This window comes from Canis aureus, chromosome 17 (genome assembly GCF_053574225.1).
Source record: "Canis aureus isolate CA01 chromosome 17, VMU_Caureus_v.1.0, whole genome shotgun sequence".
In the NCBI taxonomy this organism is placed as follows: domain Eukaryota; kingdom Metazoa; phylum Chordata; class Mammalia; order Carnivora; family Canidae; genus Canis; species Canis aureus.
The window spans coordinates 31,302,585-31,374,673 of NC_135627.1; the positions used below are offsets into that span (position 1 = coordinate 31,302,585).

The 72,089-nt window shown below is 34.9% G+C and overlaps 1 long non-coding RNA gene across 1 annotated transcript; it reads right to left on the bottom strand.

Annotated features, from left to right (window-relative positions):
- Positions 1-31,857: 31,857 nt before the first annotated feature.
- On the bottom strand, positions 31,858-41,945 carry LOC144287508 (uncharacterized). The gene is made up of 6 exons (XR_013355293.1): positions 41,913-41,945; positions 36,317-36,393; positions 35,287-35,461; positions 34,855-34,920; positions 34,030-34,197; positions 31,858-33,449 (listed from the first exon to the last, which is right to left on the bottom strand). It is a non-coding gene; the product is annotated as an uncharacterized LOC144287508 (long non-coding RNA).
- Positions 41,946-72,089: the final 30,144 nt, after the last annotated feature.

Below are 72,089 nucleotides of genomic sequence, written 5' to 3' on the forward strand. Positions count from 1 at the left end.
TTAGCCTAGGAGAATAAAGCTTATACCAGCTTACACTGAATCAGTATCCCTTATCCATATCTGCCTCTCTGTCTTCTAAGACAAAATTACTGAACATCTATGATTAATGAAGTAGTGAGAAAAACATCACTGGGAACACCAAGGTGCATTGGATACATCCTCAAGGTAGGTTACAAACACCTGAGTGCAATGGTATAAGCAGGTGTAGTGGGAGGTGCTGGGTTTGGTGCCAAGAGCATGGGAGTAGAGAGTGGCATCAGAAGACCTTGACATTTTGAACTTGGACACTTGGACACTGGCATAGGTTTGAGCGATCACACTTAAACCCCTACACGGGCACACAGGTGGCATAGTAAAACCTCACTAGGGCCTAGGGCTCAAGAGAACCAGCCTGAGGGAGGAAACACTGTCTTTTCTCAGGGATGAGATCGTGCTACCATTGGCAAATTGCTGAGTCAATTTATGGCAGTGGAGCTCGTCTGTTCAGTTCCATTATCCTTTTTTTTTTTTTTTTTTTTTTTCTTATTTGGATATAGCCCCAGTTAGTGGTTCCCTCAACTGAAAAGGAGACAGCAATTGTAGCAGACGATGGGAAGAACACCAGACTGAATGCTTGCCAGCCCGTGTGGTTGAACTCTTCGCAGCTTGGAAACGCAGAGCAAGGAGGGATCCATGTGGGTTGAAGCAGTCGGTCTAGGAGCTGCAGGTCTGCCTCTCACTCCTACTATTTTTAGGCAGGTCTTCATCAAGCTGCTCACAGGAACCTCTCCATTTTTACCCTAAGGCAAAACAAGCAATTAGCACACTTCTAATGAAGATAATACAGGACCTCTTGGTTATAAATCGTTTTTCAATTTTATTACAAAGTAATACACACACATGGCAAAACATTAGAAAACATATCATCCGGGAAAAAGAAGGAGAATTTCCTTTATCACTGTAGCATCTTTTCACCTTTAATTTGCTGTTATTTTTTTCTGTCACATACACTATTCCTGCACATTCATATCACTTTTCACAAAAAAAGGGATCCTTTTGCATATAGTTTTAGTACTCGCTTTATTTTAAAATTCAACTTCGTATTCTAAACATCTTTGTCTGTCACTCAATATTCACCCATCACAGTATTTTAATGGCTCGTAAGGTCTCATCACATAGGAAAGTCACACACTCTCCATCAACAGTTCTCTGTTGCTGGACATTTACAGTATTTCTAGTTTCATGTAAGATATTTTTTATTTTTTTAAAGATTTTATTTTTTTTCTAGTTTCATGTAAGTACAAATGTCGAGTAAGCACATATATTGCAAATTCTTAAAATTTCCATTCAAAAGATCCAAACCATCCCTTTGAAACAGAGCTATAAGTTGGTTAATGGACTTTATGCACTGGCACATCCGTGGCTAAGTAAGATCTTTATAAAACAGGTCAGAGTTTTGGAGAAGACAGTCCTAGGTTTTCAGTTGATAAAATGTGTACTGCTCTGCAAGCGGGAGGAATGATTCCAGCGTGCACACTAGACTAAGTAAATAAGAAACTGGGCAGATTAATGATTGGCAGACAGAGAAGTTCAGGAAAAACGCGGCGCCACTATGATTGATGGTTTGCACGTGGAACAGTTACAAGCCTGGCAAGAGTTTAACAAGCTTTTTTTTTTTTTTTTTTTTTTTTTTTAAGACCTTCTGTGCCGTGGATCAAACTTTTTAAATGCCCTTATTTTAAAATTATTGTATCAGAAAATGTTATTTTTATTTTGGAATCTTTTAAAAGCTGTGAAAAGATACATTTAGTAAAACCTCTTTAGAGAAATTACAATCAGCATTTCTAACCAAAGAACAATTGTGGGAGGGAGAATCCTTTTCAGAAATACAAAGAACAATGCCAAGTTTCTAGTTTTCAAAAAGGAGTTGTTAAATGAGACACAAAGATGAACTGGGGGGAAAAAACAAGTTATGGAATATTTTCAAGTTTCTCTCAAGTCAAAGAAAGTAAAGTACAGAATTTAACAGCATAAAGATCAGGCTCAAATTTTTAAGATGTGCATGTTGACATTATAAAACTCCATAAATCTTATTTATGGCATGATCCTCAATATTTAAATATTTTATTTAACTATGGGAGCCTTGCTCAGTTGATTAAAATACAGTCTTATGTTTATGTAAGACTAATGCCACAGGAAAAAAAAATAAAAAATAAAAAAAAGACTAATGCCACAGATAAATCAATACAGATTCAATATTACAATTTAAGGAAAGAAAAATAAAAGACCCCTACTAACCCTTTGATATGCAAACATTCCTGTATGGCTTTCCTACTTCCTACAAGTAAAAATTAAAACCTTTCTAGGATTAAAACTTTTAAATGCCTTTAGCTTAAAATCACTGTGTCAAATCATGTTGTCTTTTATTTTTGAAACTTTTAAGAGTGATGCAAAGATGCATTTGAGAAAGCCTCTTTATAGAAATCATAATTATTATTTCTAACCAAAGGACAAGGTAACATATATATTACATATGCTAAATAGAGCTTACACTTATATATGTAGACGGCTTCTCCAACAACTTAGAAATAAGGAAAATAGAGGTACCCTCTGTGATTTATAGTGTCTTAATTAAGACTTACTTGACTGTATTTAATGTATAATAATGAATAATGCATTTGAGAGAATAACTCATCAACAGAGAGAAAATGATTAATATAGCAAAGGAGTCAAATGGTTGACTTTTGCAAGTGTGTGTGTCTAGCTTTTCAGAAAGACACTGGATTTGGAGTACAGGAATACCCCTGTTCCTCAGAGAAGTATTCTGAACTCCTTACTGGGGGAGCTGTTAGTCTTCTGAGCTTGTCATTTAGAAAGAAGAAAAGTATAACTACTCCATAAGTAAGAAATGTTACAGCTTTCCACCCACAATTTCCTTATCTATCCAGTGAATATCCAGTGAAGTTATCCAGTGAATAATTTCCACTCCCCTTGTCTTAGAATACTCTCCATCTTTTTCCTGGTAGTATCTACATAATGTATGTATGTGTGTAGTGTGTATGTATCTATGTAACTCTGCTTCTAATACAGGGAGAAATACCCAAGGATTGGGATGACCGTAAAATTTACCTCTTGAAGATAATGAGAATCATAACATTCCAAGGCTTCAGAAGGCAAGGTGGTAGGCACAGAATGAATGATGGCAGGTTCCCAATCTTCTGCCTTGATGAGCAGATCATCAGCCAGGTCTGGATGGGTGAGGAGGACTCACTCTTTGACATGTGTGCTGTGACCTCACTCAGCCTCAGTTGTGCCTGGTGTCTCTGAGCCAGGGCTTTTTGGCACAATTTCTGCAGGGAGTAAATCCCCCCACTCTTGCAGGTGTGTAGGAAGGGCTATTGCTTTGGTTGAATGGGGACCAGTCCTTCTGATTATTCTGTACATAAAGCATCAGCCAATCTCTGTTGAGTCTTTCAGGCCTTACCCCACTTTCTGCCTACAACCCTTAGTACTCCAGGAGCGAATCATCTTGTTTCTTGTCAGTATCCACCTCCTAAGACATTGGGTTTCAGCTTCCTCTACTCTCTTAGGTCACTTCCCCCTTCTTAATCTGCATTTCTTCTTCAAAGATTTGTTGTCGGCTCTCATGACTGTTTCATTGGTTACTGCTCTTTTTTTCTTTGTGTGACTGCCACTTCTATTCCATTCTCCGCTGGTCTCAGGATGACATAGGGAACGATGTTTGAGGCTGCAGCCATATTCCTGCATATTTCCAGAACTTAATTTCTAGTGGAGTGCCTTAAAATAGCAAGGAACATTTACAACCAGGACTGGGCCACTTCCCTCTTTGATGAACCTGCTTCCTCCCATCCTATGACACCAGGAGTACCCTATGTCTATGTCTTGCTATCCAGGGGATTATGACCCTCATCCCAGGAAAAGGAGAGACATGTTTCCTCCCTCAATAACCTGATTTTCTGTGCTGGAATTACTTTCACTCCATACAGAAGGATACAATGAAGTCACGTGATCCCCAAATTAAATAGTTGTCTGGCCTCAACACATGTCTGGAATTCTATTAAGTTATACTACATGTGAGAAATCAGTTACCCTCGATGCACTGCTCAAGCTCCATCCAGTGTCTTTGCACCCTTTTTTTGGCATTGGTTTAAAGGTCTTGTTGTCAAAGCTAAAGCAGGGGGTCCCTTGTTAAGGACAAGTAAGTCAAAGGGCAAGAGTGACAATGCAAGAAAAGTAATACTGATTACCTGTGGAGCAGATATGACCATTTGGGCTGAGAGAACTGCAAAAAAGCAGTCTATACCCCTCTTTTTATTATTATTATTTTTTGATGACCACGAAGAATGAGGAGTTCCCAGCCTTCCCTTGGAGGAATTCTGCTGTTACAATTCTGAAGTTCTTCATTTTGTCCAACCCAAATTGCCTCTGACTTAATTTAATGCTATTTTATTTCATTCAGTTCACCATGGAAAGGGAAAAAAGGAATAAGTTTCAATTTCATAGAAACCCTTCATAGACTTGAAGATGGTGATTAAGCCACTCCAAGTTTTCCTTCTCCAGTCTAAACAACAAATCCTTCTGAAATGATTTTTAGATTGTGTTCCAAACATGATATTTCTCTCAGTACAACATAAGAGAGTGAGGGCTGAAGCTTTTAGAATTCTTTCATCTTTTCTCCTTTCTGGTTATACTTTATTTTTTTTTAACTAGGCATGTACTTCAGTCACACTCTATAAACCTCATTTACATTTATAATGGTTAGCACTTACATACTCAAAACATAGAAGCCTTAAAAAAGAAAACTTTACTCCAAGTTAACTAAAGCAGATACCATGGTAATTCAAAAGTGATTATTGACTAATTTTGGTTTTATGAAAACAAACATTGGTCTCCAGGGCTGAATTTACTCTTTTGTATGGTCTCAGTCTGGAGAAGAAGCTGTGTAGACAGGAGTGTTATTGCCGAAGACACAGCTTGGAAGCAGCCCCAAGTGTGCCAGTGTGGTTAGTGTAAGCTAAACAAAGAAACAATAAAAGTGCAGATTTAATTAAGTCCAGTTGAGAACACATTCTTGGGGATTGTGTCTGGGATAAGAGGAATTATACCAAAAAACAACTTTCCTTAAGCTTCTCTGAAAGCACACAGGTATTTCAAGGGTTTTATTTTGTGTGTGTGTTTTTCTTTCCAGTTAGAAAATGTCACGCCATAAGATGATTAATAGCAGCCCATGGGATTCTGACATGACTGACCTTCACATTTAAGATATGCAGTCCTAACAGAGAAGGATTACTTAATAAGGATTATTTAGTAGCTGTTAAGTCCTGAAAACAGGACCAGGTATTTCATCATTTAAAAAATATGGTGGGGTATTTATTCTATGATCCATGATTTAGTCCATGATTCAATGGACATAGGGTGTTTTTTTTTTTTATGTATCCAGCTTCCCTTTCTTTCTTTCTTTCTTTCTTTCTTTCTTTCTTTCTTTCTCTCTCTCTCTCTCTCTCTCTCTCTCTCTCTCTTTTGGTAAGAAAATCTCTTTTTCTAAGGAAAATCATTCCATGGGATTTGGATGGAGTGATCCCTCACCTCCACTTCCATGGCCAACCAGCATTAAGGGGTAGTAGAAATGTGACATAGCTTGCCTACCCAGAGATTGGCTACATGTCCCTGGTCACAGTGACTGTAGATAGACATGTGATAGAAGCAGTGTTATTTTTAGGATTTTGTCAGGCAGTCCCAGGTGAGGAAGATGGACACCTGAATACTTTCAATACGTGGAGCGGTAAGAACTCAGGTGTCAATGAATTCTGCTCCCAATCACCTTTTTTTGGTGGTGGTGGAGGGGAGAGGGTTGGCACTTTGACTTGAATTTCTACTGCAGTTAAAGGTCCCAGTTGATAGGATCGATCAGAAATATTCCATTTTACAAGCAAGGAATATGAGAACTAAATTAACACACAGCTGGTTTGCTGTGCAGTTGTGCTTGGTGTCCAGCTTCCTGAACCTTTGTTCTTGGAATCCTCATTTCCTGAGCACCTGTAGTGTGTCCAATCATGGTGGTAGAGTGGTAAGCCTCCCCCTCATGGAGATCACATTATGTCTAATTCTCCATACTGGTCTAAAGAGTGTTTTGATGAAGCAGTGTATTTTGAAACAATTTTGTCTCCAATGAAGTATTTCTAAAAGCAATGTTTTGTTATAATTAATAAATTGCAAAGAAGAACGTGAAAGACTTTCAGTAGATCATAAATATTAAATTTAGAAATAATAAATTTCATACTTAAATATTAAAATCTTTTGTAAATTTTGTAGCTGAAATAATAAAAGAATGAGAAAGATTATGCTGCTTTTCTAAATTCATACTCTCTTTTGGTCTATTTTTAGAAAAGTTTATTGTTTGTGGCTTATTCAGTATGAAGACTGTATACAGGGGGATCCCTGGGTGGCTCAGCGGTTTAGTGCCTGCCTTCGGCCTGGGGTGTGGTTCTGAGGTCCCAGGATCGAGTCCCGTATCAGGCTCCCTGGGTGGAGCCTGCTTCTCCCTCTGCCTAGGTCTCTGTGTCTCTCATGAATAAATAAAAAATAAAAAAAATAAAGACTGTATACAAGAAATAATACTGAAATTAATTTTTTTGTCTGTACTCATATAATAGTATGTAAGATATCTTGCTAAAAACTAATAATTTTTATAATATTGCCTTATTTACCCTAAAGGCTAAATAAATACCATTAGTGGGAATAATTATAAAATTATCTCATTGCCAGATGCTTCCATTGTGGGAAGGGATTTAATAGACCCAAGATTCTTCCTATTCTTTAATTCTGCCTTGAATTTACAATAACTCTTCATCTGTCTACCTCAAATTCCCTGGATATGTAATCTCCAAAATCTCCCATCAAAACAAAGGAACCCGAGAAAGTTGTTAGGTGACTAGAAGTAAAATGGTAAGTCTAAAGTATATCTACAGATTGCCAGCAGACCTGAAAAGATGCTCAATATCACTAATCATCAGGGAACTGCAAATCAAAACCACAGTGAGATACTACCTCATACCTGTCAAAATGGCTAGTGTCAAAAAGACAAGAAATGATAAGTGTTGGTGAGGATGTAGAGCAAAGGGTACTCTTGTGCATGGTTGGTGGGAATATAAACTGGTACAATGACTATGGAAACAGTATAATAGTTCCTTAAAAAATTAATAATAGACATACCATATGATCTAATGATTACACTACTGGACATTTACCGAAAGAAAATGAAAACAATAATTTGAAAAGATATATACATCCCTAAGTTTATTGCAGCATTATTTACAATAGCCAAGACACAGAAGCAGTTTAAGTGTCCATCAATAGATGGATGGACAAAGAGGATAAATGGATAAAGAGTATTACTCAGCCATATAAAAGAATGAAATCTTTATGTTTTTTATCTTATTTTTTTAATTTATTTATTTGAGAGTGAGTACAAGAGTGAGCATGAGCAGGGGGAGGAACAAAGAGAGAGGGAAAGAAGCAGACTCCCTGCTGATTGTGGAGCCCATTGAGGGGCTCAATCTCATGACCCGGAGTCACGACCTGAGGAAAATCAAGAATCAGCTACCTAATTAACTGAGTCACCCACATACCCCAAGAATGAAATCTTTAGATAAAGGAGATTAAGAAGTACAAACTTCCAGTTATAAATAAATAAGTCATGGACTTGAAAAGATAGCACAGAAAATACAGTTGATAATATTGTAATAACATTGTATAGTGACAGATGATGACTACATTTATCATGGTGAACATTGAGTAATGTATAGAATTGTTGAGTCATCGAGTGCCTGGGCAGCTCAGTCAGTTAAGCATCTGCCTTTGGCTCAGGTCATGATCCTAGGGTCCTAGGATGGAGCCCCACATCGAGCTTCTTGCTCAGCAGGGAACCTGCTTCTTCCTCTCCCTCTGCCACTCCTCCTGCTTGTACTCTCTCTCTCTGTCAAATAAATAAATCTTAAAAAAAAGAATTGTTGAATCACTGTGTTGTACACCTGAAACTTAAATAATCTATGTTAATTATTCTTCAATTAAAAAAAATGGAATCGTGTCATTTGCAACAACATGGATGGACCCTGAAGGTATGACATTAAGGGAAACAAGTCAGAAAAAGACACATATCATATAATCTCACATAAATGTACAATCTAAGAAAACAAAACAAATGAAAACAAACAAAACAAGAAAAGTAAAAACAGAATCATAATAAGAGAACACATTGGTGGTTGTCAGAGGGAATCTGTTATTAGTAACAGATAACTAACATAGCATTTTGAATTTGTGGATAACTATATATATATATATTAAACAGTGTATTCAGGTATAACTGACATAAGACAAAATGCACATATTTAATGTATGCAATTTGATAAATTTATATGTATTTAACATGAATATAAAATAATATATGCAATATATAAATAATATAATATACATACATGTATGTATTATACATATTGTGTACATAATATAAACAATAATATGTAATATTTAAAATATATGAAAAATGTGTAAGATAATAATATATGTAATAATGTATGTTATCTGTAAATTGTCAATAAAATCAAGATAATAAACATACTATCATTCCCCCTGAAAGTTGCTCATGCCCTTTGGTTATCTCTCCTTCTTGACCCTCCCAGCTCCCCTATATCAAGGCAACCACTGTTTTCTTTCTGTTGATGTAGATTACTTTTAGATAACTTTGCATTTTCTAGGATTATGTGTAAGTAGAATTAAACAGTATGTACTCTTTTTGTTTGGTTGCATTAACTCAATAATTATTTTGGGGATTCATTTATGTTATTACACGTATCAATAGTTAATTCTACTTTATTGCTAAGTAGTAATCCATTTTATATACAGTATTGGATATACTACAATCTGTTTATTCACCTTTGATGGGCATTTGGGGTGTTTATAGTTTTGAGTTATTGCAAATAAAGCTCCAATGAATATTTATGTACAAATATTTAATGCATATATGCCTTCTTTTCTCTCCAATAAATACCTAGCAGGGGAAATTGCTGGTTTATATGATAAACATATGTTTAACATTATAAGAATATAAACCAGACATAGGATTTACAAATACTCCCTCTCAATCTGTGACTTAGCTTTTCATTCCTTTCACAGTGTCTTCAACAAGCAGAAGTTTTAAATTTTGATGAAGTCCCACTTTTCAATTTGTTTTTTTCTAACAGATTGTGCTTTTATCATCACATCAAAGTGATTTTTGTCTAACCCAAGGTCACAAAGATTCTTTTTCCAAATGTTGTCTTCTAGAAGTGTTATAACTTTAGATTTAATATCTAAAATGCACTTTGAGTTAGTTTGTGTAGAATATAAAGCACTTATCAAAGTTCTTTCGTTCTTTCTTTCTTTTTTTTTTGCTTAGGTGTATACAATTGTTACTGCATAATTTGTTAGAAAGATTATCTCTTTCCACAGAAATGTCATTGTACTTTTGTAAAAAAAGAAATAGTTGTAATATGTAAATTCAAGGGGAGAAGATTATTTGATTTTATGAGGAAATATTAAAAATGAAGGCAACTTCTTTTGTTTGAAAATAAGTATAATAAAAAAATTATATGGGAAAAGGCAGAAAACACACAGAAATATTAGAATCAATCATAATATCACTGGCCAGTGGCAACTAATGGTTTTCTAAGAATACAATTCATCTTTTTACTTTTTCTAAAAAAAAAATGGGATCATATTATATTCTTTGGAAATCTGTTTTACACATTAATATATCAGAAATGATTTTTACATTATTAATATCTTCTGCAGTTCAAACTATAGTTGTTACCCCAAACAATTCAGAGAGAGACAGAATATATTCTTGTATATCAACCAAATTTAGAAAATTGTTATTCTAGGAAATTAAAAGCTAGATAATTGATGATTTAATTGGAAGTTTTCTTTAAATTATTCAATAGAATAACATTAACTTGTGACCTTTTTCTTTCAGTTTATGTCAGCATTTCTGGATTTTTCATGGTAGCAATTTGCTTAATTGTTTGTTACTCTTTATACAGAAGAGAAAAATAATCTGGGGACAAAGTTTTTTTTTTCATTACAGTGGAGATTTTGATGTTAACAAATATTTAGAACTCATATGAAGTCATTTTATAGGAGTCTGGAGCTGAAAATTATAGGGTATCAATGGAAATTTGCTATCTAAAGCGTTTGGATCTTGATTCTCATAGTGACTCAGAATGATGTTGCTGGAACCTATCCAGAATTATACAAACTTCCAGATTCATTGGCTAGAGATGGATAATATATTTCACAAACCACATACCATGACCACAACCATATGATACTAGAAGTCAACCACAAGAAAAATTTGGAAATATCACAAATACATGAAAGTCAAACACATTGCTACTAAACAATAAATGGGTCAACAAGGAAGTCAAAGAAGAAATTAAAAAAAATATGTGGAAACAAATGAAAATGAAAACACAATGGTCCAAAATCTTTGAGTTGCAGTAAAAGAAGTCTCAAGAGGAAAGTGTATAGTAATACAGGACTACCTCAAGAATCAGGAAAAATCTCAAGTAGTCAACCTAACCTTACACCTAAAGGAGATAGAAAAAGAACAACAAATGAAGCTTAAAGTCAGCAGAGGGAAGGAAATAATAAAGATTAGAGGAGAAATAAATGATATAGAAATGAAAAAACAAACAGTAGAGTAGATAAACAAAATCGGGAGCTGGCTCTTCAAAAAAATTAATAAAATTGATAAACTTCTCAGCCAGACTTATAAAAAAGAAGAGAAAGGAGCCAAATAAGTTAAATCACAAACAAGAGAGGAGAATTAACAACCAATACCACAGAAATACAGACAACTATAAGAGAATATTATGAAAAACAATATGCCAATAAATCGTACCACCTCTAAGAAGTGGATAAATTCCTAGAAACATATAAACTACCAAAACTATTACAGGAAAAAATAGAAAATTTGAGCAGACCAATAACCAGCAAAGAAATTCGATCAGTAATCAAAGAATTTCTAACAAACAAAAGTCCATAATGAGAAAGCTTCATGGGTGAGTTTTACCAAACATTTAAAGAAGAGTTAATACTGATTCTTCTGAAACTATTCCAAAAAAATAGAAAGAAAGGAAAATGTCCAAATTTATTATATGAGGCCAGCATTACCCTGATACCAAAACCAGATATAGAGTCCATTAAAAAAAGAGAACTACATGCCAATATCCCTGATGAATATGCAAGAATTCTCAGTAAAATGCTATCAAACCAAACCCAACAATACATTACAAAAAATCATTCACCACAATTACATGGGTTTTATTCCTGCATTGCAAGGATGGTTCAATATTCACAAATTAATCAACATGATAACATCACATCAATGAAAGAAAGGATAAAACTATATGATCATTTCAATAAATGCAGAAAAAGCATTTAATAAAGTACATCATTCATGATAAAAAAAAAACCATCAACAAATTAGGTTTAAAGGGAACATACCTCAACATAATAGAGACCATATATAAAAAAAACCCAGAGATATCATTCTCAATGGGGAAAAACTGAAAGTTTTTCCTTTATGGTCAGGAACAAGACAGGGATGTCCATTCTCACCACAGTTATTTAACATAGTACTGGATGTCCTAGCCAAAAAAATCAGACAACAAAAAGAAATAAAAGGCATCCAAGTACTCAAGGAAGTTGTTAAACTTTCAGTATTTGCAGATGACTTGATACTCTATATAGGATACACAAAAGACTCCACCAAATTCTGGAAGAATTGACAAACGAATTCAGTCAAGTCACAGAATACAAAATCAACGTACAGAAATCTGCTGCATTTCTATACACCAATTATGAAGCAGCAGAAAGAGAATTTAAGAAAACAAACAAGCAAAAAGAGAAAAAGAAAAAGAGAGAAAGAGACAAACCAAGAAACAGACTCATAACTGTAGAGAACAAACTGATGGTCACCAGAGGGGAGTTGGGTGGAAAGATGGGTTAAATAGGCGATGGGGTTTAAGGAGTACACTTGTTGTGATGAGCACTGGATGTTATATGGAAGTGTTTCACATTGTATACCTGAAACTAATATCACACTGTATGTTAATTAACTGGAATTTAAATAAAAAAATAAAAAATATTGCATGAAGTCCACCTGTGAATAATCAAATTAAATCTTTAAAGATAGCACTCTTTATAAGACTCAAATCAATTCCATGAATGATTCAGTAAAACTGACAAGAGTCTCGGTTATTGCAAACCACCTAGCTAGATTAGAAAACACAATGGAATATTACTCAGCTATTAGAAATGAAAACACACTAATCTTGTATAGCAATGTGATCCAGGAGAAATGGGGCTGTAATAATTTTGTTTGTTGCTGCAAGCAATGCTAGCCAAGTTTTAGAAATCATTCTCCCACTGCCATAGTAGAAGAAATTGACAGTAGAAAAGATACAAATAAGCTCTCCTGGGACATTTCTGAAAGAAATTTTTACAGCATTTTCTTTCTTATTTAAAAAAATATTTTATTTTGGGGCACTTGGGTGGCTCAGTTGGTTAAGTATCCATCTCTTGGTTTTGGCTTAGGTCATGATCTCAGGGTGGTGATATCCAGGTCTGCATAGGACTCTGCATTGAGTGTGGAGCCTGCCTGAGAGTCTTTCCCTTTGCCCCTCTCCCCACTCTCTCTCCTTCTCTATCTCTTTTGAAAATATTCAAAACAGTATTTTATTTTTGAGTAATCTCTACACCCAGTGTGGGGCCCGAACTCACAACCCTTAGATCAAGAGTTGCATGTTCTATTGACTGAGCCAGTGGGTGCCCCATGCCCCTTTCTAAGTCTAAGAGACTAATGCCAACAGGGGCTGCTTATTAAGGAAGCATTAATTTAGGATTTTTAAACTAGAGAATCAGGGCATCCAGATGAGTTAGATCAAGCTGAAATCGATAGAGTGTTGACAAAACTTGAAATAAGTATGTGTATTATAGGTCTCCAATAAGAAACTTCAATCTTAAGATATTGAGTACCAACCCTACTGGTATTAAGATCCTCCCTATACCTCATGGTGTGAAGCCTGAAAACTACATTTCCCAGACTCCTTTGCAGTAAGATGTATGTTTAATCTCAGGGAGAAATTCAGTCACTAGAGATATAAATGACAGATTTGAAATCTTTTTTTTTCTTTTCTTTCAGCAGTAACAGATGAAATGTTTGTCAGACTGCAGACATAAGTAAGGCTTGCAGCATCTTCTAGGTGAGCTCCTGTGAGTCACCTGTTTTGGTATTGGAAGCAAGTGAGAGAGCTTCAGTGACACTTTCCTGAATTACCACACTCGGACTTCCTAAAAGCCTACAGTGGCACACCCTGACCTTTATTCCCTTAGCCTTAGAATCAGTATAGGTATCCAATTCCCTCTATTAATCCCTTCTTGTTAAAACAAGAAGAGAAGTTTCTGTGTTCCCAAGAAAATATGATTTAGATGCTAAGAATAATATAGTAGAATTCTTAGCATCTATGTACGATGTACACATAGAATTTCAAATATAAGCCAATTTCTTTTTTAACTTTTTATCCTTTGTTGATGGTTGATCAGGAGCATGAACAGTGCACAGTTGTACTTGTCACAATACATAACATACATAACTCTTATCTTCCTAGGAATATTGGAAATAAACATTCCATATGAACACAAAGTATTATGATAAAGATTACCTGAAATAGTTATCTAGGTTATTTGATTATTTCATAGTTATATGGCATAATTATCTAGCTAATGGATTTTCTGGGATATGAGTGGGATGATAAAGAGAAAAATCTTAAGTTTACTGATCCCTCTTTCTGCTCCAGTCAAGATCATTTCAGAGAAATATTCCACTGTAGCAATCCAGAGGCCAGAAAATGGCCAAATGGAAAGAGAAATCCAGCCACAAGTGAAGGGCTGAATGGCCAGCTTCTTCAAATAAGCATTTACTGTCAATAACAGAAAACACAGGTAATATTTAAAAAAATTAGTACCAATTTTTGTGATTTCCCTGATTGTCACCTCATGGATATTTCATTAGGAAGACACAATTTAAAAGATGTATTTGGTAATGCTGATAAGCAAATTTTATTGCATGGAATCAACTCAGGAAAAAAAAAACTACACATATATTAGGGAACATATTTTGACTGCCTTTACATACAGAGCCTCTTAGGGGAAAATAATTCATTCTTAGAATTTACCTTGTTTATCTTTTTGAATGAAACTTGCAATGACAAAGTTGGCATGCCTTTGAAGCTATTAAAACATTAAAAACTGAAATATTAAAAAAACAAATATTTTGAGAAGCAGGAACACAGAGACAACCTTTTTCATTTTTTATCTAGAAATTAGATTCTGGGTTGAATTGCAAAACTCCCTGCAACACATATTAGCACTCATTTATTGTTGCTCATGTCTGACATTTAAGAAAAAGCTACAAAATTTTATTGGGAAATATGAAGTCAATCAAATAAACAACCTTAATGTGAATGAGTGCAACGGCATGTCATGTTCCTGGATGGAAAGACAATATTTTAAAATGCTATTTTACCCTCTAATTAATTCCTACATTTTCTATAATGCCAATCTCCGTGGGACTTTTGATTTTTTTTACTTTCCAAAAATTATTCTAAAGTTCATGTAGAAGAATAAAGAAAATGTAATCATAACATTTTGAAAAAGATATGCTCATCACACATTATATGCTATCCAAGACTAGAAAAGGGGTGCCTAGGTGGCACAGTCCGTTAAGCATTTCAGGCTGTGATCTCAGGGTTGTGAGCTAGAGCCTGACTCTGGCACAGCATCGGCTTGAGTTTCTCTCTCCCTCTGCCCCTCCCCCCAGCTCTCTCTCTCAAATAAATAAATCTTAAAAAAAAAAGTTAAAACTTTGTGGGGAGTGGGGAGGCATGGCCAGCATGGCCTAAATCCATTCACGAAAGGAAATACTCTGGAGCCATAAAAAAACAGGTGTATCTATCACCCAGGAAGATGATGACATGTCAATAAGGGAAGAAACAAAACTTTGAAGACCAAAATATTTCACATGATTATATTTGTATTAAAACTGCACACAAGTTTATATGCATACATGCAAATGTCTGCATTAGCCTAAAAAAATCTGGCAACACACCAAACTGCTGATGTGATCATATCTGAGACACAGTGGGAGCTGAGTAGACATCTACTCCCTATTTCATGTGTGTGGATACACATGCACGTAATAAATATTTAAAGTAATAATGACTTTGTGAGCAACTTTTAACTTTTTTGCATTTTCAGCATTATTCAAATTAAAATGCAAGGAAATCCATCATGTATTGCTTTCTGTCAAGGTAAATACACACACACACACACATTTATTCAAGAAAGAAACTTTGATATTCCTCTTTTGAGGATGAATCCTTTTTATAGAAATGGCCTTTGTTGTGCTGAGAAATTTTGATCTCATGTAGGGAAATTAGGGAGCAGGAGTCCGAGAAACCTGAACAGCTTTTCAGGATAAGAAAAAGTTTGCGTGCACAATGTGATTTGAGCTATTTGCAGTCTGCAGTGTGATTTCAATAGTGCCTCTGCCACCCCTACAATATGTGGAATAAAGTCTACATGGCTCCCTAAAGCTTTGGTTATGAGTGTACTCGTTGAGTCAATTAGCCTGTAGGTCAAGGGTAAATACAAATAGAGCTCAGAGAAGAAAGGCTATAGAAGTAAGCAGGAATTTTCAGAAAACTGGGAGATATTTCATGTTTTCCCCAGGTGTGGATTTGCACAGTGCTTCAAGGAGAACAAAAGCTGTACTTGTGTACTTGTGTTCCTTGGAAGTGAGAAAGCTTGTCCTAAGCATGACAAAGCTTAAAAGTGAGAGACTGTAGCTGTCTATTAATTTGAAGGCTGAGCAAGGGTGATTAAGAGGAGGGGTCAAGAAGACTGCCCAGACAGATGATAGGGTCCCAATTTAGCTGGCATCTGAGGAGTGGACAAAGGAAGCCAGAGGCTGGGATGGTAAAAATTTATAAGTAGCCATTCAGGGAAGACTTTGCAGAGATAGATCCCCAGCAATGAAAGACTTGTGTCTGAAGAAGCCACGACCAATTCCTAAGAAACAGTCTTAAATATCAACCCTGCCTGCAAAGCACAGGTATATCTCATTTTACTGTAGCTTTGCAGATATTGCTTTTTTTTTTTTTTTGACAGACTGAAGGTCTGTGGCAACCGTGTATCAAGCAAGTCTACTGGTGCCATTTTTCTAACATTATTTGCTCACTTTATGTCTCTGTGCCACATTTTGGTCATTCTTACAACATTTCAAACTTTTTCATTATTATTATAATCGTTATGATGGTCTGTGATCAGTTATCTTTGTTGTTATAAATAGTAATGGGGGGGCATCACCAAGTGTACCCACCCATATAAGATGAGGAACTTAATAGATAAATGTCATGTATGTTCTGACTGTTCTACTGATCAATTATTCCTTGTCCCCCCTCCACAAGTCTCTCTATTCTTTGAAATGCAACAATATTAAAATTAGGCTCATTAATAACCCTATAATGGCCTCTAAGTATTCAGGTGGAAGGAAGAGTAGCATGGCTCTCACTGTCAATCAAAAGCTAGAAATGAGTAAGCTTAATGAAAGAGGCATGTGGAAAGCCTAGTTAGGCTGTAAACTAAGGCTCTTGCACCAGTTAGCAAGCTGTGAATGCGAAGGAAAAGTCCTCCAAAGAAATTAAAAGTGCTGCCCAGTGAACACATGAATGGTGAGAAAGCAAAACAGGGTTTATTGCTGATATAGAGAAAATTTTAGTGGTCTGAAGAGAAGATCAAACCAACCAGAACATTCCCTTAAGCCAAAATCTAATCCAGAGCAAGACCCTAACTCTCTTCAATTCTATGCAGTCTGAGAGAGATGAGGAAGCTGCAGAAGAAAAGGATGAGATTAGCTGAGATTGGTTCATGAGATTTAAGGAAAGAAGCCATATCCATGATATCAAAGTACAAAGTGTAGGTGCTGATGTAGAATGTGCAGCAAGTTACCCAGAAGATCTAGCTAAGTATTAATGAAGGTGACTACACTAAACAACAAATTTGCAATGTAAACAAAACAGCCTTCTATTAAAAGACGATGCCATCTATGATTTTCCTAGCTAGAGAGAAAAAGACAATGCCTCAAATCTTCAAAAGGCAGGCGGACTGCCTTGTTAGGGACAAATGTAGCTAGTGACTTTAAATTGAAGTCAGTGCTTATTTACCATTCCAAAAAATCCCATGGCTCTTGAAAATTATGCTAAATCTACACTACCTGTGCTCCATAAATGGAGCAACAAAACCTGAATGACATCCGTTTACAACATGGTTTACTGAATATTTTAAGCCCATCATCAAGACCTACTGCTCAGGAAAAAGAGTCTTTTCAAAATACTATTGCTTATTGACAGTATACCCGGTAATCCAAAATATCTGATGGAGATATTCGAGATTAATGTTGTTTTCATTTCTGGTAACACAACATCCATTCTGGAGCCCATGGATAAAGGAATAATTTCAACTTTCAAATCCTATTATTTAAGAAATACATTTCATAAGGCTCTAATTGCTATAGATAGTGATTCCTCTGATGGATCTGGGGAAAGTAAATTGAAAACCTTCTGGAAAGGATTCACCATTCTAGGTGCCATTAGGAACATTTGTGATTCATGGGAAGAGGGCAAAATATCAACATTCACAGGAGTTTGGAACACATTGACTCCAGCTCTCAGGGATGTCTTAGAGGTATTCAAGACTTCAGCAGAGGAAATAACTGTAGATATGGTGGAAACAAACTAAAATGAGAAAAGGAGCCTGAAGATGGGTCTGCAATGCAGCAATCTCATGATTAAACTTTAATGGAGGAGGAGTTGCTTCTTATAGAGGAGCAAAGAAAGTGGTCTTTTGAGATGGAAACTACTCCTAGTGAAGATGCTGTGAAGATCGTTGAAATGACAGCAAAAAGTTTAGAATATTACATAACCTTGGTTAATAAAGCAGTGGCAGGGTTTGAGAGGATTGAATCCAATTTCGAAAGAAGTTCTACTGAGGGTAAAGTGCTTTCAAACAGCAAAATATACCGTAGAGAAATTGTGAAAGGAAGTGTGCATTGACGTGGCAAACTTCCTCGTTGTCTTATTTTAAGAAATTGCCACGACCACCCCCACCTTCGGCAGCCGCCACTCTGACCAGTCAGCAGCCTTGCACATTGATTGAGGCAAGACCCTTCACCAACAGAAAAATTACAATTCACTGAAAGCTCTGATAATGGTTAGTTTTTTTTAGCAATAATATACATATTTTTTAAAGATGCTGTTTATTTATTCATGAGAGACACACAGAGAGAGGTAGAGACACAGGCTGAGGGAGAAGCAGGCTTCCTGCAGGGACCCTGACATGGGACTCAATTCCAGGACCCTGGGATCACTACCTGAGCCAAAGGCAGGCACTCAACCATTGAGCCACCCAAGTGCCCATCAAACAAATATTTTTAAACTAAGGTACGTACATTGTGTTTTAGACATAATATTATTGCACACTTACTAGACTACAGTATAGACTATATGCACTGGGAAACCAAAAATTCATTTAACTTGTTTTATTGTGATATTCACTTTATTGCAGTGGTTGGAATTGAGCCTGTAATATTTCTGAGGTATGGCTATCATTTGTCTGTTGTTACAACCCTTATAGAATCAATTTGGAAGTAGTATAACAGAGTTAAAATATGTTTGTTATATGTTGAATTTGTGTACCAAAATCCATATGTTTAAGCCCTAATCTCCAATATCTCAAGAATGTGAACTTGAAAATATGGTTGATACAGAAGTAATTAGTTAAGATGGGGTATATGTAGTAGAGTAGGCCCCTGAGTCAACATTTCTGATGCTCTTATAAAGGGGAAACTAGGACACAAACACATCCATAGAGGGAATGCCCTATGAAGTCAAAGGCAGAGATCAAGCAAGGAATGCCAATGATTGACAGCAAACCTGCAATATCTCCAAGGTATATCTTTAGCAATGCCAGGTTAGTGCTCATGTTAAGTAAAATGTTTCTGTGCCACAGCTCTCTTTTCTACCATTTAAATCCAGGAGGTGCCAAAGGCAGCCTAGCATGTGGGGGAGTGCTAGATGGGTCTTATAAAATATGGTGAATCTCAAGTTCCTGATTTCAACAATAGGCCTAATATATTTAAGAATATGCTGCCCTCCCTCAACATAGACACACTTGAGAAGGAAGATGCAGTTGTTTAAAATATATACTGATAAGTTAAAAATATTTTTTTTAGTTTGATAAATTTTCTGGCTATAATACATAAGATTTGTTTATGCAACGATATTTATTGTGCTAACTTTGTGCCAAGCAGTCTTTTGGACATCAAGGAAATAAACAAAATGACAAAGTCTGGCCCTTAAGAGATTTATATCCTACTTGGGGCAATCCAAAATAAAAATATAATGTTAAATAACAGCAAGTTGTATTATTAAAAATAATTTGGTTAAGGTGATAGACTGACAGGATCACTAGGATGTACTTGAGAGTGTAAATTTTAGGTAAATTAAAAGAAATGAAGAAATGAGTCATGTGACTATCTTGAGGAAGAGCCACCCGGCCAGAGAGAATGGAGTGCAAAGGAATAAGGCGAGAACAGTCTTGCTGGCTTGGAAAGTGCAAGCAGGTCCTGGTACTTAGATTGTAGTCCAGTCAATCAATGAACCCCTTACTTCAGATGAAATAGCTTTCAGGGAGAGGGACCTGTGAGGTGCTTGCCTTGTTGTGGGCAGGAGCTGAAAGAAAACTGCTGTGGGTCCTGGTCGGGAAGAGGGTCTTGCATTCATAGATCATGCTCTGAGATTCACCTCTATTCTGGTGGGTTAGCCATAAGCATTAACATGTGATGGAGATGGAAGTCCTGCAACAGTCAAGCCTTCTGCCATGCTAGGTCCTTAAAAACAATACCATATTTACCTGGGGAAGAATACCTGGTCATAAGAAATCTTACTCCTTGTGACCAGTGTTGAGTTGGGCAAAGTGGCTGTTTATTACACTCCCACTCTCATTTTTAACTCACTGTATGTAATAGATCTTTTCCTTTTCTTCTCAATAGGGTCAAAGGGTGCATGATCCCATTGAACAAAATAGGTTAGCTAATAACAATTGAAGTAAGTTGTCTAGATATTGTCCTGACTCCTTACCCCAGTAAAGACATTACTCATAGGGCTCTTTCATACATGGGGCATATAAAGCACTTGTTATAGTGCTTGGCACAGAGTCTGCTTAACAGATGATACTCATTACCAAGTGGTAATCATGATAGCCTGATATTCTTCTAATTAGTGGGTAGTTACCAATCGATACAAATGAATGAAGTTTCTGTTTGTCATAAGAACATGGTTGGGTATGTTGCATCACATTCACATAGTTCATATCAACCAAAGCAGGGGGATATATGCATATGGATTGCCTTAGGACCTCCTACCCCTTCCTTTGTAAGCCTGGGAATAAGCGGTTCCTGAAACACATGATTAGATGCTGATGAACTCCTGAATTCACTTTTATCAGAAAGAGAAAGGGAAGAATGGCTACTAGGAAGCATCCAACAGTGTCTGCTATAATCTTTAGCTTTCCTACCTCTATGCCTGCCACTTCCTAGAGAATCCCATAACCATATGGTTCTGAGTTTTCTACATATGTGATGAAGTGAGCATTAAATTTCCATATGGAAGTATTTTCTCTTCTGTATACCCCATGTTCTTTTATGCTTTCAGACTTTCATACATGTTCTTGCTTCTGATTGTCATTCCTTTTCCTTTCTCATTTTACTCAGTCTTCAGGATTTAACTAGTGCCCTTCCATTCACTTATCCATTCAGTCTATTTCTGATAAATATCTGTTGCCTATTATAAACCAGGCATATGGAAATTATGACAAAATATAGCCACAACCTATAATGGAGGACACAGAAATGTAAACCAACAATTAAAATAGAGCATAGGAAGTGCTAATATGGAAGTATGCAACCGAGCTTCCAATCACCATCCATCTGCTAGGAGGTTAATCTTGGTGGAGAAGATGATACTTAAATGGTGTCTAGAAGACACAAAATCAAAAGGGAAGATTAGCTTTTCTAGTATGTGCAAGGTTCTGGGAGAACTTGTTTCCTTGAGGAACATGAAATGTGCCTGAGCACAATCCAATGGTTAAAGAAGACCTTCCTAACTATTTCACAGAGATTTTATATCAGTCTTAGTAGGTTTATTATATAAGAGAGCTTTATAAACCATCTTGTGTAATCTAAGAGTCATTATATCTTAGTGGAAAAAGTAAGGGAGCTAGATAGATCTGGATTTGAATCCTGATGCTTCCTCATGCCAGCTATATGACTTTGGGCAAGATATTTCCTTCCTTGGAGCATCTTTCTTATCTGTAAAATGAGAATGATTGTGTTCTAATATTATAAGGATCAAAATAAGTCAGTACTTGCAAAACACCTATAAGTGCCTGTCTTATGGTGAGTTTTAACAAATATTATCCGTTGTCCTTGTGCGCCAATGTTAATTAACTTTGGTATTAACTTCCACCTTGAAACCTTCTCCTCACTGAGCATCCATGGTACACTCTTTCCTAATTCTAACCTCAACTTTACATTCCTTTTGGCCTCTACTATGGATTTATTTTCCTCTGATGGATCTTATTTTTCTCAAATATTGGTAATCTCCAAAAGTTTGTCTTACCATCTTTTCTACTCAATTATCAAGTAATAGCATCCAAATTAAAGGTAAAATCTATTTCTTAATGCCTTCTAATTTCAGTGGTTTCTCCGAGCCCCAGACCTATATTTCAACAACTCTAATATAACTTTATTGTGTTAGATATCTATTGCTGTGTAATAAATCACCCCAAACATAATGGCTCAAAACAACGTTTATTATTCCACAGTTTCTGTGGGTGTGAATCTGGGTCTGGCTAGCTGGGCCATGTGGTGACTCATGGTCTTTCATAAGGAGGCAATCAAGGTGTCATATGTGGCTGCAGTCTCAAATCTCCAAACATACTTGTGTGGCTGGATCTTGTCTCTTGTGAGTTATTAGAATGATATCAATTGTTTCTGGCAATTGGATATAGGCTTCCCTCAGCTCCTTGCCACACGGGCTTCTCCATAGGACAGCCAACAACACGGTAGCTGGCTTTCCTCAGAGAAAGTTAAGAGAATGAGAGAATAAGCAAGGTGGAGCTCACAGTCTTGTACTTTAATATCTGATGTAATATCATAGGGATTGTATATTCCTATGAGGTAGATATCCTCATTTTCAGATGAGAAAAAGAATTTAAATACATTGCCCAATACTTGCTAATAATTTTTGGATCTGACTTTTGAAATTTAAATTATTTTCAAAATTTTGTATTTATTTTTAAAATTTTTTGGTGAATATATATATTTAAGGTATATAATGTGACATTTTGATATATACATATATTGTGAAATGATTGCCACAAACTCATTAACAGATCTATCACCTCCTAGTGACTTATTTTTTGTAGTGAGAACATTGAGAGCTTAGCAAATTTCAAGTATACATTATTTTTAATTATAGTCACCAAGCTGTACATTGGGTCTCCAGAATTTATTTGTCTTATAACTGAAATTGATCAATATCTCCCCATTTCCCTCACTCCCCAGCCTCTGGTAACCACCATTCTACTCTCTGTCACTGTGAGTTTGGCTTTTTAAAAAATATATATTCCACATAACAAACATTCATGCAATATTTGTCATTCTTTGTCTGGTTTATTTCACATAGCATAATGTCTTCCAGTTTCATCCAAGTTGTGGCAAATGACAGGACCCCCTTCTTTCTCACAGCTGAATTTTATATTTATATATAAAATATTGTCTTGATCTACTGTTGATAGAGAGCTAGGTTGTTTCCATGTCTTGGTTACTGTGAATAATGTTGCAATGAACTTGGGAGTGCAGTTATCTCTTCAAGATAATGATTTAGTTTCTTTTGGTTATATACAAGAGGAAGAATTGCTGGATCATATGGTAGTTCCATTTTAAATTTTTTGAGGAATTTTCATACTGTTTTCCACAATGGCTGCACTAGTTTACATTCCCACCAACTATGCACAAAGGTTCCCTTTACTACATATCCTTGCCAGCACTTCTCTTTTCATTTTTTGGTAATAGCATTCAAATAGCATCCTGCACTATTCTAACAGATGTCAGGTGGTATCTCATTGTGGTATTGATTTGCATTTTCCTGGTGGTTAGTAATGTTGAGCTTCTTTTCATACACCTATTGGCCATTTGCATGTCTTTGGATAAAAGTCTATTCAGGTCCTTTGCCCATTTTTTAAGTTATTCATTTTTTTCCTGTTGAGCTGTATGACTTCTTTATATATTTTGCATATTAACACTTATCAGATATATGGTTTACAAAATATTTTTTTCACATTCCATAGATAGCCTTTTCATATTATTATTTCCCTAGCTGTGCAAAACCTTAGTTGATATAGTTCTCCTTGCTTATTTTTGTTTTGTTGTCTGTGCTTTTGGTGTCAATTTTGAAAAATTTTTGCCAAGACTGATGTCAAGGAGGTTTTCCTCTATGTTTTCTTCTAGGAGTTTTACCATTTCATTTCTAATGTTTGTCTTTAATCCATTTTGAATTGATTTTTCTGTATGCTATAAAATAAGGAAGATTGTTTCCTTTTTTCATGCTATTATTTCACGCTAAATGATGACCTAAAAAATATTTTATTTATTTATTCATGAGAGACAGAGAGAGAGAGAGAGAGGCAAAGACACAGGCAGACGGAGAAGCAGGCTCAAGGCAGGGAGTCTGATGTGGGAATCGATCCTGGGAATCCAGGATCACTCCCTGGGCCAAAGGCAGGTGCTAAACCACTCAGCCACCCAGCGATCCCTAAATGATGACTTTTGAGAATGTTTTAAAGTTATATTATTTTCAAAGAGCTATTTTCTGCAGCATATATATGCCTATTCATGTATATACAAATGAAGCTGACCCAAAGTTTCGTATGCAAATGTGGACCTAAGAAGAAATAAACTTAGTCTTTGGATCATAAGTCTCATTTAACTGGATGGCAGCATAAAATATGATTGATGATAATAACTAGTTTTTCTGGCTTCGATTCTACCTCCTTTTTCCTTTCAAATATTGTTAAGATAGACTTGAAGCGAGGCCACATTTGACATTATGGATAATACTGCTTTATTTTTTTATTTTAAAGATTTATTTACTTTAGAGAAAGATAGCAAGCACAGGAAGTAGGAGGAGAGGGGCAGAGTCTGAAGCCAGCTCTGTGCTGAGTATGGAGCCCCATGAGGGGCTCGATCCCATGACCCCTAGATCTCAACCTGAGTTGAAACCAATAGTTGGTTGGTTAACTAACTGTACCATTCAGGCACCCCAATACTGCTTTTATTTTGACCATGGCTCAATCCCAAGCCATATTTTTAGAACCCACAGCCTGCGTTTAGGCAGAAGAACCTGCCCCTGGATATTTCCAGCCTGGGATGTCATCTGCAATGTGCCTTGACAATTGCTTCATGGCAATAGATGCTTAGAAAAATGTCCAGTTGTGTAAATTTCTGATCATGTTGGTAGGAGAACCCTCAATATGGAATTGCTTTGCAAACTCTTTCACTTTGCCCCTAGCAAAAATCAATATTAAACTTAGTATATAGGGACGCCTGGGTGGCTCAGCAGTTAAGCGTCTGCCTTCAGCTCAGGGCATGATCCTGGAGTCCCAGGATTGAGTCCCACATCGGGCTCCCTGCATGGAGCCTATTTCTCCCTCTACCTATGTCTCTGCCTCTTTCTTTCTCTGTGTCTCTCATGAATAAATATATAAAATCTTAAAAAAAAAAAACAAACAGTATATAACTGAAATACTTTTTTGGTCACATTCGCCCCCCCCCCCCAATTTTGTGCTTAGTGCTTAAAATATTGGTCATGTCTATTGAATGATCATATATAATATTGAGATAATTTATTAAAATCTCGCGGAATTAAACATCTAATCCATCAATGGCAATTTAAAATTTAGCCTACACCAAAGTCCACCCTTCACATGCCAGCAAGTTTTGTTCTTTGTGAGAAAAGCTTTCTGAATATAAGTGAAATTCTCACCCCTCAAAGTTGTGACTTTGTATTCTAATTATTTATAGACTCCTATCTGAACCAGTGGCTTTCTGAGGCAACATTCTGAGAATTATGAGAGCCATTGTTTCAACTGCCTTTGGGCTGATGTCTGGTGGCCACTGTCTTATCACGAAACAAAACTTTGTAGAAAGAGTGTCCAAATAGTCATGTATCAGAACTTTCATAGGATTTGAAAGCACCAGTAAAATAATTTGGTCATGTAGGAACCAAGAGAGACTTTTTTCACCAAAGAACTCTTTCAGGAGAATGATGTTGTAGGATAGTGGAAAACCCATAGAATACATTCTCATCTACTGTCACCTGCTCACTAACTTTATGCATCTCCTTGGATAAGCCAATCAAATCTGCTGAGTGTATTTTCTCACTTGTAATATATGAGAGTGAACTATATCATTATTAATATCCTTTTTGGTCCCAATTTTCTATGATTCAATGAAGCAAAGCAAAATTAAAACAACTTGTATCCCTCCCTTCTGGCCATCCACACATACATATCCACAGTTGATTTTACATAGATTACGTAAACAATGGAAGGACAATTTTAGGGCCTTTTCACGTTGAAGAAGTTGTATAGTAATGTAAATATAAAAATACTATAGAAATAATGAAAATAAAAACAAACACAAAACACTAAGAATTTAACTTTACTGATATTTCTACTCAGGAAAAGGCTTTTTCATTCTACATAAATTAAGTCAGACCTAAAGACCCAAATCATTTCTCCAAACTAGGACAGAGCATATCTGGCTTTTCACTGGGGAAATCACATCTAAATGCAAATGGAAAGGCTTTTCCATATAGCCACAGCAAAGTCAGAGAGAGAAGGGTATATTCAGATTTCTTGAACTTTAATTCATTCTTTTTACACTCAGTTTGTTTTCTTAGCAAAAGTTTTCTTTGAGTCATTTCACAGTTTGAAAAATAAAAGAGAGAAAATATCTTTCAAAAATATATACTGGCTAATTGTTTGGAACTATCAAATTGCTATACAATAGTCCTGATAGATAAAAATAGATCTGGGCTGTTCCTCAGTTTCTGGAATGCAAAAACATCCACAATATAATTTATCACTGCCTTTAATATGCATATCAAGCTCTTAAAATTTCAGTTGAGTTGCTCCTTTTGCACATAAGCCTAATTTTACCTCCTCAGTGAAATGGTTTAAACACTTTGAGCATTTTCTGCTGAGATGTTGTGAATCAGATGTCTTTACTTTGTAAACAAAATATATTAGAAATGAAAAAAATGCTGTAATTTTAACTCAGAGTTATCTTTTTAATACTAATACAGATCAAGTTCACATTGTTAATTGAAGTTTTATTAGACAATAGCCTGAGGACATTGTTGTATGAGAGTTTTTCCCTCTGATATCAACATGCACTCAGTCAAAAATGTTTCCAAGTATAAAATACTTTCCATATTTTTTAGTTAATTAGTAAACATTTATAACAATTTTAATCCTCTCTTATGGATAGCAAGCAATAATTAAAATGCAATGAGTAACCAACCATTACACAGCTGGTTTTCATCTCAGAGAGTCAGTCAAGCAGCTGTTTCATTTACAACATGACATAAATGGCCAAAAGTCATCTGGTTGACAATCCTATCATATGCGATGGATTTAGATTTGTTTCATCGTTCCTAAGACTCTCTCCTGTGAAGTTGCAAAATACTTTCTGCTTAGAGTGAAAAAGAACATTCTGTTTTTGTGTTTAACAAAAAGAAAGTTGTGTTCTGAAAAAGGAAATTATAATAATAATTGTTTAGGATATCATTTGAAATATTCATACTTGTGTATACACATCATATACAGTCTTTTTGTGTGTGTATATGTAGCCATTTATATAATATATAATTATATACATATAAATAACAAATTATATATAAACATTTAATTATTTTTCTATAAAAGTTATTGTCTTCTTTGCTCACACATTCTACCTAGTATTACTTAACTTTACTGATAGAAATCCTATCTTACCAGAAAGATGACATTTGAAATGAATGGATAAAGAATATTTGGTAGGTACATAAAATGGAATATTACTCACTTGTAAAAAAAGAGCAAAATCTTGCCAATTGCATGAATGGACCTAGAGGTATAATGCTAAGTGAAATATGCCAGCCAGAGAAAAATGCCATGATTCAATTCATATGTAAAACTTAAGAAACAAAACAAATGAACAAACAAAAAAAGAGAAACAGAAAAGTAGACTCTTAACTATAGACAACAAATTGGTTGTTTCCAGAAGGGGTAGGTAGAGGGATGGGTGAAATAGATAAAGGAGATTGAGAGTACACCTATTTTGATGAGCACTGAGAAATGTATAGAATTGTTGAGTTACAATATTGTACAACTGAAATTAATATAACACTATATGTTAATTACACTTGAATAAAAACAAAAGATTTATGAAGATGTTTGGTAACATGCTTAATGCAAGTCTTCCTGCCCTCATGACAAGAAGTTCTATATCTCTTCAAGTTCTATATCTCTTTCATTTTTCCCTTTTTTTAAGAGAAATTATGGCATGAATTATTTTTGGTGGCAAATAACTTACATTACATCATGCATACTTTCATATAACCATGTGATATTGCCAAATGGGAGAATCCTGATGCCTACTGCAATAACTTTCCAAATTACTTCCTTGATTTCAGGCACCATGAAAAACAGAAGGGAAAAAGCAGGTAAGCTGATGCTGAGAACATGGAAAATATAACAGAAACAGGAGAACAAAGATCTAGTAGTAACTCAGACAGGAGCAACATAAACTAAAGGATTTTTAAGAGATATTCACAATGACCCTACATCATGGTTCCCTGAACTGAGAATAGCATTCAGAATTTCTGCCTTCTGAACTTTTCTCAATCTTTAAAAGCTAACTCAAGAATCCCTTTCCTTCTTGAAGTCTTAGCTTCCCAATAGTAGATTTATCCCTGTATTTAATCCTGATGCCAAGTCATTCATTGTCAAGAATAATATTACAGTCTGAGATTATTTCATTTCAGAGAAATCATAAAATACATATAAGGTTGTAATAATTTCCTCCTTACCAATGTTGACAGTTAACTGAAAGTTCAATTAAGTTACATTTCTTATAAAAGCTGAGAAAAGCATTAAGAAAATCTCCTCTGCACCTCTATAGAAATATGTTGACTACTCTAATTTGGCTTGGTTTTGATTTGTTCTGATGAGATTCTGAAAAATGAGCGATAATTTTTAAGGAAGATAATCCTCATTAAAGTCAGAATAAGAAGGAGTCAATTTAAGTTGCAATATGTAATGCTTTGCTAAATATAAGTAGAGAAATATCCTAACTATGAATCTCTGGAGCAGCAAAGAAAGGAGATTGCATGATTATCACTTCTGAAGATGTTTAAGAATATTGATAACATATTTTAGGAATTTAGCTGCCATTTACATAGAAGTATATAGTTTAATGAATATGTTTAAAATAGGGGAAGAGATAAGATAACTTTTTGAAATTATTTTTTGGTGTTAGTTGGTATTGATTTAGGTTTAATTGAGTTGGAAAATACTAGTCTTCATTTCTATAATTCTATAATAGTTTCTTATTTTTACAATTTTACTAAAAGTCCCAAATAAGTAAACGTACTTAGTACAAGCCCTATTGGTCTCTTGTCCAGAAAACTATCCTGGCATTTCTTGATATTGCCAATTCCAGAGGATCTCTAATTAAGATTTCTACCCTGGGCAGCTTTCCAAGTGCAACTCCAAAATAAAGCTAGTGTATGGACTTCCTGCACAAATGCCAGACAGTAAATCCAACTGGAAAACAAAGTTACCTTGGCTAATTGGGCCACACATGCAATTGCTGACAAGTTTTCTCTTCTTCCTGATTCCAAACTTATTTATGAGGATATTGATCATTTTAGAATGATGTTGAATCAGAGAATTAAACATGGCCTTGAAAGATATTCAGGCTCACCTTTCAGGTAGCCAATATTGCAATAATGTGAACTTTCTGAATGATATTTTGGAATAAACATCTTCTCATCTTCAAATCTTCAGGCAGGATGGTAGGTCAAAAAAAAAAAGAAAAGAAAAGAAATGAAGGAAAAAACAAAGACGAAAGGAAGGGAAAGAGGGAGGGAGAGAAGGGGGGGAGGGAAATCTATCATAGCAACTAAGCCTAATGAGTCATTTGGTTCTTAATGGAACTAAAACTGATTTTTTTTTCAGTCAAAAATCTAAAGATGAAAAGAAAAAAGTGAGAATAAATGTTTAAAGTAAACAACATAGGAAGAAGTTACTTCTTTCTGACTTGTCAAGGTAAGCAAATATTATGTAATAGCCAATGTATTTTTCTAAACAGAGAAGACCAAACAAAAATCCTCTGCAAATATAAGATTGTGGGGGAGGAAAACAATGGAAAATAACGTCTTTTATTGGGACTATTATATTTTATTGCATATTTACCAGATTTCTACAGATGGAATAAAGCTGGCTTTATATTAGAGCCATAAGCCCTTCAACTTTTGATGGTTTCTAGCAGCATATTTCATCAAATGTACTCTCAGACATTCACATAAATTGGGCTTTTATTTCTGTCCTTAAATTTAAGGCATTTAGGGGGCGACTGGGTGGCTCAGTAAGTCCTTGGGCTCAGGTCATGATCCCAGGGTCTTGGGATCAAGCCCTGGGTCAGGCTCCCTGTTCAGTGGGGTGTCTGCTTCTCCCCCTCCCTCTGCCCCTCCCCTGCTCAGGTTTTCTCTCTCAAATAAAAAAAATTAAGTTATTTAGGCGCATAATACAAGATCTACTTTATAAGACAACATGTCAAAGAGAACAATTCCCTTGCCCAATTAATTGTATATTTAATGGTATTTGTTGTTTATTTTTATAAAAACTGGAATGTGCATATATATAAATTATGCAAATAATGGTTTATTTTTAAATATTTTGTAATTATTGAGATCATATCACATTTGCTAAAAAATGTTAGAAGATCTTTGGCTTTCATTCTTTTCTGTATTACCTCATCCAGCTTTACCAAGTTTCCATTTGCTGGGACCATCTGAGTCTTTTCCTCTTTTTTATTAAAGCAAAAGGAAAGTACCACTCCTGGCAAATACCAGTACCTCTTAATTTCTGACTTTCACTTTTTGGGCATTTCTTCTCCACTTGCATATTCAGTCTATTTCATCAATAGGATCTTCCCTAACAACTTATAAATCAGCTCTGATAATTCATATCTTTTTAAAAAGACAAAACCAAAACTTTCCTTGATTCCGTATCCTTTCTGGTCTGCTCTGCCTTTTTTTCCCCTAAGCAACAGAGATTTATTGTGTCATTTCTGGAAGCTAGAAGTCCAAGATCAGGAACAAGCTATCAGCAGGTTTGGTTTCTTCTGAGGCCTTCCTGCTTGACTTGTAGACAGCCACTTCCCTCCAGTGTCCCCACATGATCTTTCCTCTGTGTATATCCCTGGTGTCTCTCTGTGTCCAAACTTCCCATTCTTAAAAGGATTCTGGTCAGTTTGGAGTAGCAACTACCCAAATGGGCTCATTTTAACTTAATCATCTCTTTATCTATTATTGCTTTATTTTATTTTTTTCCAAGCATCTTTTATTTTTATTTATTTTTTATTAGTTTCAGAGGTAGAGATCAGTGATTCATCAGCTGTATATAACACCCAGGGCTCGTTACATCACATGCCCTCCTTAATGTCCATCACCCAATTACCTCTTCTTCCCCTCCTCCCCTCCAGTGACCCTCAATTTGTTTTCTATGATTAAGAGTCTCTTACCGTTTGTCTCTCTCTCTGATTTTGTCTTGTTTTATTTGTTCTTCTCTTCCCTTATGATCTTCTGTTTTGTTTCTTAAATTCCACATATGAGTGAGACCATATGATAATTATCTTTCTCTGATTGACTTATTTCACTTAGCATAATACGCTCTAGTTCCATCCATATTGTTGTAAATGGCAAGATTTCTTTCTTTTGGTCACTGAGTAGTATTCCATTGTATATATATACCTGCTCTACTTTTTTGTTTCTTCCCTGTATAACACAGAGTCTCATAAGCATCATCTGCTATACTGTTTCTACCTTCCTACTTACTTTTCCCTTCTTAATTCATATCATTAGGGATTCTCCCCCTACTTTTCAAAAATACAGCTCTTTCTAAAGCCACAGAAGCCTCTGTGTACCAAAATGCAATGGCCTTTTAGCCATTAGCACACTATATCTCTTTTTTCTTGTTGTCTAGACACCACATTTTCTTAACTATTGTCTTCTGACCTCTGAAATGCTCCTCTGCAGTTGCTTCGTGCTCCATACATTCATTAAATTTTGGAGTTCTACAGAGGTTGGCCTTGGACTGTCTTCAGTTTTTTTTTTTTTAATTTCTTTTTTTTTTTAATTTTTTATTTATTTATGATAGTCACAGAGAGAGAGAGAGGCACAGAGACACAGGCAGAGGGAGAAGCAGGCTCCATGCACCGGGAGCCCAATGTGGGATTCGATCCCGGGTCCCCAGGATCACGCCCTGGGCCAAAGGCAGGCGCCAAACCGCTGCGCCACCCAGGGATCCCTGTCTTCAGTTTTTGTACTAGATTTTCTCACTAGGTGATCCTATCTGTCTCCTTGGTCTTCAATAACATTTCTGTGGTGGCGACTCTCAAATTTGTGCTCCCATTTCAAGCCACTCTTAGAATCTCTAGACCTTTAGTCACTTTCTCCTCGACATCTCATGAATATCAAACAGGCAACTTCAGTTCCTTAACATATCTAAAACTGAACTCTCCATCTTTGAGTCAATCTTCACCTTACACTGGTTCCTTTATCATAGGTAATTAGCATCAAACAACCTAGTGCCTTGAGCCAGAGAACTAGAGGATCTCTGAAATTTCTCTTTGCCTCTCTTCACTTGTTGCATCAAATAAAAAATGGCTCTTCTTTTCCCTGATGATTCCAGTGCTTCTTCAAAAGTATATATGTTATCTATATACTCTGTGTGATACCAATTGCCACCACTCTCTTGCTTTGACTTACTGTTTCCTCTTTTGTCATCAACCAATTCTCTTCTAACAGTTAAGTTAGCCATGTCCTACACTTATTTTATACACTTTTTAAAATTACTAGCCATTGTAGTAGTTTAGAATGAAACCCCAAATTGTAAACATGCCTGAGCAATGTCCTACATTATCATACCCTGGCCTTTTTCATCAACATGGTCTCATTAGTCCTGATCATTCTATTCCAGCCATGTTGCCTTTTAATTATTTGAATACATTAAATTTTTTCTTAAGTCAATGTCTTTATTCCTTCCTATTCTCTGAAAGATCCTTCCTTCCACTTATTCCTGGCAAATGCTTACTCAGTCTTCAAATACTAGCATGAAGTTTACTTCTTGAAGTGACCCTTACCATATCTTCCAATCTGAATTAAGTTGCTTCTGTTTTTATATAAATCATTATTATTTTCATTAGTAATTAGTATATCTAAGTCTTTTTTTTTTTTTCTTTTTTCCTACTGTTTCTCTCTTGACTAGATTTTAAGATTCAGGGAAACCCAGACTCTTTTTTTTTTACCACCGTATATTTAATACTTAGCACAGTCTGGGGTATAGAGTAGTTATTAAATATTGTTAAATGAATAATCTGAATTATTTTTGGTTATTTTGGTAATCCTATTTTCCTTAGTCTTAGTAATCGGATAACACTAGCATTAATACACTGACAATTTATTGTAAGGGTTGAAGTGAAAGAGGATGTGGGAAGACCATATCTGAGAAAATTATCATTTTGTCATCCTCACTCCTTATCTTCTCACCACCAGTACCAGGACTGATACTTTCATTCATATCAGTTTCAAGCTTCATGCAAATCAATTCTTGACTACTCATTTCACCAGAAAATTGTGGAAATTCAGGTATTCTAAATTTTAGTTCAGGTTTACTTGAACCCTGTACACCTACAGAAATGAGAGTGGGGGGTATTCGGTGAATATGCAGTTGTTGGAATTAATCTAACTTCCATTGTTTGCTAATATTTCATGGACATTAGGACAAATACTCTTAAAAATAACACTTGCTGATCTAGTTCAATTCAATTTAGGAAAGCCACACTATATTTGCTGATAGAGTTCATTTTCTTTCAGGACAGGCACACATTCTTTTTCAACATTTACCTGTAAAAACAAGTTGAAAAAAAGAGACAAATTAAATAAGCTAAAGAAAGTTCACTTGAAAGAGACGTCAATAGACAATTGAAAACACTTCTAATTTAGAGTGGAACCACAGGGAGGCTAAAGAGTTCAAAGAAGGGGAGTGGCAAAGTGCTATAATATTTTCTGAAGCTTATAAAATACTTATAGAAGAATGAACCTATATAGCAATACACTGCTGATTTACAATACTTTACATTGTGAAAATTACTTTTCTCAATTCTTCAATTCTTTTGCAAGTTGCTTAAATTCTTGTGCAAAAAAAGTATATTTAATATATAATTTGTTGTTATAACCCTTCTAGAATCAATTTGGAAGTAATATAATAGGGTTTAAATATGTCTTTTTTATGGTTTGAATTGTGTCCTACCAAAATACCTATGTTGAAACCCTAATTTCTTGTTCTTCAGAAAGTGAACTTACTTAAAAGTAGAATTGTTGCAGAGATAATTAGTTAAGATAAAATCATATGGAGTATGATGGACCCTTAGGTCAATATGACTGATGTCTTTATAAAAGGGGAAACTTGGACACAAGCACTTACCTAGGGAAGATGCCATATGAAGGTCAGAAGACAGAAATCAAAGTATACCAAAGATTGTCAGCAAATCACTAGAAGCTAGAAGAGACTCATGGAAAAGATTTTCCTTCATATCTCTCGGAAAGAACCAATCTTGCTGAAACCTTGATTTCAGAATTCCAGCATCTAGAACTGTGAAATGATAAAATATATTATTTAAGCCATGCAGTTTGTGGTACTTTGTTAAAGCAGCCATAGGAAACTAATACAATGTTCAATTTTTTGGACTTAGTTACTCTATTTCTATGAAAACAATCTAGATACACAATTCTATGCCAAAAAAGAGCAAAAAGAAAGTCCATAGATTATTTGTATTGGAAAATTTTTACAACTATGCTGCATCCACACAGTAAAATATTATAAATAGATTTTAAAAGTTTTCGAATAATTTTTATTTTATTCCATAATACAAAGTTAAAAAAAAACCACTGAGACTCATATTTTGTTCAAGATAGAATAACATGGTCTGGATTTACTTTGCTGCCTAAAACAACTAAAATGCCTGAGAAAGCATATGTACAGTGATAAGTTACAGAATAGCAGGTTATGAAAAATGACGATCCCTGAAAGGTAGGAAGCAAATGAGGTAAGCCTTATGCTTTTCCCCAACTTGCTACCTGGAGAAGGTTTTCAAGCTATGGTTTAGGAAAACAAAATTCAGGCTAAACCTACAGGTTTCTTCAAGTTGAGGAACCCAAACTGGGAGTTTCAGGAAGTCAGACAGATAGTGTGTGCAGTATAGAGTACCATCGAGGAAAAGTTGCACAGAGAGTCAATACTAAGACTTACAGATGGTCCCTTTCAATGTTCATTTGAGTTCTGATTAGCTCATGCATGCAAGGACTCTTCTAGTACCTGAAGAAAAGAACCATATAAAAACATAGTACTCAGACTGGATAGGATGAGGACTAGTATCTGTTCTCAGAAAGCTTTGAAATATTTAGACTTCATTGATCATCAATTAGAGTACTTTAGAAATGTCTAGTCTTAATAGTGGGAAAAAATTAACTTTATACTAAATTATTACTGGCCCCTAAATTATTACTGAAATATCAAACTGAGTAAGTAAGTTGATAGTGTACAAAAACTAAACATACGAATACTGAGAGAAATGCCAAAAACTCTTTACAAGAGTAAACAATGTCTGATATTTAATCAGAAATTCTTAGGCATTGGAGGACTTCTGGGGAAGATGGTAGAGTAGGAGGATCTTGGGCTTACCTCATCCATGGATACAACTTGATAAAACCAAATCAGTGTACATAACCCAGAAGACAAACTGAAGACAGTAGGACAGACTTCCCACAGTTAATCATAGAGAGGAGGCTATATCAATATGGTAGGAGTCATACTATGCATATTTTCTGAGCACTAGAAATCACCCATAAGAAAAAATCTGGAAAGAATACAAATAAGTGGAGATTAAATAATACACCCAACTAAACAATAGTCAACCAAGAAATCAAAGAGGACATAAAAAAATGCAAGGAGACAAATGAAAATAAAAACAAAATAATCTAAAATATTTGGGATGCCCTAGAAGCTATTCTAAGAAGAAAGTTTATAGTAATATAGGGCTACTTCAAGAAGCAAGAAAAATCTCAAATTAAAAAAATTAAAAATCCTGACAAAAATATTAACAAGCTGAATCCAAAAAAACATTAAAAAATCATTCACAAGAATCAGGTGTGATTTATTCCTGGCATGCAAGGATGATTTGAAATATTTGTCAATATAAGTCAATCTATGTGATATATCACATTAATAAAAAAGGTTAAAAACCATATGCACATTTCAATAGATGCAGAAATATCATTTGACAAATACAATACCCATTCATAATAAAAAAACATGCAGCAAAGTAGGTTTAGAGGGAACATACATCACTCAACATAATATGAAAAACCCATAGTTAACATTATGCTCAATAATGAAAAACTGAAAGGATGCCCACTCTCACCACTTTTATTCAGCATAGTACTAGAAGTTTTAACAATCGCAATCAGACAACAAAAAGAAATAATTGGTATCCAAATTGATAAGGAAGAAGTAAAACTTTCAGTATTTGCAGATGACATGATACTATATATATATATAAAACCCTAAGGAGTCCACCAAAAAACTACTATTGTTGATAAATGAATTCAGTGACATCTCAGGACACAGAGTCAACATATAGAGGTCTATTGCATTTATATACACTAACAATGAAGTAATAGAGAAATTAAGAAAACAATTCCAGGATGCTTACCTGGCTCAGTCAGGAGAATATGAAACTCTTGATCTTGAAGTTGTGAGTTTGAGCCACACCTTGCATATGGAGATTACCTAAAAAAACATGAAAATCACTTTTTTGAAAAACAAAAAAAAATCTCATTTATAATTGTACCAAAAAAAATAAAATACCTAGGAATAAACTTAACCAAGGAGGTGAAAGATTTGTACTTTGAAAACATAAAACATTGATAAATAAACCTGAAGATGACAGAAACAAGTGGAAAGATAGTCCACACTCATGGATTGGAAGAACAATATTGTTAAAATGTCCATTCTATCGACATTTAGCAATTGTTATAGACTCCTATAACCATCTTTAGATTTAATGTAATCTTGATCAAAATACCAATACAGCCTTTTTTCACAAAACTAGAACAAATAATCCTAAAATGTGTATGGAACCACAAAAGAATTTGAATAGCCAAAGCAATCTTGAAAAAGAAAAGTAAAGCTGGACGCATCACAATCCTAGATTTTAAGATATAGTACAAAGCTGTACTAATCAAAACCGATGCACAAAATAGACATACAGATGAATGGAACAGAATAGAGACCCCAGAAGAAAACTTTGGCCCATTAATCTTTGATGAAGGAGGCAAAAATATGCAACGGGGAAAAGACAATCTCTTTAACAAATGGTGTTGGGATCACTGGATACCTACATGCAAAAGAATGAAACTGGACCATTTTTTTACACCATACATAAAAATAGACTCCAAATGGATTAAAGACCTAAATGTGAAACCTGCAACCATAAAAATCCTGGAAGAGAGCACAGGCAGGAATTTCTCTTCCTTCAGCTCTAGCAACATTTTTTTTTTTTTCACATATAGCTCCTGTAGCAAGGGAAACAAAAGTTAAAATAAACCATAGAGACTATATCAAAATATAATCTCCTTCACAGCAAACTATCAACAAAACTAAAAGACAGGGCAGCCCAGGTGGCTCAGAAGTTTAGCGCAATCTTCAGCCCAGGGTGTGATCCTGGAGACCTGGGATCGAGTTCCACGTCGGGCTCCCTGCATGGAACCTGTTTCTCCCTCTGCCTGTGTCTCTGCCTCTCTCTCTCTCTCTGTGTCTCCCATGAATAGATAAATAAAATCTTTAAAAAAAACTGCTAGAGACACAGGATCCAAAATATATGAAGCATCCAAAATATATAGCATCCAAAATATATGAAGAACTTATACAAGTCAACACCAAAAAAGAATAATCCAATTAAGGAATGGGCAGAAAACATGAAGACATTTCTCTAAAGAAGACATACAGATGGCCAGCAAACATGTGAAAAGATGCTCAACATCACTCATCATCAGAAAAATGCAAATCAAATTCACAATGAGCTATCACCTCTTAGCAGTTGAATAGCTAAAATAAAAACACAAGAAACAACAAATGTTGGCAAGGAAGTGGAAAAAATGGAACCCTCATGTACTGTTGGTGGGAATGCAAACTGGTGCAACCACTTTTGATAACAGTATGGAGGTTCCTCAGAAAATTAAAAATAGAATTACCATAGAATCCAGTAATTGTACTACTGCATGTTTTCCCAAAGAAAATGACAATACTAATTTGAAAAGCTATATACACCCCTACGTTTATAGCATCATTATTTACAATAGCCAAGATATAGAAGCATCCCAAGCGTTTATCCATAGATGAACACACATGAATGGATAAAGATGAGGTGGTATACATATAGAAGGGAATACTACTCAGTCAAAAAAAAACCTAGTCATTTGCAGCAACATGGTTGGATCTAGAGGATATAATACTAAGTGAAATAAGTCAGAGAAAGACAAATATCTCAGTATTTCATGTAAATGTGGAATTTAAGAAACAAAACAAATGAACAAAAAAAGGAGATGAACAAGAAAATAGATTCTTAATCATAGAGAACAAATTGATGGTTACCAGAGAAGAGGGGGGATAGGTGAAATACATGAAGGGGATTAAGAGTACACTTCTTGTAATGAGCACTAAGTAATGTATATAATTGTTGAATTACTAAATTGTACATCTGAAACTAATATAACACTGTATATTAATTATACTGGAATTTAAACAAGCAAACAAACACATAAATAAAAGACATTACTGGGCATTCAAATATGCAGGTAATGGAACTCATAATAGGAAGAGAAACCAATCAATTGAAATGGATCCAGAAATGACACACAGGAGAATATTAGTAAATAAAAATATCAAAATACTTATTATTACTATATTCCATATGTTCAAGAAAGAAGATTGAACTTATTCTGTGGAAATATGTAAAATATATATTTTATGAAATGACCCAAATTGAACTTGTAGAGATGAAAACTATGTTTTATGTGAAAAAAATACACTGCCCAGGATAAGTGACATATTAGATACTACAGAAGAAAATATTAATGAACTTGAAGATACAGTAAAAGAAACTAAAATGAAGCTCAGTGAGAAAAAAACTGAAAAAAATTTAAACATGATCAATGAAATGTGGAAGAAATTTGAGAAGTTAAATACATATGTAAGTGGAGTCCTAAAAGAAGAGAAAGGACAGATAGAGGAAATATATTCAAAGAAATAAACACTGAATATTCTCCAAATTCAATTAAAGCTGTGAATGTACAGATCCAAGGATCTATGAATCCTAAGCACAAGAAAGATGAAGAAACTAAGCTACATAATCATCGAATTGCTTAAGACCAGTGAGTTAAAGAGAAAACACTTTAAAACAGTGAAACGAAATAAACAGTAGGTACAGTGTGGGTAAATATGGTGATAGCAAATTTCTATTTGGAAACAGAGAGGTAACATCTTATTGCAAAAAAAAAAAAAAAAAAAAAAAAAATCCCTGTAAACCTTGAGTTTCACACCCAGCAAAAATATCTTTCAGAAGCAAAGACAAAATATGTACTCAAACAGTAAAACCTAAAGAAGTCATCACCAACTGAAATGTGCTGCAAATAATGTTAAAGGAAGTCACACAGAAGACAAAGTATATCAGGTGGAAATATGGATCTCTACAAAGGAAGAAAGAGCAGCAAATGTGGCAATAAGTAAAATTAAAATTTAAAATTTTTCTTTTTTAAATCTTAAAAAATTTTAATTGCTAAAAGATGATAAGGTAGTATGAGGTTTTATAACACATAGCTATAAAATGTCTGATAAGAATATTATACAGGCTTGAAGACACGAAATGGAAATGTATTTTTGTAAGGTTCTTATACTATATGTGCAATGGTATATGATCTGGAGGGTAGACAGTGAAAATAAATATACTGTAAACAAAAAGTAATTAACCAACAAATAACATCCAAAATATTTATACCTAGGTGAGCCAACAAATATAATAATAAGGGATCATAAAATATACTAAATTCAGCCAAAAAAGGCAAAAAATGAGGAAAAACAAAATAACTGTGGTTATAAAACCTGATAGTTGGCTTCCTTTGTAATGCAAGTGCCTGACTTAAGCTTTGATTGTGGAGGCAATCACTTCAAAGAGGAATCCATTTCAAAGAGGCATCTGCTTCAACAGAGTCTATGTGGAATTAACAAGTTGCCAATCATAATTAGATAAAGAGCCAGGCTTCCTTACCCCACTGAGGCTCCTTTGTTTTTGAGATCTTGGTTGATTTCAATAACTGACCATTTGTTTTTTTCTTTTCTCACACTTCAAATATGTGCTTATATTTTATTTTTTAATTTTTTTTACTTTAAATTTTATTAGTTAATATACAGTGCAATATTAGTTTCTGGAGTAGAATTCAGTAATTCATCACTTACATTCAACTCCCAGTGCTCATCACAAACGCCTTTTTAATATTGTGTTCTTATGTTTTAAATTTGCCAGTAATGAGTGAGCCCTGGAAACCGACTCTCCACTTCAATGTAAAGAACCCTAGGCCTAGTGTGAACCCTTTCTCTCTCTATGGGCTACCTTGCTGTGTGTCCCATTGGCATGCTTTGTATGGTCCAGAGCTTATAAGTAATAAACTCTTTTTTTTTCTTTTTCTTTTTTTTTTAAGATTTATTTATTTATTTATTTATTTATTCTTGAGAGACATAGACAGAGAGGGACAGAGACATAGGCAGAGAGAGAAGCAGGCTCCTCACAGGGAGCCTAATGTGGGACTCGATTCTGGATCCTGGGATCACAACCTGAGCAGAAGGCTGGCACCCAACCACTGAGCCACCCAGGTATCTCAAACTCTTTTTTCTTCAATGTTTCCTAACAATTATTCCTGAAGGTCATCTTGCAGTCAAAATATAAACCACAAGGGGTGATGCGGTTGTAATAGTTCTGAAAGGGGATATGTCTGTGTGAAGTTCACAGGGGCTCAGATAAGTGCCTCCAGGCATTTATAGCGATAGTATTTTCTATCAGGAGGCTGAGTCCAGCACAAAACAAAAACATATGGGAGTCATGTTTTTAAGGATAAATGGTAAGACTATAGACTTACAACCAGCAATATCAATAATCTTTTTAAGTACACATATTAAGTGGTGATTGCATCAAAACAGAGAAATAGATCAAACAAGTAGAATATAGAGCTGAAAAATATGTTACATACTATGGACAAAACTGTTGTGAGCAAAAGTGCAAAGGAAACTTAGTGGGGGAAAAGATAATCTTTCAACAAATAGTACTATAACAATTGTATATCCTTATGCAAAAACACAAGGAGAAAGATTCAATCCACATCTTGTACCATATGCTAAAATTAACACCAAATGGATCATAGACTGAAAGTCTAAAACTATAAAACTTTTAGAAGAAAACATAGGAGAGAAAATTTGACCTTGGCTTAGACAAAGATTTCTTAGTTACGACACCTAAGACATTATCTATAAATGAAAAAAAAACTGCTAAATTGGACTTCATCAAAATTAGGAACTTCTGGGTTTTTTTTTTTTAAGACTCTGTTCAGATAATGAAAAAATAAACTACATACTTGGAGAAAATATTTGCAAATCAAATGTCTGGAAGAAAATTGTATTCGAAATAGAAAAAGAACTTTCTGATGAGGAAAACAAATGCAAGAGAAATAGAGATAAAATTACCTTACAACTTGCAGTCCATTGGATCCCAGAGAGATGCAGTGTGTGACATTTCTCAAGGAACTCATGGTTGCCTTAATGTTGATGTTTTGCTAGAGACAAAAAGCAAACTTACCTTGACACTAACCAGACCTCCAGGATCCTGTAAGTCTTCTTTAACATGTGGAAATCTCTTTAGAGACTTCTATTATCTTTATCCCACTTCAACTTAAAAATATATGTCACACCTCACAATCACAGTGCAACTCTTTCTGCCAATGGGTCTTGTCCTCATGCTATAATAAAAACACCTTTTTTTGCACCAAAAAGTCTCAAGAATTCTTTCTTGGCTGTTCACTTTGTGGCTCCACATCACTTTCAAAACTCAATAATAAGAAAACAACACATTTGCAAAATGGACAATTTGCCTAGACATTTCATTCAAAATGATAGATCAATGATAATAAAAGGACATGCTCAAGACCTTTGGCCATTAGGGAAATTCAAATGAAAGCAATAATAAGATAATACTATGTACTTACTAGAATGCCTGAGTGAAAGAAACCAGACCCACCACCCACCCAAAGAATACAGAGTGCACGTCCTATTTATAGCAGAGTGCACGTTCTATTTATAGCAGAGTGCATGATCCTATTTATACTAGACTCTAGAAAATGCAAGATAAGTTGTAGTGACAGAAAGCAGGTCAGTTGTTGCCTTGTAATGGTAGAAGGGTAGAAGTTTAGGCAGGAGGGATAATAAAAGGCCTTGAGGAATTTGGGGAAGTGCTGCATATGTTCATTATCTTGATTGTGGTGAGGGTTTACCAATGTATCTGTCAGAACATCTCAATTGTACACCTTTAACATGTAGTTTATTAAAAGAGCAAAATACAAAATGTTGGTAGTTTAATTCCAATTACATAAAAATGCACTGCACAGCTAGCTAATCACAGGACTACACACAGACACACAAAGACTGAAATAAAAATGCTTGAATTTTAACAATGGCATCATGAGTGAACTTTTTCTTACTACATGGCTGTTAAAATATTTGAAAAATACATATATAATTTTAATCTTTGAAAAAGTAATTTTTATAAGTAAAAAAGTGCCAAGATTTGACTGTGAACTAGCTGTTCTTGCAGGTTTAAAGTACAACTACCTTTACTGTTAAGTTTAAAAAATACCTTCTTTTCTTTCTTTTTTAAAATAGAAAGTTAACAGTAATACAGTTACCCATAAGACAATTCCCTGCAAAGTCAAACACTCAAAGAGTACTAAAACTAGACATTTTTTGTTCAATGTGAGGAAACAAAACTCTGGGTATGTGACAATAACTCAATATGCTTAAGACTGTCCCTGTTGCTCTGTCATGGGAAGAAAGAAGCTCTTCTGTTGGCCTTCAAAGACTCTGACAAATTCAGATTTTCATTGTGTAGGCAGATCTACAAAGAAAAAGAAACTTGTTTACAGAGACTCATTAACCAGGTGAAAAATAAAAGAAACTGAAGAAAAATGGGAAAACAGAAGAGGAGGCAATAGAACAGTCACCAGTGGCTAGAAGCTTGGCACCTAAAGATGAGGTAGAGATGAAGGAAACACACAGCTGATTTTCTGTTTCATTGATGTATCTTCCATCCTCCACTGACCTTCTCCCCGAGGGCCAGGAGGATAGCATTTAAAACCAGTGTCTCCTCCCACAATTCTAGATTCAAACCTTCATTTGACATTTCCTTCTATTCCTAACTTGTTGCTTCTATGATTCTCCTACTGTACATTTAGTTTTTCTAATAACTAGGATCATGTTTTCCTTCTTTGTAACTTACCCTCCTTGCCCTCGATTTGTCATGTAAGAGGGCCTGGAAAAGTACTTTTCAAACAGTTGGGCTAATGAATAAAGTCAGTGTTCCATTGTGAAATACATTTTCTGTGAGATCTATGGGTCTCCAATTCCTCTGCACAATGTCTCCCACTCTCAACTCTGCAGAAAAGGAGCAGAGATACTAAATGTGTTATTAGTGTGTTGAAAGGCTGGGGATAATTTTGCCTTTCAGTGTCACATAATCATTATATTCCTAGAGGCCCAAGCATATTCCTCACATTCTGCTCTAAAAAATAACAGAAAGTACAGGATATTTTGAAGCAAAAACATTGAAATGAATAATTTAGAGAATTTAATCATGCAAACTAGCTCATAGAAGAAGCATCAGTGGCTAGAAATTTGGCCACTGAAGAAGAGAGAGAGATGGAAGAAATATGTGGTTCAGATAATGCTAAACAATGGAGGCGTTATTGTACTCTTTCAAAAACAGAGAACCAATTGTTGTGATTCAATTGGAAGAAAGTTTAGTTCACACTCATGCTTCAAAACCAGAGCTGGTTAGCTAAGGGAAAGCTCAGTGTTAGAATCCTTTGTCGTTGTGTTTCTGTTGTAAACTCTGAGAACTCTTTCATACATTTAAGTGTCAATAAGACTCAGTCTGAAGGAAACTGCAGTCTTCTGTTTTATCAATCTAGACATTTGAATGGAGGCCATATGGTTCGTGTCTCCAACAATGAAGGCAAAATAAGGCATTTAATTTGGTCACAATTTATATCCTCACTCTACTGATGTCATTCCTATTTAGTGGTAACTATGCTCTAGGTAAAATAAAAAACAGTATTAATGGTGTATCAATGCCCTCTCTAGTCAGACACTGATGTGGTTAGGAGACATTAATAAGAACATATCTCAGAAAACAAAACTTACTCCTTAGGGGGCAATTTTTATCCCACTCCAATTTCTCTTTGAAATTCAGCAATAGTGGATCATCCTTTGCTTGGAGATTTTCTTTCAGTTATAATATAATAAAAAGTAGAATGATTCATTTAAATTCAAAATATCATGGAAGAAATGTAGAAAAACATTTTAATTCCCTTGTTCAGCTAGAGACTGAGCTGAAAATTGAAATTCATTCCAAACATTATATGCAGAGTCCTATTTAAGGTGCTTCACTATGACACATAGTCAAGGACGTCTTATGACATTTTGCCAGTTACGTAAAAGATTAAGTTGCCAAGGGCAACCTCATCTGAAATGATTGGAGGGTAACTGGAATAACTAGATTCATATCATTAGGTGATACAAGCTTCTGGTGCTGGGGAAGATATAGTAGGAAGGATGAGAAGGAAGTAGGAACAAATGGAAGTCATAAATAAGAATTATATTACTGCTAAAAAGAAAATATTCAGGAGTTATGATGTATGTTTATAATAAAGATTTTGAATAAATCTAAGACAATATTAGAACTAAAATTTAACTTAATGAAAGATTTTGTTTTTGTTGAAATACTCCTGCAGAAGTATTCCAAAAATTGAAATCTATTGCTTGAATTGTATGTCCTAAACAATGAGTCCTTTTGTTACTTGTAAAGATAAATTACGATAGTATGAACCTCCTTGAGAAACTGATTTTTGTTAAAGTTAGCTAATGAGATTTTTAAATTTTTATTTTTAAATGAGAAATTAAAAAGAACGTACCAGCTCCATTCTTGCCAATTTATTAAACAGGCAAATATTTATTGCATTAAAAGCACAATCTACTTTTCATCTAACTGTATATGTTTGCCTCTGGCATAAACTATAAGTTTCTAAAGAGTAAGTGATAGGTTTTGGTAATCTTGTGTTCCCAAGGTTCCTTGCATTTATGTAGGATATTGAATAGTCTTTAGCATAATATGTTGCTGTGAAGTCTACTGACTGGCTCGAGAATGATTTTGTAAGCTTCATTCTATAAAGTTATGGGGTAAAGAAGCAGAGATATATAGCCAATACACATTATTCTTGGTAGTTAGTGTCCTATAACAGTGCCACCAACACTGATTTAGTGAATACTGAACCATTTCAAGGACATACAGGATTTAGTTTCTACTAGCCTCTGGTAAGAACATTTTTATCAACTAAGCAATCCATAACCTTGTTCTACGTGTGTTTCTGTTTATAAAGACACTTTATTGAATATATATTGTTGATTCATTAACATTGAACTCATGGCCAACAACACTATAAGTCATGCCTCAATGAAGTTTATCTACCAGAGGTACTTTCTCTGTAAGGTACATGGCAGCCTTTGTCCACTTAGGAACACCAGGCAGCCCTTCAGTGTACTTGGGGCCATTTAAACCCCAAAACACTAACAAAAATGAGAAAAAGATGGCAGTATAGATGGCAAAGTGGATAATATCTGTTTATAGTATGAGAGAGATGAAACGAGAAGATAGAGGATAGCCTTATTAAAATCAAGTGTGAGCATGCACACTAGAATTTTTTGCTGCTTTGTACATGTGTGTGAATGGCTTAATGGAATCACCACAAGTATTAATTTTGGGGTTGCAAATCAATGTTAGCATTTAGACAAACTCTCAAATATGGAATCTGATACTAAGGATCGATTGCCTAAGGAAGAAGCTAAGGATGAGATAAAATGAACACAGGCAGGGACTGCAGAAAAACCCAGTTCAGCATCTGAGTCTAAATCAACTGCACATTCATTTTCCTACTCTGCTCAAAGGCTTCTTTACCTGTGATATATTTGTGGTTTTCAGCACGAGACCAAAAATTAAATGGTTTTCTGGAATAGCTACCTGCTTCTCTGTCAGGCATTGATCCGTACTTCTCAACTAAAAAAGGAGTTGACATTTACTGAGAATTGAGCACTGCTAGTTACTTGTTCCTTTGCCACTTCTTCTTTAGTCTGATTTGTTGGGGGAGGACAGCAATGTGCTCAATAAAAAAAAAAAAAAAAATGACATTTCTAGATCCCCTTGCAGAGAAGGTGTTTGAATAACCAAGATCTTGTCAATGAGATGTGAATAAAAGTTGGTTTGGTCTTCTGGGAAAACTTTTAAAATGGGGAAGACTCAATTACCATGGATCTAGTTGTCACTTCATTCCCTATATTTAGTCTGAAATAAAGACACAAGGGCTGGAGCATCAGTACATATACAACTTTGAATGACTTTCATTTTGTTTTTTGTTTGTTTGTTTGTTTGTTTGTTTGTTTTATGACTTTCATTTTGAATGACAATCCCTTACTAAGGCTGGTGGAAGAGAAAAATAGAGCCTAGGTTTTTGATGACATAATGGGGGTGCCATACCAGCCTTATCTCCAGATTTCCTTCCTACTGGAAGAAAAGAAATCTGAATATTTCTAAGGTGTGTTTTTGTTTGTTTGTTTTTGTAGTTTTAGCCTCACTGCTGAATACAATTCCTCTCCTTTTATTTCCTCTTCTAAGGCTTTCCTAAGCTTTGTGACTCTCTTTATGATTCTCTTATTGTTTAATAATCTCATTTCCAAGCTTTTTGGGTTTTGATTAATATTATTCTTTCAAAGCTTCTATACTTTACTGTTTCTCAGTTTGCTCTTTGTTCTACTTGCCAAGAATTCCACCCACAGTGGCTCTTCTTCTTTTAGGGTACTTGTTGGCCATTTCTGGATTCCAGAGCTATTGAGGTTAATAACAACCTGTTTTTCCTCCTCTGGTCAATGCTAATCCACTTAAATAAATTGCCCTCAACAATTTGTACTCTGGAATCAGGGAGCATTTCTTTTTGAAGATTTTATCTCTTTATTTGAGAGAGAGAGTCAGAGAGAGCATGAGAAGGAGGCTGGGGAAGGCAGAGGAAGAGGACGAGCAGGGAGCTTGCCATGGGGCTCAATTTCCAGGACCCCAGGATCATAACATGAGCTGAATGCAGAACACTCAATCCACTGAACCACCAGGCATCCCATTTTTAAAAGATTTTATTTAAGGAGAATTTTTCATCTAATTTTGTTGAAAATGTTCTTCATAAGTATTTTTCCTTTGTTATCCTAGTTACTCTGTCTGTTTTAATGAAAGTATGAAATGTGAGCAGATCAAAATGTGATAGCCTCTCTCATGATCTTGTCTATCCCGGAAGTTTAATTTACATCCTGTCTGATGATAGCATACCCACAAGCAGGGGCTTTTATATATATTGTTTTGTCTCTCCTTCAGAAAATCCTTTGAGATAAGTATTACTATTAGTCACATTCTCAGATACCAAAATGAAGCCCAGAGAAGTTAAGTAATTTGCCCAAAGTCACCAAGATAGAAATTGACGTAACCTGCAATTTGAAGCTGGCTCTGTTTAACTCATTCCAGAGTGCTGTGTAAATCTTTTAAAAATGAATCTGAAAGCAAGTCCATTTCACAACTGTGTTCTCATAGGAAGCTTCTGTGCCTGGCCTCAAGAAGGTCATAGAGAGCTTCATGACTTTTGACATTAACTCATGGGATAATAATACACATTAAAATAGATGGCTAAAAGCTTTTAGATGGAGAGGATTCTGGTAAAAGTTTCAAAACGAAACATGAGTAGTTTTATTTGTAAAAGTCTAGGCAGACTCTACTTAGGACATTAGTTCTCATGCTTATCCCTCACACACCACTGCAAACCTAAGTATCTGTGAACTGAAGAGACACCTGGCCATCATAATCTGTCTGATAGTATCATACCAGCTTGCAGCACACTTCAGCCTTCTGTTTTATAAGGTTAACACTTCTCTTTCCTTTACTTGTCTACATAGGACTTAATAAATGCTTCTATCTCTTTTTGTACACCTTTTTCATTTCTGTGCTCTCCTATCAGAGTTTAATTTTTCTTTTGTCTTTTGTGTATGTAAAATATTTGGTTCTGTTTCCCTGTTTCCTCTTACTATTGTTTTCCGTGGATGTTCTTTTCTCTTTTGGTCTAAAAGGACAGAGAAACATGGGGCATTGGGTTAGAAGAAAGAGGATGGAAGATGACATGCAGCAAGTGCTGGTTCCTGGGGCAAGTGGTTGCCATTTAATATCTAAGTTGAGGGTAGCTTGGGTGGCTCAGTGGTTTAGTGCTGCCTTCAGCCTAGGGCCTGATCCTGGAGACCCAGAATCGAGTCCCATGTCGGGCTCCTGGCATGGGGCCTGCTTCTCCATCTGCCTGTGTCTCTGCCTCTCTCTCTGTGTGTGTCTCTCATTAACAAATAAATTTAAAACCAAAAAAACAAATAAATTTTTAAAAATATCTAAGTTGATCCCCCATGGCTGTTTCTTCCATGTCACTGCAGTCTCAGCCCAAATGTTATCTCTTTAGATGGACTTTCCAGGATTCCTACAACTAAATCCACAAGCCTTCTCCTTATCTCCCTAACTCCATGACTCTCTAGACCAGTGCTCTCTTTTATTTTCTTTCTACCATTTTTTCTTTTTCTGAAATTATCTTATTTACCAAGAAAATAGAGATAGAGCCTGTTTCCTCAATTCTCTCCAAGACAGTATACAACGAGCTGTAAGTTAAATAGGATTAGAACTGAATTAAATAAATAGTCTTTCTCATATTTTCTGGGGGTAACCTCTGCCATTTTTTCTCTTTTTAACAGATCCTGTTATCCTTACTAAATTGATAGGGAGCTATCATTTTCTGGATAAAGCCTAATCACATGCTTAATAATGAGAATGAATATCCCAAGGCAAGACAAAGTCTGTTACTATCTCACTTACTATCTGATAAGCATAATTTATGTGATGAACACTTGTTCATTTCACACTGACCTAGGTTATTTCTTTCACACTGAGCTCTGGATAGGGTAACCTTATGTATTATCTAGTAATGATTTCTGTGAGAAGGTCCACATTAATGCTAAGTTTCACTTAAAGATGTATTTATATAAGCATGTTGTACAGTGAACCCAGAACTTAAATTTTGAGTTTTCTAGAAGTTCTTTTGTAAAATATCTGGGACATTTTTATTATTCAGCTGTGCTAGTTTTAAAAACAGGATTGTCTGCTACAATACAAAGGTCATTTTCTCCTCTCAATTTAGGTTATAGCTCTATTTTTCTGAAACAAACAATGGTATAGAAATTATGTTTTCAATATCTACATAATCGATTGAGTCTTCATGAACTTGAGTATTTTGATAAGACAACTAAAAATAACACATCTATTTTATTTGATCATCCCAACTAGTGAAATCAAACACTTTAAGGCACGTAGAAAACTAATGAAAAATGCCTATGAGAACCTGAATGTATGTTATTCTAAAATTGGTCTTTACTGCATTACTTTTATGTCAGTATTAGAAATTCCCTTTCCAATCTAATGGTGAACTAGTTTATTTAGACAAAGCAACCCACTGAAAACGATTACAAATATTTCATGAAATATATTTTTAAGATAGTTTTTAAAGTATCGAAGAGCTGACAATAGAATAAGGATTTATCGAGCCAAAATCCAAGTGAAAATGAAACAGGTAAGTAAGGTTTTGTGATTGCTTTTGTGAGAAGGGCATGCTGCCAAATCTTGTGATTGACCCTAAATTTTGGTGGTATTTTGGGCATGAAGGAAAGACTCTTTGATACTGAACCCAGCTGACTGCAGTGCAGAGTAGGAATACATCATCACTGAGAGGTTGTAATCACTAGAAATACTTCCTATGGATATCAATCCAAACTTATATCTCCTAGTTTTTCCAAAACAAAAAACAAAAAACAAAAACCTCTTAAGCTACAATGAAGCATAGTACCATATGTGGGAATCAGTAGAAACAATAGAAACCAAAATAGACACAAAAGACTTCAAATATTGGAAGTATTAAAAAAGATAAAACAAATAGTCTCACTACATTAAAAAACTAAAGCCAGGAAATAAGCATGGATCTATAAGAAAAAAATATACACTTTTTAAAAAATAGAAATTATAGAAATGAAAACTATACCTAATATTAAAAACAAAATGGTTACCTATATCAATCCATTTTGAAACATCTAAAAAGAAAATTCATAAGCTGGGTAGTTGAAGAATCTATGCAGAATGTCATATGGTGAGACAAAGTGTAGAATAAAAATAAGGTTAAAATATATAGAATTCAGAATTCAGTACACATATTATCATAGTTTCAGGATGACGAATAATTCCAAAGATTGGAGAATCTTAATAAATCCCAAGGAATTGCTTCAGAAGCAAAATTATTCCAGATGCAAACATTGAGATGAAAGGAGTAAAGATTAAAGAAAGCAGTTAATGTTGGTTTTGTCTTGATGAATCTTGGTTGTATACAAGACTAATAATTGTGTCTCATAGGATTAAAAAGATTGAGAAATAAAAATTCCAATATCATGTTAAGCCAGGAAGAAGACAAAGGAATTTTAGTATTAGAACTTCAAGAAGCATGTATCAAATCAGAGTAGCTGAGCAAGGGAGTGTTTAGAGGACACACCATGAAGGATAAAGGGAAGAAAGCTGAGAAGCTGAGGAGAATAGTCAGACCCTAATACAGATATCCCACATGAGGAAAGAGAGAGGGAAGAAGGAGCATCAGGTAGAAAGAGGACCAGACTACAACACAGGTCTTAGAATATTTTATCCAGGCCAAAGGAGAGTTCTCCAGCAAAACCTGTCCATCAGAAGAAGCTTGCACTGAGCAAGAATGGAAGACACTAAAACTCTCACTGTGATCATTCTGGGGAAAGTATGAAAACAACCGAGGGGAAGCATGGCCTTGGCACAAAATTGATGGAGGATCCAGAAAGGCTGTGGCTGGGGCCAAGAGTCAACCATGTTGCCCACATCAGAAGATCTGAGAAACATTTCTATGCCACATGGAACTAAATTTTCTAATATTCTTGTATTTTGGAGGAAGCAGATAAAAGTATTGATGAGTGTAGAATTCAATAGGTTAAGTACGGACATTGTAATCGCTAGAGTATCCACTCAAGTAATAAAAACAAAAATATTACTTCCAAACCAACAGAGGAGAGACAACGGAATAGTAAAAAAGGATTTCAGAAGAAGGAAAGGGGGACAAATAAAATAACACAAATGGAGTAAGTGGAACCCATAAAATAATATGGTTGTATAAAATATATATTAATATATATATGTTATATATATATTATATGTTAACCGTAAGGGACTATATGCTTCAGTTAAAATTTAAACAATGATTGTCAAAATGAATCTTACATAAGAAACACTTTTATATTTCATATTAGATTTTACTGCTATTGAAATTCTTCTTTTAAAACATATCTTTTAGCATTTTATTGCTCTGAGAATGAATGTGGAAGTACCTAAATTTCATAGGAAAAAAGTTAATCTAGAATTGCAGTTTATTGGAAGATGTATGCAGAATACCAGCAACTTTTCTTCAGTTAGTCTGGGTAGGTAGGGAAAGACCAGATACCCTGAATTTTCTTTCTAAAACAGTAATAACTTGTTGAGCTGTTTTTATTTCTGAAAAGAAATTGAGATAATTTGTAACTGTAGACATATTTAATTAGGTGATTAAAATTAAAAGACATTAAACATTTTACTTGGTGATAACGGATATAGTAAAACCAAATTATTCTTAAGTCATTATTGTGGTTAATAGCGACCTGAATAAGCAGTAAAGGGAAATTTTAAGGATTATATGTATTTTCCTTTTTCCAATACAAGGGAGGATAGCATTTCTTTCATAACAGACTTTCTAAAGGGTTTTTTGGTTGTTGTTGTTGTTTTGCATGGATAATGGTTGCATATTCAAGAAATACAAATAATCTGATGGAATGTGTCTATTAAAGATGCATCCTCATCTTTACTAGAAGATGAAGAAATGATCCTAATATATTTTTCTTAACAGGCCAATGGGTTCTTTAAGATGCACTCTAGCTAAAGCTAATGTGTATTTTGATCAGCCCAATTCTATTTTCATGGCACAGAAAAAAAAGTTTAATAAAGTCCACAAATTTTTGTTTTGTTTTTGTTTTCTATTTTTATTTGACTATAGTTAACACACATTACATTAGTTTAGCGTGTACAACATAGTAATAATTTGACAACTCTATACATTATCCCACAAGCAAACTTTGGTACTCTACAAGCACATCTTCAATTTTAAATATAATCTCTGTCTTCAGTTCCCAAATATTTAAAAAAAACTCAGCCTCAAACCAAGATTTATTTCTAATTCTTCTCTAGGATGGCTTTCCCCTGTGCTGTGGATGGTCATACCAGGGCTGGCAGCTGACCATATTAACGCCTGTGCTATGGGCTAAACTTGACACTTTTCTATCAATAAAGCCAAATATGCAGAGGAATTAATATGTATTTATACATTCCTTACTAACAACTGTCAGGTTTCAAAATCTTCCTTTAATGAGAAGCTTTAAATGGGTATCTGTTCTATTAAGAAAGGTTGTATATACAAATTTTGATTGTGCAGCATTTTTCAGTTGCATCTTATTTCCTGATGTCTACATGTAATGGAGAACTTTGTTGGAAGATAGGTTAGAAACTTCTAGGTAATACTTTTTTTTTTTTTAATTCCCTTGACCAACTGTTCCTGTGCTTCTGTAGATGGCAGATGAAACCAAACAGCATTGTTCTCTTTCTTCCCCTCCTCCCCTTTCCCTCCTCCTCCTCTTCCTTCTCCCTCCCGCGCTCTCTCTCTCTCTCACTCTCTCACACACTCCCCCTCTATTTCCTCTACAGATTCCAGCAAAGCAAAGAAAACTTTAAAGAATACTGATTTGTTTTTTATTAGGGAGATGAAAGAAATTCTGACTCTTTAATGATATAAAATTTTAGAAAAGGTAATTTCATTAAACCCTTTGTCATGGTGCATTCTTTTTAAAAGGACAAAAGACTCTCAAATGACTCTTTGTGATGTTCTGACAGCTGAGGGAGATGTCATCATGATTCTGAGGGTTTTCCATGTCAATGAGGCTGTTCTAGGATTTCTACTGATATTCAGTTTTTAAAGCTCCCTTTTGTTAAAAGGGTACAGCTTGTGGGTTTTTTTTTTTTTTGTACAATATTAAAAATCCCATTAGCTCTCCAAAGAGATAGTGGGAAGTTATCTAATCCATCCTGGATAGGTCATAAGATCCTTTCAGTTACTTTAGAGAACACTGAACGGTAGAGTATCTGACCATGAATCAGACAGTTGCCACAGTGGAGGTTAAAAGAATTGGAATTATTTAAAGTAGAGACAGGTTTCTCATTTAATTTAAATTAAACAAGATTCTGTATATGAAGTGGTTAGCACATAGTTTGTTCATAGGAACATAGACTCTTGTCTAATCTTTGCACGGAAGATTTAGTTTCCTCTCGCAGTTTGATATACACTACCATTTATTTATCTGCTCAGCTGTATCTATCTCTTCTGGTTGGTAAGTATCACTGCTGCCATTGTTGAGTCTCCCAGATAGGACCCACAGGAAACATTCTGCCATCCTTGACCAGTCCTGACCAAACCATTTCTTCGTAGGACCCAAGGACAAACCATTTCTTCGTAGGACCCAAGGACACCTTTCACAGGACCAGGTGGAGCCTGGTATCAAAATACTTTTGTGCACAGCTCTCTAAATTAATCCCAGATGCCCTGTGGAGGTAGCTCTGCCATTTTGACAAAATAATCTAAAACCTGACTTTGCTTTGCAATTACAAGTACCAATTATGGAAAATAGACTTAAATGATATGAATCAGGCTCCTATCTTGGTTAGGTGATTTTGACTTGTACATCTCGCACTGTCTTTTTATGTTTGAGTTTCTGTCAGTTGAACAATCTACACATTTTTAAGAAATACTTGATTTGGAAACATCAGTAATAGCACAAAATCTTGAGCATATTTATTTTAGTTCTTGGCTTAAAGCTCACTCTGCCCATTGAGGTTCTTTTTGTGACATATCTGAGAATTCTGCAGGAACATTGATTATGTATGTGCCTTGAGGAGAGTTCTTTAAAGTGACTGGGTATCCATTTTCACTCATTTCACAAAAGGAGTCTGCATTAGCCTATAAATACTGACTGTTCTTTGTGGTTTGAAAGATAATTTATATATATATTTTTTTAAGATTTTATTTATTTATTCATGAGACACACACACACACACAGAGAGAGAGAGAGAGAGAGGCAGAGACACAGGCAGAGGGAGAAGCAGGCTCCATGCAGGGAACCCGACGTGGGACTCGATCCCAGGTCTCCAGGATCAGACCCTGGACTGAAGGAGGCGCTAAACCGCTGAGCCACCCAGGCTGCCCAATTTATATATTTTTAAAAATTATATCACACATTCCTATTCTTAAAAATTGCCTCAGCTGACACATTTTCCAGGAATTTTTGAATTAGCAGTGTTTCTGACAAAATAAACAATAGCAGTCATAATGAGAATAATACCACTTTCACAAACTTAACTTCCATATATTAATTTCATGCCCTTTTCATATTACTTTCATTCATCAGCTTGTAGTGACATTTCGACTGTCTTTAATGGCTAATATCAATTATATAACCCCTTTAAAAATTTCTTTCTTAAAGAATTGTTTTATAAAGCATGGTTAGTACTTTGCTTCCTTTCCAGGCTGATGTTACAATAATTTAGAGAACTGTGAAACTGTTGTCTTTGTCTCTGTATTGACAGAAGATTCAGGTGACTGTGGGTTCCATATATATCAATTCTGCTTCATCTCTTGCCTTTGTGGATTTGTTTGGAGATAGTTCAACTAGTGTGGAGAGCCACATTTGGGTTCAGTTATACTTTGTCTTTCTTAAGTGATCAATTCAGGTTAAATTATTGCTGCTTTAAAAGATGGACTTATGCTTTTTCATGTTTTCAATGACTGATTGTAAAGGAAACATCGAGGGCTTTTTCAGATTGTCACATATCAACCTGACATTACCTGCCTTACTTTGCAGCTTCTGGTTTTGCTTATAAAGCATTCACAGGGAAAAAAAAATGAAAAAGTTGTCTAGTTTATAGAATCATACATCTTCACCTTCCTCTTTATTTATTTTTGTTTTTTGTTTAAACTACTTTTGGCTTGGTCAAGAAATCTCATGCCCATTCAGCCTTACTAGTAACTATTGTCCTTCTGTTTTGTACTATAGCATCTTCATGGGTGATGATCATTGCTAATTCATTTTTTGTACTTCTAAAGGGTTAGTACAGTGTTTGCCAGGTAACATTTGGTGTAAGTATTTCTTACTGTTCAGGACTATTTTGCGTATTATCTCTGCAAGCCACTATATACTTAACAAATAGTTTTCCTCTATAAAGAAATCTGTAAGAGCAAGGACAGACTGTTTCATAAATTGTCTGGTACCTCACCACATGTGTAGCACTCAGTATCCATTAAATAAATGAGCACCATGATTTAATCCTAGGTTTTCGCTACTTTGAGTTCCTGTTAGCATTTCCTTGCATTCCTATGGTTGCATATCCATGACTAACTCAGTAGTCTTTGCTAAAATGTATCATTGTTTGGCATATTCACAGCTTGTAATGTCTTTTGAAAATTAAAGAATTGAAGGAAGAAAAAATAGTTTAAAACTAATATTTTGACTCTACCTCTCTTTTATGATAGGTAGGTTGACAACCTTTGTTATAGACAATGTTTTGTCTTCCCAAAATTCATGTTGAAATCCTCAATCCCAAAATGATGGTATTAGGAGGTTAAACCTTTTAGAGGTAGTCAAGTCATAAGGGTAGAGCTCTCCAGAGTAAGATTAGTGGTCTTGTAAGGACATAAAGCATCCTGTATTATCTCTGTCTATTCTCCATCATGTGAAGATATAATGAGGAAATGCCATTCCCAAGCCAGGAAGAGAGATCTCACCAGATACTAAATTTGCAGCCACTTCAATCTCGGACTTCCTAGCTTCTAGAACTGTGAGAAATAATTTTTTGTTGTTTAAGCCACCCAGTCTATGGTATTCTGTTATAGTAACCTGAGCTAAGACATCCCTCCATCCTCTCTGTAAGTTGTCCTCTGCATTCAAACTCAACTCCTTATACCACCAGGTGGCTATAGGGAAGGCAGGGGTACCCATCTACAAAGTATCCTAACTCAGTTCAAAAGCAATTGCTGGTTTTGCAACCGTTACAAAATGGTGATCCATGGGGCCCTTTGTTTCTTTCCTGAAAAATAAGATATATTATTCAGCAATTTGGGGTATATGAAGAGAGTAGAAAAGATAATAAAGATGGAGGTGACTTAATGAGAGTTACCTCTATTCCACATTCCCAATTTGACATGCTAGGTTGGTTTTAAACAGCTATTCAAACAGTATTTACAAAAGCTGTTAGAGATTAAGGTCTATATGGTACACCTCTGGAGCCCAGACAGCAACATTCCACATTGTGCTTAAGGAGGGCCATCCACCTCCTTCCTCCCCACACAGAATAGCACAGTGTAGGGATGAAGAGCAGACCATGGTAACCAGCTTCCCCAGGAAGACACATGGAGCAGTGATTGGACATCTTAACTACTAGGTCAGAGTCAGAGAACAAGGGTGTGTTTGTTCTTGAGCACATGTGTCCCTGGACCCTGTGTATTTCCAAACATTACTGAGACAATTTTGAAAGTAGTCTAAAATTTTGTTAGCAGAAAGGAGTTGTTGGACATCTATAGTAAGTCTTGTTAGCAGAAAGGAGTTGTTGGATCCTGATATTAAAAGCCAGGGCATTTGGGGATCCCTGGGTGCCGAAGCGGTTTGGCGCCTGCCTTTGGCCCAGGGCGCGATCCTGGAGACCCGGGATTGAATCCCACGTCAGGCTTCCGGTGCATGGAGCCTGCTTCTCCCTCTGCCTATGTCTCTGCCTCTCTCTCTCTCTCTCTGTGACTATCATAAATAAATAAAAATTTAAAAATAAAAAATAAATAAATAAATAAATAAATAAATAAATAAATAAAAGCCAGGGCATTTGGACCAAAACAGGGCCAGTGATAAGTAAATCAAAACTACTACTGGTATTTACTGAATCGATCTCCAAAGTGACTGAGAAAGACAGTCTCATCTTACCTAAGAAACAGAATGATACAGTGTTCAGATACTTAATTCAAAACATTTAATACTTAGTACTTCTTGCAATAAGGAACTCTTGTCAGAGGGTATATTGTAAAACACACACACACACACACACACACACAAACACATGGATAATCTTTTAAAATTTTTCTCAGATGTAATAGAATATAAAAATAGGAAAGTATTCATCTTTTTCTCAGATGTAACAGAATATAAAAATAGGAAAATATTTATGGATGAGTATTGCACACAGATTTTTTTTCAAGAAGAAACTTGAAAAATGATTAAAATAATTAAGTTCACCGAAGAAAGGACAAGTTAAAAAGTTGCAAAAGAATAATTTGTCTGGAATAAGAGCCATGTTAATTACATGTGCTCCGAATAAATTAGTATGATTCAAGAATACTAAAGTCATCTAAAGGAGTCTGATTAGCTGGACTTTGAAATTTTGTACCTTGTATATATTTACTCTATAAAGCCAATCAACTCTGTGGAATGAAAGAAAACAAAACAAAAACATTTGTATTGTTTTTCATCATGGATGTTTTCAATGATTGAAAAATTTATTGAGCACCTATGTGCCTGATTCTGTTTTATAGAATGAGGGTATCTCAGAGAGCAAAACAGACAAATATTTCTGCCCATATGACATTTACATTCTAACAGAGGAGCAGAAAATCAATGACAAACAATAAAGCTAAAATCTATATAAATCATGCATTTTTAAAAAGTGATAAGTGCTGTATGAAAGAAAGGAGATCAGTTTGTCAGATAGCCCCACAGAGGTTTTGTTTAAGCAAAGAATTGAAGAAACAGAGTATGATGCATTGAGTTCAAGTAGATAAGTAAACTCCAAAGATAATACATTGGGGTCAATAGATCCTCACACTACAAACAGCAATTCTTACCCTACAATTATGGACATATCATAGCTTAAAAAGCTAAGTAAATATTTTCATCATCCACCCTTCTTGAATGTTTTATGCAACGATGACTGTTTTGCAGTATGCAAAGAAAATGGTTTCACCTTGTAGAGAGTGTTCTCTCATTTCTCTTGAATAGCACTTGCTAATGCGATGTGTGACATCAAAAAATATGAAGTAGCCTAAACTTTTCAGATGGGTCTTAGTCAAGAATGTGTGATTAGGGATGATTATACAGCGAAAACAGAATAATCCCTCCTTCAAAAAACAAAGGTTATTAAATCTTATGTTCAGAAGCTCTGATGGAAAGGATATAACTTCCCATTACTGTAAAGTTAAAGATAATTCCTCTTCTACCATTAAAAAAAGAAAAAGGATAATATGATTTCAATGTGCCAGGTTGCCAGGTTGAATAAATGCAGATTATTATACATTTATTGAGGAATTTGAGCTGGTTTGACCTTCATTTACTTTCCTCTGTGTTCTCACATCTGAAGTCCAGAACTCATATAATTGATCATCAAGGCTATTGGAAGGTATTTGTTCATTCTGTGAAGTATGACAAAGGCAGTCAGTTATCTTATAGGGAGGTTTGGTTTCTGGTTTCCCTGTTCTGATAAAGCTAGCTAGTCCTTTCCCTGCCTCACTTTTCTATTCACATGCTTTCAAGCATGATTCTTTGGAATGACCTTGTCAGATGCACAAAGGCATATTCTCATCCAAGTGAGTACTTCATGTACAAATTCCCATATCTGTATGAGTAAAGGTAATAATGTTAAAATGACTCCACAATGTATGAGGTGTCAAATTTTAAGTCAAGATATTCACATAAAGACAACAACATGACTCATGTTCCATGTCAGCAGAGAAAAAGATTTTCAAAGATGTCTGTTTCCAAAGTCAGCTGTGAGAGATTTAGAAGTTTGAGGAAGTAGAATGCTTTTGTGAGGTGGAAATTTAACTGGCTCATGAATCAGTGATCATGAGAGTTGTGCCCCAGTCTTTCTGCCATCTCATGGTGGGTGCTGAAAGCATTGTGTTGCCCTGAGGACAGCAAACAGCTAATTGTTTTCTTGGCATGCATATCTATATCATACCCTAGATGCCATGGCTTATGTTGCAAGCATAGAGTTTCCCAGGATTAGACCAGATGTGTAGAATGAACTAGAGGTAGATCTATATCATTCTGTATATTTTTTTCTAGGGCTCCAATTTAGTTTTAGAAAAGCTCTTCAAATCCAGAAATCTTCTAGGAAGTTAGAACAATTTCTGGACCTCTGCTCTAGTGATGTTAGAGTATTTTCCCTATCTTGTTTACCTGCCCCAATCTAAAACAGTTCAAAGTCCCCAAAAATATCCTTGAGATGCAACAGACATAACATAAAATTATTGTTTCACTGGGTGTCCAGGTTGTGCTGCAGGATAGAATATCACATAAGTATGGTCAAGGTCCAAAGGCAGGCAGAGTACCACCCAGGAAAGAGATGAATGTAGATTTGAAGGCCACTGAGAGCAGAAAACACATACAGAAAACTAAAGTGGCACAGCATTCATTTATAACAAGAGGAGAGAAGGAGAGTACCCAGGATCCAGCCCCTTGCAATGCATCAGTGTCCTATGGCTAATGGATCCTTTCCATAGATAAGGTATACAGTGTGGCCCCATGACTCCACTTAAAGCAACCGTACAAGGACTCCAACCTTTCTCCTGCGGGATATGAAATACAGAAAGCTGGAGGACCACTGAGGTATACATAGCTAAGCATTTCCAAGAGAAAAGCTTCCATGCACTGTCTAAACTGTGTGCAGTGTCATTTGTGAGCTTGCCAGCATGTCCTTTACAAAGCACAGGGTTCTTTCTGGAACACAGGGCAGGGAGCAGGCTGTGCTTGTACCCTTCTCTCACCATTATTAGTTGAACTTTTTGTGTCTTAAATTTTCTGCTACCTTTTTTTCTCTAAATTTTAGGAAAGAAGAAGAGCAAGAAATAGTCACAAGTTTATTAGAAACTTTGAAGCCTAAGAATTGACTCTTGGCCATACCTGCCAAATGCTAAATACAGTATCTGGTACTCATAAGCACTGGATAAATGTAAAACTATAACATTTATGAGAGTTTTTGATAAAGGGAAAAGCAAATGTAGAGATGTTAGTCATCTGTATTGGAATCTCTGCAGGCTGAAAGCTTGCTTTTTGAAGAAGTTTGAATTAATATGCAAAGGGAAGTCACATTGCCTATGTAGTACTTTACTATAAAATATTGCATTAGAACCAGCTATATTTGTCTCATTCTGTTCCTGATCTTGCACATAACTCATATGATTCCAAGCATTTCATTATTTCTCTCTAATTTAATGTTTTATTATGAAAAATTATAAGCATATATAAAACTAGAGAAAAGTGTGATGAATCTCCAGGTACCCATTAGTATGCTTCCACAATTATTAACTCACATTCAGTCTTGTTTCATCAATATCTCTATCTATTTATCCAGGCACAAATTATTTTAAAGAAAATACTAGTATCATATAATTTTGTCATAAATATTTTAGTATATATTTCATGCTGCTACAGACTCTTTAAAAATACAACCATCATATTATTATCACACCTAAAAATCAGTTAATAAACAACAAAGCATTCTGATTATGGCATAAAGAATTGAGAAATCTTTGCTATCAGTCAGTCAATCAGTCACTCAAACAAATATAAAACTGAACAACCCTGCTGAAAACATTATTTCAAGTGATGGACATCAACCAGATGCAGACAACAAATTGAAAAGCATTTGTTAAAAACTGCTAGGGCTTTAATAAGATCAGCAGGCATATGTGTTCTTGCCTAATATTCTTATCCTCTTCCTGGTGCTTGGTCTTTGAGAATTATAGCTTCCAAGCATGGGTCTAACCATGAAAAGCAACAAATCTGCTGCCAGGGAAAGGGGGCTATATTTGGAACCCAGGATTTGTCAACTAAATGTGATGAATTTGTTAGGCAATGAATGAGAAAAACCTAGCATTGCTAGCTGAGGTTATGGTCCCAAGAGATCCTGAAAATGAAAGAGCCATGGAAGTGCTGAGATAAGTTCTTCATACATCCCTGGCAGACTGAACAGTTATACACACATATGGGGAAGATCCTGGAGAGCCTGGGGAAAGGTAAGAGCCAAGACTAACTTAAGAACTGGCTGAAAAGTTTAATATATTCTCCAGACTCCACATAGATTGGTCTACAGGGAGTGGAAGGCTATGGGTGCCAGATGTTTAAACACAGACTCTGCCCAAATTATTAGCTGACCACTAGGCTATGCAGAAAGAAGGCTGGACAATAGAAAACCAGGCTAAAAAAATAGAAATAAGAATTTAAAAAAATTATGTAGACATCAGTGATCGAATACTGGAAGAGAGACAGATTCTAAAGATTAACTCCAGACAAGAAGAAAGAAATAAGGTAGGAAGGAAGGAAGCAAGCAAGCAAGCAAGCAAGCAAGCAAGGAACAAGGGAGAAAGGAGAAATATTAAAGTTAAAAACAACAACAGACAAACCAAGAATCTAATAGTACTACAACATTATCTAAAGTGTCTAGTTTTCAATCAAATATTATGAGACACGCAATATGACAGGAAAGAGAGCACTCAATACAAATTAACTCTGTGTGAGCCTAGAAGTTGGATTTAGCCAATGAAGGTTCCAAAGCAGCCACTTTAAATATGTTCAAAGGAAACTATGGTGACAATGGCTAAACAAATAGGAAACCTTAGTAGGGAAGGATAAACTATAAAAAGAATGAAATAGAAAATTTAGAGTTGAAAAGCACAATCTGTGAAATGTAATTTCAGTGAATGGTCTCAACAGCAGTTTTGAGATGCAGAAAAAAAAAGAATCAATAAACTTGAAGATAGGTCCAAAGAAGTTATCCAATTCAAAGAGCAAGTAGAAAAAAAAATATTAGAGAAAATGAACAGTCTTACAATATCACAGTGTACCATCAAACACACCAACATATGGATAGTAAAAGTCCCAGATAGACAGGAGATAGAAAGGAGTGGTAACAATGTTAAAAAACTTCCCAAATTTGATGAAAAATATTGATAGATACATCCAAAATCTCAACCAATTCCATAGAAGATAAACAAAAGAGATCTGCACCTCCACTCATTATAGTCTATTTTTTTTTAAAGACAAAGACAAAAGAAAAATATTGAAAGCAGAGAGAAAAAGAAGTGGTCATGCATAGAATCGGAATCACTAATTTTTTAAGTGGAAAAGATGAAAAAGGTAAATATTACTTATCAACTACCAGATTATCCTGTGAGATAATTCTTATGAGAATAAATAATTCCCAGTATCGCCATGACCACTACCACTTTTTAAAAAGAGTTCTCTAAATAGCGAGTTGATTCCTCCAGTGAGTTTATTTTCCCTTTCTTTTTATTCAACTCCACTTCTGATTCTTTCAAGAGAGATTAATATAATTCTTACCTCTTTTAAAATTTTTATTAGTTCTCTTAATGTCTTATTTTTATTCCATCTTCTAATTAATTTTTATGTTTAAAAGGTTTCATTGTTGTCTGATGATTGTATAACACACTATTTCATTTTAAGTAACCTCTACATCCAGTTTTGAGCCCAACATAGGGCTTGAACTCACAACCCTGAGATCTAGAGTTAGATGCTTACCTGACTGAGATACCCAGGGTGCTCGCTTTGGCAGCAAGAATACTGACTGAGGTACCCAGGCACTCCCATACAGTTTTGTTTTAAAATCTCATATTATCATAGTAATTTTACTATTGATTTTTTTGCGTTTCCATATATTAAACGTATCTTTGGAAAATTTAGGGAGTCCTATCTCTTCCAAACCACCTCCTCACAGATTTCTTTTCTTTTCTTTTCTTTTCTTTTCTTTTCTTTTCTTTTCTTTTCTTTTCTTTTCTTTTCTTTTCTTTTCTTTTTTAAGATTTTATTTATTCATGCATGAGAGACATAAAGAGAGAGAGACAGACGGAGACACAGGCAGAGGGAGAAGCAGGTTCCATCGAGGGAGCCTGACGTGGGACTCGATCCTGGGTCTCCAGGATCACACCCTGGAACTAGGCGGCGCTAAACCACTGAGCCACCGGGGCTGTCCCCTCACAGATTTCCACAGAACATGTTCTCAATAAAATTATATCCATCCATATCTCAGGCTCTGTTTCTAAGTAATCTACCCTTTTCAAGTCTTCCTGTCCTCTCTTCACCTCATTTTTGGGTTTTATTTCTAGTTTATGTTATTCTTTCATTTCCTGGATGATGATGATAATGATGATGATGGTGATGATGATTTACTTTCTTTTAGTGCTTTTTAAAATATTAGATTGCTGTTTTCATCTGTTAATGGATATTCTTTCTGTATTGCCTTCATCATCTATAGCATGATTATTCTGTTTCTTAGGTTTTTTTCCTAAAGTAACTTTGTTATGGGATTCAACAGTGATATTTGACTTTGTTGACTTTATCTGAAATAACTGTTGTTGTTTTTTTTGGTGGGGGGCAATCTTAGGAGGAAGACTGAACCAGAATAGTTTTCTTATCCTTGAAGCTCTTTAAATTCCACTTGTGATGTATTCATAAGATAATAAAATTATGACCCTATAACTTCTGGGTTTTTCTCTTTACTCTCTATTTTAGCTAAAACATTTTCTTTTTCTCTGCTAGTTTTCTATTCTACTTTTTGAAATTTCTTTCAGAGTATGGATTCTACAATTATAATTCTTTCTTTCTTTCTCTTTCTTTCTTTCTTTCTTTCTTTCTTCTTTCTTTCTCTCTCTTTCTTTCTTCTTTCTTTCTTTCTTTCTTTCTTTCTTTCTTTTTCTTCTTCTTTCTTCTTCTTCTTCTTCTTCTTCTTCTTCTTCTTCTTCTTCTTCTTTCTTTCTTCTTCTTCTTTTCTTCTTCTTCCTCTTTCTTTCTCTTCATCTTTTTGCAGTAGGGTTCTATTCTAGAAAGGGAGCTTCAAGTTTGTTCAGTGTTTCAGAGGCCCAGATAACTTCAACGCTATCTGACTTCTTTTGGGCCTTTAAAATCAGTTGTGCATTCGGTTTCAGTTACTTTTCTCTGATTAGAGCCCTAAGATTTCCAGTGGGTAGTTGTTCATGATAGAGGGTTCTTTGGTTCTTGAAGTGGTTGTAATTACATTGCCTTCTCCTTGACTCCTCCTGCTTAGTTTCTGATTCCTATGGGTTTTGTTGTTTTCAGTGGTTTGTCTCCATCTAATCAAATTTGGGATTTGGGGGGAATATATTTTGCCTAACTTTGCTGTAGATATTGACTCTAGGCTTTTTGTTTTCTAAGTTCTGTCTGTTTTTAGGAATGATATAGGTAGATTTAAAAACTATACCACCACTGCAACTCTCTTTCCAGATTGAGACAGATTTGGCCAATTTTAGTAAGTGTTTAAGTTTAAGCATGTAAAACACAACAGTAAAAAAAAAAAATGAAAAACACAAAATAAACTCCAGACTTCTGGTAGGCTGAGTTAATAATTTGGATTGCCAATTTGGATTTTATTGATTAGCTCTGTCGGACTGTAATAGATTTATGAACTGCTTGGCTTATGACTTGATAAGGAAGGCAATTTTCAGAATGTTTAATGAATTAATGCTTAAAACCCCTAATTTTGTGAAGATTTTCTTTCAAAACTTAAAGGTATGCAGAATTAATGCTTCAGGCATGAAAAGAGGCTGGAATTGTAGGTAGAAAAGAAAAAAATGCATACAACTCAAGTTCATTCAAATGTGGCTTAATTTCACTAATACCTAGAAGTCTTGGCTTCCTTCCCTGCATTAGTTTCCCTGCATTAGTTGTACAGTTATTTTATTGAGCAGGTTTCTGAGAAGCTTCTTAAAATTTTGTTTGAGATTGTGTCCCTTGGAAGGTTAGGAAGTGGAAGCAAGCATTAGTCTAGGTAAGGTGAATTCTGTAAAGTGTTTTGTTATAATCCTCTAATTTTGAAAGGAAGAAATAAGAATCATACTTATTTAGGTTTAGATATTAATATTGTCTGTGCCTAGACTCAGATTTGAGTTAAAAAGCAGTTTCAGTAAGAGCTCAACTTGTTTTAATGTCAAGTTATTAATGATCTCTTACTCTCTAATAAAACAAAGTCCTTAAGCCAATAAAAAATTAACCCCCTTCTCCACAGACTGGATGTTCAGAGGAAATAAGCCTCTATCAGTAATATGGGAATCTTAGGGTAGAAAAACCAATGGGAGGCAGATCCTGCATGATCAGGCTAATGGTGCTCTCTAAAAGTCTTTGCATGTGGGGTTGAGTCATTTTCTTTGAATGATGCTCTGAGAACCAATTCTACTCTTTCAATTCCTTTGTAGTACCCATCTTCACCATACAAGGGTCTGCAAACTCTTATTTTAAAGTACATATAGTTTCATCTTTGCAAGTCCGAGGATCTGTCACAATTACTCAGCTCTGCTGTTGTGTTGAAAAAGTAGCCATACACAAAATGTAAAAGAATGGCTGTGACTATATTCCAATAAAACTGTATTTACAAAAGCAGGCAGCAGCTAGCTATGACCTGAAAGGCAGTTTGTCAACTTTTGCTATAGAAGATCATATTGAAGGGTGAGGCTAGTCAAATTATGACACAAAAGGAACATTTAATAAAAAGTCTATTATTAACAACTTCCATCTTAAGAAGGGGAACGCCATTGACATAAGGGTAGCCTGCTTTGGACCAAATACAGGGAGATGGAATTGAAGATTACTAATGGGAATGTGAGGGGAAGGTATTTCTGTAGTTTCTCTCCTTCTGTACTATATATCAAGTAAAGTTCTTTTCCTTATTTCTCATTTTTGTGTTGTGAAATGAAACTGCCTGGGTATATTAGAGAGAAATGTGAAGATCCTTCTGCCTAGCTCACAAATAACAAATACCAAATTGGAATACCAAGAGAAATTGCTTCAAGTACACTCCATGATAGAGATATAAGAGAAAACAAGACTCAGGATCATTTTTGGTAATTTTTATGCATGCGATATCCAAGATATCTTGTGAACTCAATCCATATATGGGCCTGATAAACAGATTTTGATTTGGTAACACTTACTGAAAGCAATAAAAGAAATGATTGAAGAGGATCAATTTCAGAACAATTATAACTTATCTAGATTGAGGCAAAAGGTCTAATTTAAGTTTAGGAATAGCCCACTTGGTGTATGCTTTCCCATCTCACAGTTGGGAATACATTAAAAAGAATAAGAAATATTTACTTCTATAAATCAGACATATGATAGAAGTTCAATTAACAGAAAATAAGATAGCACTTGTTGGGACATGTATTGCTTTGCTAGAGCTACTATAACAAATAGCACAGGCTGGGAGGCTTCAACCACAGACATTTATTTTCTTATAGTTTTAGAGGCTAGAAGTCTAAGATCAAAGTGTTAGTAGGTTTGGTTTATCCTGAGGCTTCTCTTCTTGGCTTACAGAAGGCTGTCTTCTCACTGTGTCCTCATATGGCCTTTTTTCTGTATGCTCACACCCCTGGTGTCTCTTTCTCTTAAGGATACCAGTTGTATTGGATCAGGGCCCAATCCTTATTACCTCATTACATCTTAATTACTTCTTTAAAAGCCCTATATCCAATACAGTCCTAATGGGGGCTAGGGCTTCAACATATGAATTTTTAGAAAACACAAATCAGTCCATACCAGAGCAAATAGCATATAGAAGTTGAAAATGCCTGTGCTGTCAAAATTTTAATTATTGGAACAAAAGTCTAGCATTATTGAAATGGTAATTGAGATTGCAGATTACATAGACAGGTAGAGAAATATTTCTCCATGAATGACCACTAATAAGCAAGTAGCTCTGAACAGTTTTATGTTGACATTTTTCAAATTGATTATCTTGAATAATAATGTATTATTTTCATGAAATAACATGTTAATTCCAGTACATTGTCTTGAAAAGAGCCAACATTGCATAAAACCAAAAATAGAGCAGAAGATTTCAAACTTATAATTAAAAGTTGGAAATTTAAATAGGGTAGTATATGAAGTAAATGTGGTGCAAAATTTTTATTAATAAGTTTTGGAAAATACTATATTATCCCTGTTGAAATTGATGTTGCAATTTTTTCCTCTAGGAATAGACAGCCTTTCAGACTAGATAATTTGGTTACCAATTTCTACTTGAGAACTCTCAATTCCAGACCACTGACCCTTTCTTCTGCTTTTGTAGAAGAGAATGGCATTTCTCTGCAATACAAGTAGAAAATGAATATTCTGTGCAGAGGTAGAGATTGGTGAAGACAGCACAGCATGCAATAGCTCTCAAAAGCAAAGAGCATTATTGATCATGTCTTGTGATAAAACTGAACTTTACATATTTTTTTCTGAGTCAGAGACAAGATTTATTTATATGAAGTCTATAAAACTTTTATACACATGTGGTGATTACTTACAGTGCATTTTCATTCCACTTAAGGCATTCAAAAATTTGAATATGTGTTGTATAATATTCTGATGAAATAAGAAAAAATGTTGTGAGTATTTTAGAAATGTTCCTCCTTATGAAGTTTCTTGCAAATCTCAAACAATTAAGACTTAAAAAAGGAAGTCAGAAAGTATAGTTTCTTATCGGCTGTCACACATTGTTTTGAAATATTAACCATTTTTCTAACATTGTTAACAGTACAGAATTCTTTCAGTTTTAAAGACAAACACATAGTTTTATTTTGAAGTTCCTTGTACTTAAATATGTGCTATTTTTTAGAGAAATAATAATTTCCAATTTGTTAAGAAAAATCAGCAAGCCATTTAATTCACCAGCCACCCTATCTGAAATGTTCATTTGATGTCACTTCCAATATTTCAATATATATTGAAGTTTTTGAGACAAGGATCCAGTTTCCTCAATATATTATGTTTTCCTGGCTTATAATATATCAAAATATTGCCAATCTCTTTGCAGATATCTAAATACCATTGTTGAAAGAATTGACAGTATTCACAGAATTTTGGAATTCCACTAGTTGACAGAGTTTCATCCAAATGAACTCTAAATGGTGATCATAATAGTGCATATTTAAGTCATCCATCTCTCTTCCTAAACTTTGAGGAAACTATTAAATGCTCTACTGTGTTATCAGCACTGTTATATTTCTGCCTGCTCAATTATGTTAAAATAAACTCTGATTTGCTGCAGATATATTTTTATAAATGGGGGCACCTGAGTGGCTCGGTTGGTTAAGTGACTGACTCTTGATTTTGGCTCAGGTCACATTCTCAGGGGGCCTGAGACTGAGCCCCTTGACTGGCTTGCCACTCTGTGGGGAGTCCACATCTCTCTCTCCACTTCTTCTTCTGCCCCTCCTGCTGCTCTTTCTCTAAAAATAAATAATCTTTAAAAATTTATAACTCTGTTTGGATTGTTCTCAGTTATCTTTCCAATAAAATTAAAATTGAAATGCTCTCCTTAACTAAGCTAAATGTTGATGCTTTATGAGAACATTTCATACTAACTGACAGCCATACCACTATAACCACTTGTTTGTTGATTCACACATTCTGTATCATTTTGGATATTATTATTTTTGAGCTTGCAGAACTGTTCAATCCGTGAGCTCATAAATAAAACTATAGTTTTCTTACCTTTCTGATTTCCAACAACTGAAAAAAATGCTTTCCTTTGCAAATAAAATAGACTCATCATACTCCTTTAACAATAAACACTATTTCCTGAAAAATATTTTCAACTCTGAATTTCAGGTTTCTTCCATTTCCTTCAATATGTATTTTTTTTTTTGCAATAAGATCATTTATCTGCAAAAGTTCCATCACAAAATTCATTTTGACTCCAAAACCACTAGTTTCAAATATATATTACCTTTTCATGTGTTCTAATTTTCTAGGAATTATTTTTATTAGAAGACTCTAGTTTTGTTTCATTTCCAAATAATTATAGCTTAGAAAGTACAACAGTTATAAACAAGATAGACAAAATGTCTAAATATTAAAGAAAAGAGGAAAGTAAATACAAGATGTTTCTAAGATGTATAGTGCAGAAATGAATAAATGGGTTTATGTGGATGTGATGATGCAATTAAAACATCATTGATAGTTGTTATTAATCATTTTTGTTTGCTTTTGTGATTTTTTCTATCTTGATAAAGTATGTATCTATTTTGTACTGTCACAGAACAAATAAAATCGTGCTATGTTAAAAAAATCTTGCTATGCTTCACAATTTATATAACTATTAATTTGTAGCAGTTACGTATTTTTTTTCTAGGAAGAAAAGCAGCAGCAAGTGTTGGGGCTATAAAGGAGGACACAGTTATGATTTTTAATGTCATTTCATCATTAATTTGGAATTGAGGCACAGAGTCCCCCTAGAAACACCCCTAGAACCTCTGTGCTGTGGCTGGAGGTAAGACGCCTTTCTCAGTCCAGTCTCTGCCAGGTCCTCATTGGTGTTGTCTGTTTCCAAATAGTCAGTTGCTATAGTCAATTTTACCATATCTGTCAAGTCTCTCACACTATGCTTGAATTCCATTATTAGTCTGAAACATATAGCACACAAGAAAAACAACCATGAACTTATCAAAATAGGAAAAGAAAATTCTATCACTCTACCCAGTTTTACAATCTATCTTTGCCATTTCTCATCTTGTTCCCATGGTTTAAAATAAAACAAAACAAACAAAATTGTCTTCGTTGATTTAGATCACTAATGAAATATCCTTTATTATTACAAAGTTTGATTCTGAAGTCTAATAACAGACTAGAGACTTCCACTTTAAATCTGGAGTAACACAGACCAGATAATGAAGATACAGACAAAATGAATGATGCAATGTTTTTTAAGACACTAAATATAACTGACAAGGAAAGAGAAGAATTCCTTAGAGATGGGAAACAATTTCAGTGAGCCCTACAATTCTATCAGCTTATTGCCTGGAGAGAGTTTCTAGGACATGGCACAGGGAGAGGAAATTCAGGGAGAGTCCAATGGACACACTGAATTGGAGATGGAGTTGAGAGTCCAAGGAGACCAAGGCAGATAGAGTTTGTAGGGAAGAGTATTGCATAGGAGAGAACTATATAGAGAAATTTCTGGAGTTTGCAGAGGACAAGCCATGGAAGACAAACAGAATAAAACATGTTTCCTGACGGACAGATTCTAAATATATAGTCTGAATATTTAGACCTACGTATGTTCCATTATAATTAAGGTCCTGGGTGAAAACATTAAGAAGACCCTCCAAGATGCTTTGTGGAGCAAAAGGAGACGAATGCTGCAAGCTCCAAAGCCAGAGAAAAGCAAAACTGCTGTGGGGACTGGCACATGATAGTCAATACTAGAACTAAAGAAGAAATGTCATATATTGAGAAGGAGTAAAGCCACCAGTAGATGAAGTCAGGATAAAATAAGGAATGGATAAATGGAAGTTGACAAGAAAGGTATATGGGGAGTGAGGAGCTAGAAGCCAAGTTTAAGAATAAGTATTAATAATCTATGATACCTAAAGATTTAAATCAGAATCTAATCAAGAATCTGCATCTAAACAGTTGTTAATGAGAACACTGGGTTGATAGAAGAGCAAGTCAAATGGCACCATTAGGAAGCAATCAGCTAAATTCAGAATGTGCACAATTCTGTATAACTTAGAATAAAAAACAAATGTCTCTAATAAATCAATGACATGATTTATCAAACTGAAGGAGAACTATTAGAGAATAAAAGATCCTTAAGAGTCACAAAAAATAAATGTAATGTGTGGATATTATTTTATTCTCAGTTCAAACAAATCACCTGAATTAAAATTGGTTGAGATGAATCAGGAAAATTTGAATAGCAAGGAGTTTTAAAATATTATTAGATAAGATCAAGGAATGGTGGATATAGTAAAAATTTCCTTAAAAGTTATTGTGCATACTAAAATTATGTATGAGTGAAATGAAATTATGTCTGAGAATTTCTTTAAAACAGCTAAAACTAAAAGAGACGAGGCAATACACAGAGACAATTGGAAAAATGTATAGTCATTGAAACTGGGTGAAAGGCATCTGGAGATTCATATATATTCTATTCACTTTTGTGTTTGTTTGAATTTTTCTATAATAAAAACTAAAAAGAAAAAGACATGGTTATTTAATTAATACTTCTTAGTTGCTTATTTGAGCCAGATCCCAAAAGAACATACAGGTGAAAGTCAGAAATTTTGGTTTTGAGTGCTTATGAATTTAGGCAAATCCTTTAACCCCTTTTAGACTTGATTCCTTCAGTCCAATGTTGACATCATAATGATAGCTACCTACCTCAAATGATGTAGAGGAATGATATAATGACTGTATACAAATGTGGGCTATAAACTAAGAAAGTATTATTACATATTATCTATCCTTATTTGTTTAGCAACAATTATTAAATGCTTTCTTTGCACTATGCACTTTCAGATATGTTGTTCAATTTTAGTCTTACAACTATACTACAAAGTTGTTGTTTGATATCTGGGTTTAACAGGTGGAATAGTTATAGCTTAGATGGTTACAGTGGAATTCCTAAGGCCAAAGGTCCAGGGAGCAGCATTGCAGAGACTGGGCAATCCTGGCTGGCTTCCACACCCAGGCCTTTTCCATTCACTCTTGCACATTTCCCAGCCTCGTCTGTTTTAGGATGAATGGCAAACCCATCTTAGGCACTCTAAATGAGCCTCTTGATGAACAATTTACAACCATAGATTTTCAGAAATTATCAGAAATAGGAAAACCACTAAATTATCTCTAGTATCCTGTGTAAAACTTCTTGAAAAATACTGACATCCAGAGGATGACTGGAGAGAAAGTGAATACATTGAGCATAGAAATAATAATACCTTAGAACAGACAGAGCTTTGCTTTCACAGTAGCAGAGGAAAGAGTGAAATTATTAGCCTCACCCTCTTTATAATGGACTTGGTTCC